This window comes from Ixodes scapularis, unplaced genomic scaffold, assembly GCF_016920785.2.
Source record: "Ixodes scapularis isolate PalLabHiFi unplaced genomic scaffold, ASM1692078v2 PGA_scaffold5__190_contigs__length_132052651, whole genome shotgun sequence".
Classification (NCBI taxonomy): Eukaryota; Metazoa; Arthropoda; class Arachnida; order Ixodida; family Ixodidae; genus Ixodes; species Ixodes scapularis.
Genome location: NW_024609880.1, coordinates 77,021,582 through 77,092,983, shown reverse-complemented (window position 1 = coordinate 77,092,983; position 71,402 = coordinate 77,021,582). Strand labels below are relative to the sequence as shown.

Sequence of the window (71,402 nt, the reverse complement as noted above, 5' to 3'; positions counted from 1 at the left end):
ACTGTGGGACGGCCCACACGCCAAATGTTTGACCAAGCACGTGTAAAGTCAATCATTGAGATCTATGGTGCTCACACTTTAACATTCCTAAAACGTACAGAGAATGAACGTCCAACCGGTTTAGATTTACATCGTGGAAATCTCTGCCAGGTTTAAACATATCCTTGACTTTTGTCGTTCGCTGGCCCTTTTCGTAGATGATTATGACTTGCTGTCCGCGAGTTCTGAATGTTATCAGGATATCAGTATCGTATTAACACGTAAAAAATCTCTACCTACACTCAAGATTATATTAAAGATAAAAAAGACACTGAAATTTTCGACACCTTAACTTTATACTTCCCAATTAGAATGAGACCTGACCACTGTATCTGAAGTATAGAAAATTTTGGGATGTATTTTAGATCCTACACACACATTTTACGAGGAAACTGTAAATTTCTGTTAATTTTCTAATATTTTGCTTTTCTGTGACGACATTCTATTCTTACGAGTATTTCACTCTGTCTTCATTAAAAAAGTGGCATATCGTTGCGTAAAGCTCGACATATTTCCGGCGTGCCATCTTATGCATCACATCTTTGTTTGTTATTCGTCCTTTCTACATAAATAAAAAAAAAAAAAAAAAAAAACCTGTGTGTTTTTTTATTTGTAACACTGGAACATTCGGAACAGTCTTTATTTGAAAAAAAGTTACGTGTATAATGCTCTTGATCTTCGTTACAGCAGCATGAACCATAATGTACGCATGATTAATTACAAGTCAATATGATCAGTCAAAAAAATTAACTGAAAACTTCAGCCTTAGGACATTCCTTTCCCCTGTTGTTCTTTCGTAAAGCAGTAAATGTTTAGTGCTGATCAAAGCTCGAAAGTCGAGAACTTCTGAAGCTCTTCACTCCAGCTAAAAAATAACATCTTCCGGGTTATGCCGGTCTTATTCTTGGATGAATCTGTCGGTGAATTTAGAAACATTTAGACTGCAGACGTTACTCACAAGGGAAAGAAAACAGGGGGGGGGGGGGGGGGGGGGTTGGTTTATGGCGTCAGAAGCTTAACCACCCCCAGCGTACTGAGAAGCGACGGCGTCGCCGACGCCTGCCAGCTTAATTAAATCTCCCGCGTCGACTCGAGCTACTTCGTCTGGACGAGCGTAACACAGAGGGAGCCACAATCCTCTGTCTCGACAGATCTGTGTGCCAGTTCAGCTGCTATTGTGGTGGCGTTGTTGCTGGGCGCCTTCTGATCACCGTGCTTCTGATTTAGGCTTTGTGTAGGGTTGTCAAGGTGAGGGGGCAGGGGGAGTTACAAATTTCTGGGAGGAGTTTAGGGACTTGTGCTCGTGTACTTTGTGTAGGAAATTTTGGGAGTTGTAGGACTCAACCTGTGGGTTTATTGGGTGTTGCGGGTATAGGTATGACTATGAACATGGTGCGATGATTTCCCATGCTAGCCGGTTATTTTAGAGGTGTATTTAATGCACGAATAGGAAAATACCAGATCGCCTGGTAGTCTCCTAGTGGAGGGAAGGCTTCATTCCAACAGGAACGGGAATGACGGGACAAAAGGGTAGGGAAGAAAAAGGATTTATGAGAATGATCAAGTTTCGATGTCTCCAGTTAACTCCTACATGGTACCAGCTACTAAACACGGCCTACGGGAGCGCTTTTTCTGAGAAAACTCAAGACTTGGGAGAATTGTGAATGCCGGCCGTACTTTGATCGGAGCCTAGAGCAGGAAGTCAGATAGCTTACTACTGTGACCATCCCAAGTACCGTGAGGAAAGGAGACGCACCGGATTTTTTAGAGTGCCCATGTTTAATCAACTTCTCTAATCCACACTTTAAGGTTTACCTGTGCGTTGCAGAAAAAGTATGAAAGCGAGATCTTAAAAAAACAAACAGAACTGACGGGATCATTTTGGAGCAACGGTAAACCTTCAGCAGGTTTACCGTCTGCCAACAATGAGCACTGAAGCAGCTTTGTTTCCATTGAACGATCAACGGTTCAGGTGCTTTTCTCTTCTCTGCTTCGTTTTCTTTGATTGGTCTACATATGCGTATAAAATTCCGTGGCTACAAAGATACAACTGGCCCGAGCCCCACCTGTAAAGATTTGATAGCGGATGAATAAATCATGCTGAATATGAGGAATAGAGAAAGGGATATACAAAAACGACAAGCAACAACTTCTAAATCGCAAAGAACATTTATTAACCCGAAGTTTGTATATATAGGGTAGGGAAAGAGAACAGGGGAGGAGGGGGCTCTTGCATGATCCTTGCATAAATAATGCAAGGATCATCACAAAAGCAAGGCGAAACGCATCCAATGACTTTCATGCAATTGTGCTCAACTTAAACGTCGCTGGAGGGTTTACTACGACTGGCGAGTCAGATGCTGTCGGCGTCGTGATCGAGGCCGTCCTGTAATAAAAACCAGTGAATATGTATCACACATAGGTAGGTGACCAATAACAAAGCATTTTTAACGGTTGTCGGCGGCGGAAAATACTTATAAGCTGTTTACCAGATTCCTTGGTAGTGTTTTCTAAGTTTTTTTTTTTTTTCAATAAAAAAAAAAAAAAAAACTTGGGCTTTTTTTTTTGCGGCTCCTGGAGAGTTTAAGCACGCATTTTGATATAGGAAAGAAAATCCAGGAATAACAAGGTACAAATTCCGTTTGTACCCAAAATTGAGACCAGCACTGGGATTCTTGAGTTCGCTGCCAACTTCAGACTGACAACCCCAGAGCAGATTGTAATTTGACGTCTTAATTTCGTAGTAAATGGCGATTACTTGCCTTCTATGCGCTGCGTAGAAGAGAGGGCGCTAAAGTTTGGCTAGTTAAATGGTCGCAAATGTAGTTAATTAAATAAACTTTGGAGAAGAGCAACGAAAACATCACAGTATCACTAATGCATGAATATGCAAGTTTAACTAGAAGTAGCTATTTTAGCAGTATTTTGACATACTGCCCTGTAAAACTAATCATTCGTTTTCTTTTTTCTTTTTTTTCTTTTTTTTTTACATAAGAAAAGGCATTCAGATGGAGGCCCTAAGAATTTGTGAAATGACGAAAATAAAAAATAAAAAAATAAAATAGCAACAAAAGCCACAACTATAGCTTTGAGTTAAAGTCTATAATGCAATGGTGATAGTGAGCGTGACATGAGCCCTTGGAACGGCAAGCACAGGGGCAGCCTTAGGTCTTCGAATAGTAATTTTTTTTTTCTTTCTTTTTTCAGCAACGCAATTCGGTAAGCTGCCTTCGCATATCACTGTTGCTCTATAGGTGCTTTGCAGGAATGTAGGCACAAGGAAACTTTTATGAAGGGTAGGGTCATATATTTGTGATATTTTCTATACCCCGCTGCTGGGAAAGCCGGTCAAGGCCGCGCGTTTGAATGGTGCAACTTTGGCAAGCGTCGTGCAACCGCTGTGACGTTCTATCCATTTGCTGCTCCGTTTTTTTTTTTTTTTAACGGTACAGGAAAAACAGGCCTATCTAACTTAGATTGCGTTTTTATGTAGAAGCAGAATTCGGATGCATGAAATTCGTCTGTCTTTTTTTAATTCCTCAAGCCCGTAGGTCGATCAGATTCAAGAGCCAAGAATTGGTGGTCGTTGTCTTTAGTTCTATATCAGTACTGTGGGTGTATAATCTTTGCAGTGCGAACACCCGGTCCTAGCCATATACGCTGCGAAAAACACCGAACAAACGTGTTAATAGGGAGTTTTCGTATATCGTTTCCGCTGTCCCGCAACGGCTCTCCGCAACCAGCTACGCAAGCCGGAACTCTACAGTCAAGGCCATCGGCGCGCCGGCGCAGTAGCGACTGCTTCGTAGCGGAGGGCTTAGCGGAGGGGGAAACGCGGTCTACGAAAACTCCCTAATACTTTTGACCGTCGTAGTCTAAATGATCGGGCGCTATTCTAACTTGCAAGGCGTTCCAGCTTCACGAGCGTTTGTAAAGCCCTGACGTATTTAAAGAAAACAAAACGCTGTGGCTAGCGTTACGTCCGGAAGGAGCACTGAAACGCCATATACCTAACCCTCCCCCCCCCCCCCCCCCCGCCCTCCTCTGCCTCCCCCGTGAACCTAGGAAAGGCGGAGATTTGGACGTAACTTGGGTTACGTCGGACGTAACGCTAGACACTTCGAAAACCCAAAAAGCCATATTGTTTATAACCCTTGGCGCAGTCTGATTACAGCGTGAAGAATTTGGTACGCAAGAAGTGGGGCCCACACAGTGGACAACGAGGTGCGTATCAAACAACGTTACAATTAAGGTTTCATTATTTATATTCACCGACAGCTTTAAAAACGCAAGTCGTGGCAAGTACCAAGCATCTTATCATCGTTCGCAGACTACAGGACTCTGCCATTAACCGATAAGGGCGCATCGTGTCACCAAGTACGGAGCAGGAACATCACAAGCCACGCCCCTGCATTTATTTAGCTCTCAATGGTCTTCTTTTTTTTTTTTTTTCCGTGCTCCTACCCGCGGTGCCCAGGGAGGCGGCCTTCCGGGAATGCGGGGCAGAAGCAGATGCCCTGGTGTAAGGCAAAGTTTTCTCCGTCTTCGATAGTCTGCGGTAGGGGCTGCCTCACGGAGTCCGGCAGCAAGAACACACACACCGCCGCCACGAACGACAGAGGCCCGATCACGAGGACCGGAAGAAACTTGTCGTATTCCACCTGTTACGAAAAGGGGGACAGAGGAGGTCTCTTCCTTGGCATCGTCATTATACCATAGCCAAATAAAAATCAGAAACGAGCAAGGAGAAGAAAACAAAAAACTGCCACATAATCATGCGTTGCGATGCCGATCACATGTGCTCTTGAAGATATGAGAGACATACTTTTTTATCTATAGAGGGATTGACGGCGAGCTGGTCTAATAGTGGATGCGTTTGCATATGGAGGAAGGGACACCATGTGGAAACAGTTGTGCTGTAATGATTTACATGGACTCGTAATCTGGTTATTCGTGCACTACATAAAACGAGTTATTTCATCTGAGTATAATTGACTAGAACAAGGCGCTATCGTTGTTTCATCGCCATTGTTTATCATCATTTATTATCTTCGAGGACCCGCAATGAGCATTACACAAGGGAGTGGGTAAGCATATAAATATAAAAAAATTAACGGAAGAATAACGCGACACTACAGCTCTGTAATCTAATTTGAGGGGTTAGAGGGGAAAAGGGCAGTAGCTGCTGGAAATATATTAGCGTTACTTATAGAAACCGTCTGGCAGGCAGTGTATTCCCGTCTTTTACTGCCAGTGGTAATGTAGACATTTGATAAAACACTGCGGACGAAGAAATTCCCCGTAATTTAAAAAGAAGACGGGAGAAAATACGCTGAGGAGGTGATAGAGTAGATTCTCTGAGATGGCTGTTGCGATAAAAGATTCAACGAAGAAGAGAAAGCCGGGATACACGGCGGCGGAGAGAAAATGTGTTTAAGTTTGCTGACTGGCGTAATTATAAGCAACATCAACACAAAACGAGTGACAAAAAAATTCTACATCTACCACCAGATAAGGGCACCAACGGTAACTGGATCTATATTGCCTGAAAGCCTTTTCATCGCGTTAGAGCAAAAATTGATTCAGGAAGAAACTGAACAAAAGGCGTCTAGGCGTTTCTTGGGGGTGCAAGACTTCACCGCGCAAGAACCAGTTATGTGGATTATTAGATGTTCACATCAGCGTCAATATAAATTTATGTGTTCAAGAAGGCAAGCGACATCGCCGATTAATGGCGCATATATGCCAGCGTCGCCAAGAAAGCGACTGCCGACAGGGACGAGACGCAAGTGCCGGACGCTGTCGTATGAAGGCTTAGCCTGGCGGTTCTGGAAAGTTGGCGCCGTGAGTGAGAATGGAGGGCTGTCTCCGTTATTCATCACAGAAATAGAAGGGCTACCTACTCCCGCACGAGCAGCAAAGGCCGAGTCCCACTAAAGCGACAAAAAGAAACAACCAACACCAACAAGCTTGTTTGTGGCTTCAGTGGGACTCGGGCATTGTAAATAATCCTAAAAATCGAGTGGCCCATGGTTTTTTTGTTGGGAATATAGGGGGTATTTACTGGATGCCACATTTGAGGGCGATGTTGAGAGCGCATGCTCAGAACGAGCTTACATTAGTAGGCTACTAAGACCGGCAATCTTGATGGTGCGGAATGCACGTCGCAAAAGAACTGTGGAAGCTCGTCATCAGCACGCGCTCAGCGGTCGCGCACACAGCTATGGCCGCCAGTGAATACTCCCTATTCGCGACTCCAGCAAAGCGAACAGAACTTAGCGGGAAAACACTGAACTGGCCGGAACGGGTCCCTTCGCGATTTCTGCTCGTCTCTTCTGGCTTCCGTGTTTACATGTTGTCGGTGGTTTGCGCGATAGTACAGTTCTACCGGTGACTGTGTCGTAACCGTAGTAACGCCTTGTGACCCAGGTTGCTCTGCACGCGACCTACGTAACCGCGTGAGCCAGACATTCTTCTTTCTCAACGTTCATCAGCACCGTGGAAGGACATTGGGCAGTCCTTTCCTCGTTTCCTCGAAGAAAGTCAAGCCTCTGGAAGTTCGCTTAGGTACCCCAACACATCGCCGCAGGTTCGAAACGTGGAAGATAAAACACGGGGTAACCAATTTTGAGCCCAATGCTTACTTGCTGGTGCCCCAGCGTTGTGCGTTGAGCTGGCACAAGGCACGGCCCGACCTGGATCCGACCGCCATATTTGCCCGATAGTGGCGCCCCCTATAGGTCGCTGGAGTCGGGAATATCGGTTCCCAAAATTTGTTTGATCATCTCTAGCAGCCCACGAAACCGCGGCATCCTTTAGTTGCTGGAGTGGAAACCGACAGAAGAGTTAACAAGCAAGAAAATACATGTTAAGCAAATACATGTCATTGCGGTAAAGAAGAATATAAAATCTACTAGGATCGGGAACTTCTATCGTTACTGACAACTTAAGAAACGTGCGTCGGGGCCAGTTTTGAGCATCTCGTTATCGTTCTGCAGCTAATGAGTTTGCGGCATTGGCCGATAACGACGTCGAAGAACGAATCACAGAAGCTTTTGTGTAACAAACCACGCCCTATGTTTTTGGTGTTGTCCGCGACCACAGGATGGCTCACCAGGGATGCCACGTGAGTGCCGGCCAAAGCGCCCAGATCGCATACGAGGGACAGGATCAGCACGACTCTTCCCCTGATCACAGTAGGGAAGATCTCGGATGCGAGCTGGTAAGTGATGTTCACACCTCCGGCGAACGACATGGAACACAGGGCAGACATGACCATAATGCCCCATAGCGAACCTAGGGGAAAATAAATACAAAGAAACCCGAATTGTTTTATGTATTACACTTTAGTTAGCATTGCAATGTTCTATACACTCCGATGCTCCACACTTCACGGGAGTTCCAAAAGAACCACCCGTAAGCCTTCAAGTTGCAGCCAGAGTTTCGACTAGAGCTTTGCGACACTTGGGCTACCAGTTTCAGGATTCCAGGAAGCATATGTTTTCTTCTTTAAAGCTTCAATGACCTCCGTGGAAATTTGTTTGAATTCCAGGAGAGTATAGAGCGCAAGGATATTCTACATTCCTGTCGTGCCGCACAAAATGCGGATTAGAAAGTTGGAAGCCGAAATACATCTATGGTTTCATTAGGTACTTTGATATTATTAGTCAGTGGACGCTCAGAATCTCGCCTTTAAAGTTAGGTTGCCCATACCCTTTAAATGCCATTTTGAACGGTTTATTTAGTTACAAAAAAAAAATATGCTGTTTTTGATAAAGTGAGAAAGGGCAGATAATGTTCATGAAGCGACCCAAATTCTTTGCGACAACAGTTAAAATCTGGATATCTCTTAGGTGGTGCAAAGTCCTTTATTTACAGTTTTGTTTCGTCGCCGATTAAATTCAGTGCGGTACGGTGTTCTACGATACGTCGAGCTTGTTGCGTCAGTTCTTTCCAGCACCAAGAGAATAAAATGCCCGCAAAAGCATAAAAAAGAAATGCCGAAGTCGCAGCTGTTGTTGCGCTGATTCTCGACGAAGTCTGTTAGCATTTAGACAGGGGTTTCGACCCAGCGAAGGATGGGAATTCCAACCTCGCAAAGAGTGGCTCTTCGAAGCTCTCCGAAGACAATAGTTTATGACCGCATACTGTTGTTATCTTTGAAGAGCTTCGAAAGAGCCAATCTTTCCTCCCGCGTGTCGGTGGTTTCGTGCAAACGGCGTCTTTGCTGTGCCCCGGTTTCACGTTGTCGCGTACGTTGTGAATACCGGGGTAGCCAAACCAAGTGCCTACGTCCCGGCGCCATCGTAAGAGGAAGACGCGTCAACAGCGACGCGCCATTGGAAGCGTTCGAGAGGACACTTTTCCTCTCACGTAAGAAGGAAAGTGGACGCAACGAGCCGACGAACGCAGCCGAAGAGCACGGCGGGAACTGCGCCGCGACCTCACGAAAACAGTCCAGTCCAAGCCACGACCGTCCAAACCAAAGATGGCTGCAAGCACCGGGGCAATAAATTCTAACACATTGAAAATGGAGTTTTCGTAGACCGTCTTTCCCCTTTACTCTCTCTCTCTCTGCAATGAAGATGCTGTGCTGCGCATGCGCGCCGCTAGCGTTGTCTGCAGGGTTCGAGACCTCGTAGCGGATTGTGATCACCACCATCTAGAAACTATACGGCCTGCGCGCTTCGTTTTATGACGTCAGTATACGTCACAGCACCTAGGCCACGGTGGGAAGCGCAGTAGTGCGCTAAAGTTACCATGCATTCGTGCAACTGGCACAAAGCTGGGGTGAGAAAACGCGGATGATGAGAGACGAAAAAATCGCACCGGTAGCCATGCTCCTGCTGCACGAGCGGTAACTTTAGCGCTGCACCGTGCTTCCCACGTGCTCCGGGTCTTTTTAATATCGACTGATTTAGTGGTTTCTGATGACGCAAAGCCAATTTTGAATTATAACCATATGTTTCTTTTCCATAATAAAACTTTAATTAACACAATTTAATTCATTGGACAACATATCGTTACGATAAGTCCCATATACTATGTCCCCCTTGCCGTATAGCTCATCTGCACAAATCGAATTAGTGGTGAGTAAAACGGTGCCTACACATAGCAATCTAAACTTTTCGTCAAAGGTGTATTTCACAGGTGGGTTTTATTTTGTAACATTACAAAAACGTAGCTCCTTTGCTGTAAAAAAACAAAAAAAAAAAAAAAAAAAAAAACAGGGCCAGAAACTTGCCGGGTTAAAGGTGGACGACGACGCAGACGACCGAGTCGAGTGGCGGAATGCTACCTCCTTTTTCCGGCTTGATTAAAAAAAAAAATATATCGAGACTGCCCTCCATTAAAATGAACATAACCCTTTTGAAACCTACCTTTGGTTTAGAAAATAATTGAGGACAATGATAGCAAAACTTGAAGTAACAAAAATAAAAGTAAACGCGGCTACGTAACGACGATGCTCTTGCTGCCGACGGATGTCGTCTGCATGTCGTCTGCTTTCTTTCGCTGGCCGTCCACACTTTCCGACGCCAGAGCCGTTTATACTGAGAGAGTTTGGCCTTCTTAAGGAGATTATGACAGTCTGACAACCACAGCAGCGTAGTCTGACAACCGGGGGATGACTACTTCCGTCCGCCATATTGTGGCTCTGACTCATAGGAACTCTACGCGATTTTTCAGGAATGAACAAGACAAAGAGGTAACGCCATATTGTGTTATCACGAAATCCGCTTGTTCTAGCGGCCAACAAGCTCCGCCCATCGGCCAAACTCTCTCAGTATAAACGGCTCTGTCCGACGCTGCTCCCAAACGCCATCTATCAATAGGTGCGCCAAACGCGCCCCACCACTCGACTCGGTCGTTTGCGTCGCCTTCCGCCGTTGACCATGGCAAGTTTTTTGGCCCTATATATACTTTTTACAGAAAGAGAGCTACGCCTCGTAATTTTACAAGGAAGAACCCACCTGCGAAATACATCTATAACGAAGAGTTTAAAGAGCTACGTGCAAGCGCCGATTTTTACGTCCATTTTAGATCCAAAGTGTTTTAAAACATTTTGTCGGTTTTAGCACGCGAGATACCTGCTCAGGCTATTGTGCCCTGTGCTCACTTTGTCTAAAAAATTAAGAAAAAAAAAAAAAAAACGATTATGGCGCTAGTCTTACTTTTATTTCTTGTTCCTAGTAGAGTTAAGAAGCAACGTATTTTAAGGTATTAGTTTTTTTAATGTAACGATTTCTACTTGTTGTCTTCTACGTTAAACAATTTTTGTTAAAATTTAATCGATACAATTTATATATCGCACAAATGTGCATGCCCTGGATATCCGATCACCAGTGGGCATCTGCAGACAGCACTGACAATCATTTGACAACACTTCTAGGGGCGCTTCATCGTCAAGAAAACCCGTTACTTGTTTCAAATAGAATATTTGTTATTGAAGACTTCGGTTTCGTAAAGGTCAACCAAACATTCGCGACGAGGATGTTCTCAGGAATATTGGTCACGATTGCTTTCACTCATTGTTCTTCAACCACAGAGCTGCGGAGTTTCCCTTCGGACTCATAAATGTAGAAACTGCAATTTTATTATCTAGACCTTATTACCCCGCGATTACCTGGGTAGGCAATCGCGGGGCACTTAATGTATCGTCAGGCGGAAGTCACGGGACTACAAATGAGGACGCGTTATGCACGTTAGTCTGGGGAGCGTGGGGGGATGGTGAAAAACGATCTACGAAACCTCCCCGGTGTAGTGAAGACATGAACAAAGTTTTGGAAACCTGAGTCTCATGAAGTATACTTCTGGAACAAGCAAAAAAAAAGTTCGTTTTCGGGTATGGAAGTTGTGTGGCTGCTTACCCGTGCGGAGAAGTCCCATGGCGAGAGCAACCACGGCTCCCATGAGCAAGAAGAGCGAGTTTGGCCACCGACGTCCGAAGGCGTCCAAGGCCGCGATGCAGATGAGATTTACGGGGAACTCAAAGGCAAGGGCCAGCGAGTACGAAGCGTAGATGTCCTCGTTAAGTCTGCCCAGCTCCAGCGCATTGGCGTTGTAACAGAGGCAGATGATGAACCTGGTCGGATAGAAACATCATTCGTGTAGAAGTGAGTACCGCTGCTTGCAGACGGAAAAAGTCTATTACCGATTGGGGTCTTCTTTGCGTTAAGACGGCGTACTATGATATTGTCCATTGTTATGCTCAATGTCAGCTCAGGAAAAGCACGATGTTATCAGCTTTACGCTTATTGGTTCGGGATTCGTACTTCGGCGTTCGTAATGGATAAATTCTGCGATCTTAATGGTCAATCCTATTGACCGCGCCCTGTGTGTTCTTAAATAATCCGTGAATGTAGAGTTTGAGTCGGCGTCGCCTTCAGGCACAAACGTAAGTGCGTGGAGTTTTACTGTCTCTGTACTCCAGGTCACAGGTTAGGGGCACCGTTATAAAAGCCTTATATTCAAAAACGTCGCTTTAGTTACGCGCTTTCGTAGAACTGTTATTAAATGTCGGCGAGTAGGGCTTTGGCGTCTAAGTCCTCATTTGCGCGGCCAACGAGTTGTTATTTAAAAAAAAAAATATTAAATAAAACGTGTCCTGAAAAAAAAAAAAGCTTTTAGGCTCATGGACGGCGTAAAAGGAGCTACACATTCGTTAGAAAGTAACAAAAGCTTTAAAGTCATCTGAATGAAATGTTAGAAATAAATTTCCGGAAATGCGCAATAAAAATAGGACACTTAGCGGAGGTGCATGAAGGCGAGTGGCATAATCTAGTTATTCGGACAGCCATTGTCGATTTCAAATTTCTAAAAAAATTGCATCAAGATCTTATATATGGCAACAAGCATAAATTTGTCTTTGTTGCATTTTCTGGCACTATTGACTTTGGCGGACTCTTATTTCCCATGTTCCGCAATTCGTAAACACACGCAAAAAAAGAAAAAAAAAAGAACGTGATTTGTGTATCTTTTTAAAATGCCCACTGAACACGGAGCTAAAACCAAACAAAGCACTTACATGCCAACGTATATGAGGAGCGTTCTTCTTCGAATGCGAGGAGATTTCAAGACGGCTAAGCTACTTTCCAAAAACGACGGGACGGCCTTGTCTGATGATGATTGTAAGTTGACGTCACTGAGAGGGAACTGCGATTGAGTAAAACGTTCATGAGCTCACATGCATGTAAAGTAAGAACGTATAAATTGTGCAGTCATTAAAAATTAAACCTGCGTAAGCTTCATATAATTTATTGCCGCTCGAAAATAAGTACTTAAACAGGTTGCAAACGTTCAGTTTTATAACAAGACGTTTGACTCTAACAGCTTAGATTACATTTGCATTTCGTTTTAAGCTACTGAAAAACGCTTTTGAGCACGGTGGAAGAATAGAAAGGTGTCTGAACGGCGCCGGCCCGAGCAAGTGTGCCGAAGGTTCGCTCGTATTTCTGACAAATGCCGTGAGATGGCGCAGCATGGAAGGGGCCGATGAGAGCCAATTGAGGAGTCGTCCTTGTTCGCACACATTTGCAAAGCCGCGCTTCGTGGAACCGCTCCTGCACGAAGGCCTCAAACAGACAGTGCTCCAGCCGGGAGATGCCTGAACCACAAGCAGACTTTTGCCGTTCTGGCTGGTCTTGTTCAGACATCGCTCTCTTCTTTCACTCTGCTTTTTGGGCGCAGTGAAAGCGGACGCCGTCATTTATATATATTGACGCTAACTAGGCTGTTCAAGATTAAGATTAAAAAACGAGCGTGTTGGTAAATACTTAAACACCGGAAAGAATAAACACAAATTCGGGACGCAAACAGACGATACAGCTCTTTCATTTTATAACTCTCAACGACATTTATTTCGTCTCCGTTCAAACGACGGCCATCGCTGGGGAGGGAGCAGAGAAGGAAAAAGGGGGGGGGGGGGGGGGGGTGGAAACGAAGGAGGGGAAAAAACGGGTTATTCGCGGCCTTCCCTCAAGGCCTCCGGTCCCCTCCGCCCAGTTCGGGACGGAGGAATTTTATCTCCCTGTCGGAAAGGGCCAGAGAGGCCGAGGCGACGTTAGTTACCGAGCTCTTGATGGCGTACGATTCGGCGACTTCCCTGCCAAATCTCTGCCGGTGTGCTTCCAATACGCGCGTACCTTCGTATCGGGCGAACAACCCTCGCACGTCATACGGTGTACAACTATTGGGTGCATGGAGTTGTCGGGGGGTTCGCTCACCTCCCGCGAGTGTTCCCTCACGCGGTCATTTAGGCACCTCCCGGTCTGCCCTATATACTCCCCGCCACACGAAAAAGGGATGGCATAAACCACCTCCTTCCTGCACTTAACAAACTGCTGTCCGTGCTTCTTGTTGCACTGGGTCGTGGAGGGCGGGGTATTCACCATTCTGCACATTTGTTGAAGTTTTTGCCTGCAGCTAAACACTACCCCTACCTCGAAGCGAGAGGCGAGTTCCTTGAGGCGATGTGCGGTGTTGTGCGAGTAGGGGATAACTGCAAAACGTTTTTTGCGAGGAACAGGAGCGGCTGGCGGTGCCCGGGAGGCGGGGATCAGCGTCTTTAGAATATTTGCCACTAAGTCTTCAGGGTACCCTGCCCTCTTTAGCCTCTCTGTCTGTAGAAGCACGCCGTGCGCGGAGAGATGGGGGCACGACCTGGTTCCAGAGGATTTTAGGAGCGATTTTACGAGGCCCCGTTTAACTGCTTTGGAGTGGGCACTCGTGAAGGGCAGTACCGGCTTTCGTGTGCGCTGTCTAAACTCCCAGCATATCCCATCAGAGCGCATCTTCAGGTTCAGGTCCAAGTATTGAAGACCGTCTTCAGACGGGTCCTCTCTCTTAAAGGAGAGTCCGGTGGGGCTCGGAGCGAAGGCCTCAATGACAGACTCGGGAGAGGTCTGCTTCGGATACACGATCAGATAATCATCTACATACCGGAACACCCGGCTCTCCGGCGAGGTCTCCTCTATTCCGCTTCTAATATCCCGGTCCACATACATCAGGAAAATCTCGCTCAGCACAGGGGCCAGACAGGAGCCTATGCAAACGCCTGTCCTCTGGGTGTCAACGCTTCCCTCGTACCCCACCAGTGTCGAGCGAAGGTACAACTCAAGGAGAGTAATGAAACCGCTAACAGGTATTCCCGATGAATTCTGAAATTTGCAGGCTCCATGTTCGTGAATGGCGTTGTTCACGGACTCGAATAGAAACTTGTTGTCTGGACTGTAGAACATGTCGTCTATGTCCAAAGAAAACATTGCTCGTGGTGTGGGAGAGTCATGCAGGGTCTCAAGTTGGGCTATCAACTCAGTGGAGTTACTAACACGGAAAGGCTGGGAGAGTGTCATGGACGACAAGTTTCCGAGGAGGAAAGTGGCCAAGTTCTTCTGCCAGCATCCGTTTTCGGAAATAATGCTGCGAAGCGGGACACCGGGTTTTTGTGTCTTGGCCGAGAAGAACGCAGTGAGATACTGTTTAGCTGGAGAGGCGATCGCGTTCCTCAGGGAGGGCAGGTTTAAACTCATGCAAAGATCTTTGGCTTCGGACCTGAGGGACCCCGAGGGTCTTCTTTTTAACTTTATAAAGTTCTTCCACAGGGCGGCTTCCACCTTCTCATCAAAACATCCCTCGTCCACGATGACGAACACTCCCGATTTGTCCGACTCCAGTAGTTTCAGCTTGGAGCTTCGGAGTTCCTCTACAGCCGCACGCACCAAAGACTTGCCTGGCGGAGGAGGTGGGTGGGCACACACGGCCCTAACTGCAGACCCAACGAAGTCCTGGCGGTCCTGTTCCGGGATGGAGGCGGCGACTTGGTAAACGGAGGCCAGCTGATCCACTCGTGATCCGGGCAGGTCAGGAGCAAACTTGGGTCCGTGCAAAAGGAGTCGCACGGTGTCCGGAGAAAGCTGCTTGTCTGAGAGGTTCACAGGAGGAACCAGCCTAACGGGTGAATTCCCCTGATGAAAGGAGCGGAGCTCAGCCAGGATCTTGATCCAAGCAGAGTCCAGGAGACGAACAGCGGACTGCTTGATGAACTGGTACGACGGGTGTGAGCCGTATCGCGGTCCGAAGAGCGCTGTCATGTGGCCGGGAAGGATCCTACTCATCAGCTGCAACTCCAGCGATATCTCCTTCCTCGAGATCTGCATAATCCTGTAGCTTGATGCCCAGTTGTCGGAGTGGAATCCCAGAAGCAAGTCGACCGATAGATGGGGCCTGCTCTTTCTCAAACACAGCCCAAGTGCTCGGAGACGTAAACACAGAAAGTTCATTTTGGAGATGAAACAGGCGGCTTGGAAGAATTTGTTAGGATCAAACACGGTTGGGCCGACGTTCGGACGAGGACAAGACATCTAGCTCACAAAACTTGATTAAGATTAAAAAACGAGCGTGTTGGTAAATACTTAAACACCGGAAAGAATAAACACAAATTCGGGACGCAAACAGACGATACAGCGCAGGAATCGGCCTGCTGTCAGGAATTAGCCATGCTGTCTAGAGTTGGTGACAGGTTAAGAAATCACTGACACATGACCCTCAAGAGGATTCACATTGCTTCACCTCCAATCGCTTTCAATTGCTATTCGTGATGATAACAAATCAAGAACGAAATTCTGTCAACATGGCAGTGTGCGTCCAGCAATTAGGCAGTCTGGGACGCCAACATTTTTGTAGCGTGTTTTCTACTTTTTACCCTAACCTTTACCTTTCTGGGTTCGCGTCACAAAGTCGTGACGGTCTCCACGTTTTTTCACAGGGGTTTTTAGCAACGACATAATATAATTCAGTGGTGGCATCATCATCGAAATGTTCAGTGCACGATGTAGCTTAAGCGGTAGCTGGAAGAGATGTAAGCAGGGTCTTCTTTGTTCTGCCTGTTTATTCTTTCTCCTTACCTTAATTTTGTTCGTCCAGTTTTATATTTCATCCAGCTATGTACTTACCTGAAGCTGCCTGGTGAGGTCTTCCTGAGAGACCGTGTGACCGTTGAAGCGAGCAATCTTTTCAAAGTGGACGAGTGCTTGGTCCTTGCGTCCCACAGACAAGAGCCAACTTGATGACTCCGGCACCCAACTGAGGAGGCAGGAGACCACGACATGTATGATCTGCTTAAACGGCTGTGGAACTGCCCCCTCCCCCCAAATTTACTTTTCTTCGTGTAACATTTTTAATACTTTATTAAATGGCAGAAAACACAGTCCGTTTGCACCTTCTGGCGCGACAGTAGACCCGTAGAAATTGTGTGCGTCTTTCAAAGGGGGCGTGGACATTTATACAATTAGTCTTTCGCCAATAATTAGGGGTGTGGTCGCATCTGGTTCGCAGAAAGTTCGAATCAAATTATGCCGCGTCATCTGAATCTATAAGAGTAAAAGGGCAACCTTTGTAGCCACCGAAAGCTCAATAAACGCAGGGCATGGTAAATATGGGCCCGCTTTTTGCCACGCGATTTGTTTTTCAGTGTTCTTATTGGATAAGGCTTCAATCTTATTAGCTGCGTAGCAATAATAAAGCTTTCAAGATGCGCCACGCTGTGCGCTTCTTGAGTTGTCATTGAACGTAAAATGCAATAATCTTGTGCTTTAGAACAAAAATACATGAAGAATCGGATGTTTACTGTCGCCCGACTTTCGGCGTGTCAGTTGTGTGCTATCAACTCGCGCAAAAAGCGGATGAATAAGCCACAAAAGCTCCGCCTTACCACATGACGACGACCATCAACGCGTCCACGGCGGTGTTGGTAAGCATGACTCCCCTCCAGCTTTGCAGTAGGTAGGCGTACCAGGGCAACGCAGAAGCCATCAGGGTCCAAGACAGGGCCCAGATGAAGGACACGAGCGTTCTCCTTTCGCAAACCGTGTACTCCATTACTGCGCAGTAGAATACGAGTTCGATCGCGCATTGTCAGCACCGCCTCGAATAATCAAAGCCTGCGAACATTGTCGTCTGCGCCCACGTGACAACACACTCGGATGATGGCGACCAGCAATTGGGCCAAGCCCGACGCTGATGGTCTTTCGACGCACTTACTGGACTCGAGGTCCAGCCCAACTCTGACGCAGCACTCGTGTTCAGTTTGTGCTCGCGCTATAGATATTAACGTAATGACGTGGAAATTATATAGGATATAGACCACGGTGGAAGAAGTGAAAGGTGTGTCCGAAAGGAGCCGCCTCGCCACGGAGCAAGTGTGTCCACGTTTCGTTCCCATTTCTGAAAAACGCCGTGAGATGACACAGCGTGACATGAGCTCAAGGAACCGTCCTTATTCGCTCACACGTTTCTAAGGCCGCGAAGCGCGAGACCGTGCCTGCTCGCCGAGCCCCAACCCGGCAGCGCCCCGCCGATTGGAGGCCCGAAGCCAGAGTGGAATTTCGACCCCCTTTCTGGAACTTGATTCGAAACCTCTCTTGTTCCACCGTGGCATGGGCGTTGAATATTCTAGGCGAAGTTAACTTGTAGAGACCCTCCGCGGCCGCTCCCTTGGGTCCCGTCTTCCCTGCTTCCCCCTCGCCTCCGCGACCGTTCTCCCAGGCCAACCTCCCGCGCTCTCCTGGATCCCCGGAGCCTTATCACCTGGTGTGTCACCCCCGTTCATGGATCGCGGGGGTGGCACGTGAACAGGTGAACTCCGGACTGATCAGCGGTGGACGGACGGCCGGACGGACGACAGCGACGGAGGACGGGGACTCTTCGACTTTGTGAGTCAGTAAACCGTTTTGACCGCGCACTGTGTTGGGTAACTTCTTGGGGAGCGAGCGAAGCACGACCCGATCGGGCGTCGATTAGGTGACGACCCACAAACGTTGCTCGGGAATGGTTGATGGGCCACCACGGAAGAAACCTGGCCAGTGATAAGGTTTTGTCCCATTAGCGTAACCCCCCATCGTCCCTGTGAAAAGCTTAATTTCAAGTGCAAAAGGAGCCCTGAGACGTGATTCGCTATCCTGTCTTTGAAGGTAACAGTGATTGTTTCACCGATGTGATTCTCGAGGTACTATAATTTGTCTCCCCTTATTGTCAGAGCACAGCCAAAGACTCAAAGACACAGAAACATGGACGCACGTGATTATGTACCCAATCCCAATCGTAATAACTCGATTCGATGCGCTACTATGAACCTGCGGCTATAGAAACACCGACAAACATGCTAAAAACTTGAGTTCGCCGCTCGTTCACTGCGCCTCATTGGGTTAGCTGATGATATCGCAAGCACATACTTGATTGACACCATTGGGCTCGTTAGACAATTCCAATAATTGCCTTCTGCGCACTGCCATTTTACTGCGATATTAATGCGCTAGCATTATTGAGCTACTCATCGCAGATTTCTGTCTATCTGGTATCTGGCCTCCTAATGCGCAGTAGGCATGAGCAGAAGACTCTTCCAGCTCACTGTGCTTACACCCCATGCGCCGCGCGTATGCGGAGCCTCCGGCAGTACGTACCCCTTCACATTCGAACCCTCTTCGAGGGACCTGACGACCTTGAAGTCGTCCTTGACGCCGTCCTCGACATTGTCCTAGAGGTCGTCTCAGACGTCGTCTCTTTCGACGTCCTCCTCGACGTCGTTCCTGAGGACGCGTCCTAGAGGTGGTCCTGAAATCGTCCTAAAAGTCGTTCTTGAGGTCGTCCTAGAGGTCGTCTTTGAGATTCCCCTCAAGGTCGTCCTGAAGGTTGTCTTTGACGTCGCCTGTGAGGTCTTCCTATTAGTCATCCTAGAGGTCGTCCTTGAGGTCGCCCTAGAAGTTGCCTTAGAGGTCGTTCTAGGTGTCGTCTGCGACGTCGTCCTCTTGGACGATGTCGAGGACGACGTCCTAGAGGACCACGTAAAAGACGAAATTGAGAACGACCCCAAGGACCAACCTCTAGGGCGATCTTAAGGACGACTCTAAATTTACCGGCGAGTTCCCCCGTTAAATTTAGCGGAAAAATTGACGTCGCGACCTATGCGCAAATGTAGTTTCCCCGTTTAATTTGGCTGTGTGCAACGATAAATGCTCTCGCATTCATACATAATCACCCGTGTGGTTTCTAAAAATTTGCCTCGAACATCAATTTGCTGCTCCGTAATTTTGTCCGTCCGGGACACCGGAGGTTTCGTCCGTCTAGTCCCCTGTGTTTAGTGGCAGTTAGTCGTGGTTCTCGCCTTTCTCTTCTTTTTGTCCACTGGGTTGTGGAGGTGTTCCGACCATACGCAGTAGCTCCTTTCAGCAGATTATCAGACGCTACGCATCCGTTCACAGCACGTGGTTCACAGCCCAGTGATTCGGCATTTTTCACCCGAGGGATAAGCGCTGCAAAGGTGCGCGGATGTATTGTTTCCCGGTTGTCTTCAAATAAAACCAACGACGATTGTGCACTTTTTAAAGACGTCGCTCACCGATGATGAACGCCGTGTCGGATACAGCCTCCGAACCCATGCCGGTGAAAAAACGTAGAGCTACGAAGCTCTGGAATCCAGTGAAGAAGACCCCCAAGACATTGCCGAGGGCACCGATCATCGTTAGCATCATGGATATCTTCTTTCTGCCGATTCTGCGAGGAGAAAGTCACGTGAATGTCACCACGAATTATAAGGTTGTTGAGTAAAGTTGAACTTAAGGCCTGTAATCACTAACAGCTTTAAAAAAAAATCAAGGCGCGGCGAGTTCCGCGCATCTTGTCATCTCTGAGCAACCAATCAGATTGTGGCATGAACCGAGAAAAGATTCGAAGAACCAATCACGAAGCAAGAAGAGAAAGGATGATAAGTCACATCCTGCGTTTCTTAGAGTCGCTATAGTCCCAGAGGTTACACGAAACAGGGTTTTTCTGATTCTGCATTGCTTCAAAACTTATGCAAGTGCCACTTGAAAATAAAAACGTTACGCGGAAATCGCGGCTGTCGCTACGCTGATTCTCGACGAAATGCGTTAGCATTTAGCGCAGGGGTCCCGACTCAGCGAAGGATGGGAATTCCAACCTGGCAACGTTCCGTATACTGAAGTCTTTGGAGAGCCAGTCCATCTGTTCTCCCGGGCGTCGGCGGTTTGGGATGCGGCCACGACAGCTTCCCACGACCGCCGCGTATCTTTCCTCCTGGGGGTCGGCGGTTTCGCGCAAACGTTGTCGTCGCTGCACCTCGGTTTGACCTTATCGCGTGCGCTGTGCCACCGTCACAGCCAATCCATCCCCTCGTGTCCCGCTCCCGCGGCGTGTAATTGGAAGCGTGCCAGAAGACTCTTTCTCTTTTGTAAGAGAGCCAGTGGAGGCAACGAGCGAACAAATGGCGCGAAAGAGCACAGCGAAACCGCTCCGCATCCTTACGAGCCCCGTACAGTCCAGTTCGAACCACGACCGTCAAAACAAAAGACGGCTGCATGCCCCAGGGCAATGAATGCCTAAAGCATCTAAATCTACAGAACATTCGCGCATCAATAATCTGTGGCGAAGCTGGTTTTGACGGGTTCAGCATTTGTATTTTTCGAGTGTGCTAGAGTCTTGTGTAGCGCTTCTGTGGTTTGTTCACAAAATCGTCTCACTTGTCAAGCAACAGAAATAACAAAAGAACGCTGCAGCGTTGGCCTCTGCGCAAAGATGGTCCTAGGCCTAAAATCGGTAATTATTAACAAACCTCTCCTCATGTCGTACTCGAAGCAAATGGATCACCGATACAATCTAAACAACCACTTATAGCATGTAAGCGTCAACTCCTCACACTTCGGCACGGTTTTAGGGGCGGTCAGTTAATTTAAGTGTGTAATCCTTTAAATTCCGGTGAAATATGACGTCCGGATACCGTAACGATTTCAAAAGTGAATTATCTGTGTGCTTTGACTAAAGAAAGTCATAAGTGTATCAAAACGTTTGACCCAGCGTCGCACGAACTAATCCCATTTATTTCATGATCAACTTGTAATACGAAAGAAAATGTTTTGCTCCGGTTAAAATAATGTTTTACTGAGAAACATACCACGATTTAATAAATGTCTACGCTTATATATGTAACTTCAGAGATTTCACAGGAACCCGCTCTAAGTACGTATTTGTTAATTTATTATTTAGCATAAGACATCGCGGGAGCTAGATATATCAAAATTTCTCTGTGGTTTATCTAAGTGTTTTCTTCGTAAGAGATCTAACTATTTATTAAAAACAAAGATAGATATTGTGTTTCCTCGATAAATGCGCCTGTTGTAATAAGTGTCGCAAAACGCATTAAAATAACAACATTACAACTACATTGGCTTTTTCTCCAGAGACGATATTTTGGAGTGCACTGTAGAGAATAGTCTTCATGGCACGTTCAGCTAAATAACGTTACCTCGTCACCTAATAGCAGGTTACATTTTTTTTCAGACACACCTTTGGAAAATGGAATTTCAAAGTCAAGACCTTATATTTGACAATTGCATCGAGGCTGTAATCTGGATAGCACAAGCTACCTGGTAATCCAATAATCCACTTGTTCATAACATTCTATTTCAAGAATTTCAACAATGCATGTTTAAGTAGATCTTCATCTAAAGTTCTATTTTTATTTTTATATTTCGCATACATTTTAAATGAAAGCAAGCTCGATCCTTAGATTTAACAGTGTTTGCATAATTTCCTAGAAAGCGTATATTGAAAAAAAATATGTAAAAAACCAGGAAAACAATAAAACAATAGCACGAAAAATGGTATATTGTTGGGACACAAATATTTGTTCAAGTAAAAAAAAAATGAGTACCTATCTGAAAAATATCCAGCGATAAGATTGCCTGTCATAGAACCAACCCAATAAGCTGTGTGAACGGCATACATCTTCCGGCTTTCACCGCAGACCCACTGGTTCTGCAAGAAATAACAGTAGGACAGCTGTAGCTTGACGCCATCACACAATCTGGAACGTATGAACGATATTTGCCGATTTCGTAAGCTGTATCTGAACGCAGTTCACGCAAGAAGTCAAGATGACACACAGAGTTGTAGGGGAAGAGTGATAATCACAGACACAAAGAAATTGACAAACAAGCAATCATTTGTAAGGACGTCGATATGAAGGTGAGAATGATAAGGAGTTACATAAAAATTCCAAGAGATGGCCAAAGGTGTAACATTCAAAATGATGCTGTCCTGTGAAATGTAGACGGCTTATCTGCTGATTCTTTGGGATTTCGAAAATAGCTTGTCAATACGTTACCATTGTTATGAATAACAAAATTTTAGACATTGTAACTCTGGAGCAAGGGGACAAGAGAGCTGTCAAAAATTGCAGTGAAGCTTCCGAGTTGGCCAAACCTACGTCCCAGTGAATTAATTGTTGTGATGTTCGGCAAGACACTGAAATTGTGTAACGAAAGAGACGTTTATAAACGTCTAGGTAAAGGAGTCGTTCATGGTTTCCCGGAATAAGGATTGTTACCCTATTAGAAAGCTTCTTAACACTTACATTTTTTTTTTGTGGCTTCTTTTTTGTTTCCTTTTGCTCTTCGAACTAGTGACCCCGGGTCGGTCAACGCAGAAGGGAGTAGGGGCAGGGTGGCATTCAAAGTAGTGTTTAATGTTTCCCTGTGTCCCTTCGACCGAGTGTCCTCACGTCGGTTGCGGGAGAGTGGGTGTAGTCGAAGTGCTCATCTTGTTCCTTTGTGATTTTTTTTTTTTGGTATTTAATTGCAATTTTATTTTGGGGTGGCAGAGACAAAAGGTGTTTTAAAACACCTGACCCTGGTCCCGTACTCCATACAAGTTTCGGAGCGGCGTAGCTCTTACAAAGAACACACAGTATGTATTCAAATGAAACGTAAAAACCAAACAAAAATAACGAGACAGGTGTACGTTTCTAACACAATGAAACAACTCAAAATTTCCACACAATATTGCCTACATGCTCGAAAATATAATCCGTTATTCTTTTTATAAATGCATCTGCAGATTTTGGTATTGTTGATATATCGGAACTTTGTGGATGCATGTTTAGAAGTCGTGTTAATTGCTGCTATGTTTGTCATAATTAGTACGTATTTGACCTCTATCATATTCCACACGTCTTAAGCTGTTGACGCCGTATTATTTTGAGAGAATTGAAGATTGCTTTTGCAAGGTTTAAAATTATTAACTGTTGGATAGTAAATCAATTATACTTCTTAAAATAAATGTATGTGGTGATCATTATAGCACAAACATGTAATGAACCGAACTGCGTTTTTTTAGTACTAAAAGTTATTCAAGTTTGCTTTTTGATATTGTTCCTCATACCAATAAACAGTAATGTAGATGAGAAAGCACAAGTGCACAGTATAGTTCGACTCTTAGGCCATGTTGGTGTTAAAAGTCTTAGTTTATGTAATATGCCGATTGATCGTAAGAGGGTTAAATTTAGTTTAGATACTTGAGTTGTCCAGTGCAAACTCTCGTGAAACCGTACACCCAAGAACTTCATGGATTTAACCTTCTCTAATTTGTTAGGATTAAATTTTATATCGATGTCATAATTAAGTGCCTTATTTTTTGCCTTGAAAATGATATATTTAGTTTTAGAAATATTTTATTCGAGCTGATTTGTCACTAGCCAGGTGTGTAGTGTGACCTCCAGGCAGCGTTGTTTCCTGATGGTTGTGGACCTATATAAGAATTTTTTTTTTAAACAAATCTTTCGTTGAGTTCGGAGCTTCTTTTCTGTCCGTCTCTTGTCTCCTTCTCAAGGGTTACCATGTCTATCCCGCTTTAACCTCGACAAAGTCTTGCGTTGCAAAAACATTAGTATTTAATCTTGGCACGTAATTTTGAGGAAAGCCCAGCGCTAAGTTTGGTCAGTATTTATTTATCAATTTGAGTTCGTTCCCTGGGGCTGTTTTTCATAGGCCGCACCGCTAAATTTGTTACACCTTTCCTAGACACCTGACTACCAAAATATTCTTGATGTGAGAGGCAAGAGCTTGAGATGGAACTGTCTAGGTGATCTGCATCGAACTAAAAACTTAATATATTTCTGGTCACGTACTTTGTGAAACACACACACACACACACAAACGGAAGGGCTGCAAGTCACACTCAAAGAAAAATGAATGAACTTGAGCAATTACTGAACTTTTTTTTTTTATTCACGTCACGGCTTAGAGATGTGAGAATATGCTTATGCATATGTTGCGTACCTCCATGGTAACCGTAGTCAGGAATTCCGTGTTGTCGTACCTCCATCCAGCTGGACAGGTCATAGCGTCGTCTCCTGACATTGTAGCGTTCATGTAACCACCGCCTTGCAAAGGAATCATCATCTGGCATTTTCCCCTGGGCAATGATGTCACGTCCACAATACTAGCATTGACGTCGTTTTGAAAACACCACTGACTTGGCGGAGTGACGTGCACGAGCAAGTTGCCCATGTAACAGAATACGGCGTGCCATGCGCTGATGACCAACAGGGCGTTTAGGATGGCCTTGTTGAACAAACCGTAGCCTCCGACGGACTTGAGGGCCTCTTCGAAATCCATGGTCGGATGCCTCTCCTGGAAAAGAAACGTAATGGGTCGTCAGTAAAAAGAACAAAAATATTATACAAGCATAATCATGCCGACAAAGGCCGTGGAGAACAAAATGTGCTGAGCGCAAACTACCACCTCGCAGAAGTTCATGTCACATGACTTGACGCCACATGGCGTGGTCACCTGACTTCATACTCCCCGCTAAATTTAGCGGGGCGATTAACGCCACGCGACGATAATTTCCCCGTAAATTAAGCTTGAAAATGGGCGCCACGTGAGAATATTTTCTCCGTAAATAAAGCAGGAAACTTGACGTGATGGTTTTCGTGACGGTTCTTGGTGACAGTTTTCTCGTGCATTCGGCTGGTAAAACACATTATTTATTAATTAAGACACAATAGTGCATAGCGAGACATCTGACACACTCAATGCAAGGTACGTCTTCTCTGCTTGTCTTATGTTCCGGGGGATTTAAGCCAGTGCATATAAAATATTGAAGATTGTAGGTTGCTTTGGCGTTCTGATATCTTTATCAGGAAAAGCTGTTTAAAGGTGATTGGAACGAGCCCAAAAGAGAGTCTTTGGTACATCCTGTCGTGGATGATAACGTGAGATGAAACAAACAAGCAATTAAACAAAAGTCTTCATATTTTGACAGTATCTACAACTTTTGGGAATAATATAAAAGATTAAAAAAAAGTGTTCACAAGTGTCTAATGACGTGAAACAGTAATTTAGACTCACAAAAACACATTTCCGCGACCTTTATTTCAAATCGCGCGACCGCAAGACGATTGTCACGGCTTCGACGTTGTAACTGTATCTTTTCTGTGCAATCCTTCAGCTCAAGCGCCGAAATACGATCACCACTGGGTTTTTGGCCTTGCAATGTGTTTGTCATCAAGATTTATATTAGGTTGAATAGAGTAAAAAAACCTTTCTCGCACTGAAATGAAACATTAACTAAATTTTGTGGGCCCAGTTTTTTCTTTACACTCTAGTCGCAACTGTACCGCCTCACACGAATGGCAGATAATTTCAGAAAACAATATTTGCTGCTGGAAACTGCGCTCCTCACACGGTCATTCAGGCAAACGACATGCGGGGTATGCCGTGGATGACTCCCTTACTGGTGTCTTCGGGTGCAGTTATGTAAGCCGCCGCCTCGTAGTCCTCTGTGCTCATCCGGATGTTGGTCATTTTGCTGTATTTGAGGGCGTTTTCCCTGTTGGGCGTGCTCATGGTGAGAATATTCTGACTGATGTTCACGCGCAGCGTATCGCTGGACGCTTCGTCGGAGCTGATCGCCGCTGCGCGCAGCAGGCCTTCATACGCGCGGCAACAGTCCGCAGCTGCAACGCGTCGAAGCCGCCACGCGGGCGAAGGATGACCTTGAGGTTCTCCGCCGGCAGCTGCGGTTGTCTCGGCGCTCCCGCCGGCCGGCGTAGGGGCGCTCCTTGGTTGTTGCTCCGTCGCAGCGATGGCTGCTCTCGTGGCTTTTCCGGAGGCGGCTGTCCTCGGGTTTTTTTTATCGTACGTAGTGAGCCATCTCGGCCCCTGCATGGTTTCTGACGAGATGTCTTCGGCCTCCACTTCGATCACTTCCATGCTTCGGGTTTGTCGGGGAGTGGGGGTTGCGTCCGTAGGGCACGTGTCACGAGGCACGTGGCTTGCGCAACGAGCACGTTCTCGGAGACGTTGCGCGTGGTCTCGGGGCTCGAGGTTTGGCGCTGCTGGGTAGGCTTATTCCGGCGGAGGTCGCTTTGTTCCTTTCGGGATGAGCGATTTCGTAAATATATACTCACGTACTTGCGGGTGGTCTCTCTCGACGCCGCTTCATGAATTGTGTCGACTGTTACGTGGAAATAAAATATTCGTTTGCTGGTGGTCCACCAGAAGGCGATGGGGGTGTGCGAACGGGTTTCCTGTGTTTCGAGACAGGGGGCTCGCTCCACTGATCTTGGAGGAGGCGAACGTCCCTTCTCGGGCCCCACGGAGGGCCTAGGGCCGATGAGGAGAGCGGGGAAGGAAGTGGGCCAACGCGTCACAGCTCGGAGCGTGAAGCGAAAGTTTGCGCTGGTAACATCCTGGGCTCGATCCCCACCGCCCCCGCCCGTTCCGATCTGGATGAGTTTCATGCCGGCATGCATTCGTGTAATCACTACAGCGTGATGCATGTTAAAAACCCCAGGTTAGCGGTTATGCTGCACTGGCCAATTTCTCATCCACAGCTAAGAAATCGATCACCCGTTGAGGCGTACCGAGATCAAGGCTGTATAAACATACAAAGCAAGAATTTTTTTTTTTTTTATGAGGAGAGCGATGGATTGAGAGCTCAACAGGGAACTCTGTGTGTTAGCCTTGCTGCCCGGCTACGAAAACTCTGGAGAGCCCTTGCTCCTCGGTTTTCAGCGGAGACGACCAGGTTGTGTTAGCCTTCGGGCGGGCCACGCGGTTTGTCGAGTTGCCGGGCCAGGACTGCGCCACCAGACTATAAAAAATGTAATTTAGTCATCTTGTGTCCTTTCCGCGATTACGCGAAGAAATAGTCGTGACAGTACGATGTAGATGACGTGGGGCTTCGAAGCGAAAATCCGCGGAAATTGCATGCTAAACAGGAGCCCATATAAATCACGTTCGATCCGGTGCAGCGTTGCCAGCCCCTCTTCTACCCTTCCAGAAGATTGCTTCTCAAGTTTTCCCTACCAGCTTCATCTATTTCCGTGCTTTGTTTGCAAATCGTACTTTGGTGCCTATACACGTCCAAGCTGTGCTCAAATACTGAAAACAAAACAAAAAAAACCTACGTGAGTGCAATAATGTCTTTGAACTTACCCAGTGCCCAAGACGATGACGGCTCCTCAAATAACCGAGGGAAGAGCTCGACCTCACCAATCCTCAGTGTATGACGTAAACTAAAACTAAAGAGCTGAAATACACATAGCTCGGTACATCAAGACAGCAACTGTATATCCGTGCCCAGAGTTTGAAGACAACGTTCCGTAGGTAGTGTGCATCCAGTAATAGCATGGCTTTGAAGTTGAGTTCTTGGTACCGCGTTGCCTTTCCCTTTTATATCTGCTAACAATGAAACGTACGAGTACCTCGTCGTTCGCCGCTCGTTTCATTCTGTTTTCTGATACATAGAGCGCTGCGCAGCAGCAGGAGGCTGGCCTGGCTGACGACTTCGGAGCGAGTCCTTTTCACTGACTACTGGATGATAGCCAATTACGAGACAAACCGGACGTGACGTATGCACGTCAACTTCCGGAAGAGAACGAACGGAACAGAAGTGGCAAGGTGTGAGGAAAGCGGCGGAGGAAAACAGGTGCCTATCATATGTTACGACAGGCAAGTGTGTATTTTTCTCGCTGGTACTTGCACATGCTAAGACAAACGAGTGAATAACACGAATTAATTTATCATCGGTCAAATCTTAGTTGCTTGGAATTTAAAGCACTGTTTAATCTATCATTTCCATCATTATTTCTGGGCCAGCTTACCCAATATATATTAATTTCTCGTTAATATGGGACCCGCTATGTAGACAAACTTTTCGGGAACGGACTGGGTAAATATATGCATTTAGTCTCGGCATTTTGGGCGACTGACACTATGAAAAATGTTTGGGAGGAACGGAGGTTTCCATAGTAACACTAACGAGACACGGCTCTTGTTGATAGTTGAAATAAGTGCGTTCACAGAGCTTAGAACTCACAGAGAAAAATAAAGAATTAGGATATACCAATAGCGCAATGGAAATATTGTACTGGACTGTCGAAAACTCCACGTGTTACCTTTTGTCCTTGAGCTTGACTAGGAGAAGCGTCGCGCGCGCTGTTGTAGAAAAACAAAGGTGGAAAGTTGGGCGAGTCGGTACGATAACGTAATGGAAAAGCAGCGCGAAAAGACGACGGTCAAATAACAAGAACTGGCAAGACGCAGCGCTCTGTAGGTACACTAACATAATAAAAAAAAGCAGGGCAAAAAAAAAGTGAACGGTACTTGTATATTTTACTTTGACCCAGGTTTAGATTACAGTGAAGATACGGACGCGAAGTCAAAGCCGTGGGATGTGTTGATCCATCGCACTTGGTCATTCACAGTAAACCGCTTGCGAAACCAGGAATAGCCAAGAGCTCAGGGTTTTATACCAGCACGTTTTGGAAACCAAAGCCTGCGGCGCGCTCCGTTTAATGATGTCGGCTACGTCACAGCACCTATACGGCATGCAAATTCGCCTGCTCCTTGCGCACCCCTTCCGTTTGTTTGCCCCTGAAATGCGCCGACATGCGTTTGTTTCCTGTGAACCTCGGCCAATGACGGGGTGAGCTTGGCTGTCTGGTCATCGCGTGTTTCCTACGCTTTCTCTACGTTGTCCTCTCATCGGCGTGCCCCACTTTGCGTGCCGACGCGTCAAAGACCCGTTTCAGAACGCTTGCTCGAAGTATACATGGTTCTCGGTTCCTTTCGGTCTCAGTCACGTGGCCTCCATATTTGGTACGCTGGACTTAGAAATAATAAGACATTTGAACCTGGAATTTGCGATAAAATATAAGTGAGGCATTTGTTACAATCACGCATCTTTCCTGAACACCTTCCAGCGGCGTGGAATGATCAAAACGTCTTTTTAAATGGAAACTTGAGCTGTTCTGTATTTAAGGAAAAACACCTAAAATCGTCTTCATTTGGCCTCCAAGATCACGAATATCGAGATTATCTTTTAATTTGGTGCACGGAGGCTGCAGAAATTAATCTTCAAAGTATCGCTGAAGCCCCTCCCTCCCAGAGTGTGGCGTCGAATTAGGGGTTTTCGGAATCTCCGCTCTGGCGCATGTTCAGCACCTGTCAAAGCTATGCACGCGCACTCTTCCTATTTGTGAAAAGGTAAAAAAAAGACGTCACGACTGTTGTCAGTGCGAGGGAATATACCTGGCAAGCTTGCAATTGCACGCCCTGCCCATACGAGCGGCACGCGCTTGGCGGCCCAAAGATCCTAGTATGACGTCACGACTGGTCGGAGGTTTATCGAGTTTCATTGCGTTTAGTCAGACCTTCCGGGGAAACAAACTTGATATTCAGATTCAAGGTATAAAAATACGTCAGAATTCACCTCCCTCTGGTTTTTTTCAAGAGAAGATTAAGCTTCCCTTTAACGCATACCAGAAGTGACGACATTCAAGATGGCTGCGCCCTTCCTCGCAAGTGGGTTTAATTATTCGTGTTCTGCACATGGGAAAGGAGGCGCGAAGGTGTGAGAAGGAACTGGTGATGATTCCGACTAAGATCCGCCCTCCCACATGTCGGGAGGGAGGCTGTGGGGTGCCGTGGGGTAAGCAAACATCGGCGTCTTAGTGGCGGCAGTGCCGTAGCGGCGACCGTGAGTCTTTTGTTTAATGTCGCCCTGTTAAAACTTGCCGAGTTCAAGAGATCGAGCAGCTGTGCTCCTTACGATTCCTCTGTCGTCATCTCTAGGCATTTCCAAGATTACAAGATAAAGACAAAGAAGAGCATCAAAAAGAAGGCGCTTGCGCAGCCTCGCGATTGAAACACTGGTTCCGCCGGTCGCTACCAGACCGCCGTCCGATTGTTTGTGCCGGTAGTTTCCTTTTATCTTGTGCTTCCTTTACAAACACAACTTCACGAACTGAAGTTTTCGAGCCCGAAGAGGGACCCAAGAAGCGAAGTTACCCTTCGGTGACTTTGCTTTTAGAGCGCGGCTCTTAGGCGCCCGTTCCCGGCTTTAGCGGCGTCGGCGTCGCCGTCGGCGTCGGCGTAACCGCGAGTAACCCTCGTAACCCTCGTGAGGGTTACGAGGGTTACGAGGGTTAGTCTCACGAGGGTTAACCTCACGAGGGTTACGAGGGTTATGAGAGTTAAACTCACGAGGGTTCTGAGAGTTACCCTCAGGAGGGTCACGAGAGTTACCCTCACGAGGGTTACGAGAGTTACCCTCACGAGGGTCACGAGGATTATGACAATTACCCTCATGAGGGTCACGAGAGTTACCCTCACGAGGGTCGCGAGAGTCGCCCTCACAAGGGGTACTAGGGTTACCCTCATGAGGGTCACGATGGTTACCCAGGTCACGTGACCCCCCGTTGACGTCATCGTCACTGATGACATCACCGGCATCCGTGTCGTCATCGTCATCATCACTGATGACATGATCAGTGACGTCACTGATGACCTCACCGGCATCCGCATCGTCATCGTCACTGATGACGTCATCAGTTACGTCACTGATGACGTCACCGGCATCCGCATCGTCATCATCACGGATTATGTCATCAGTGACGTCACTGATGACGTCACCGACATCCGCATCGTCATCGTCATCATCGCTGATGACGTCATCGGAGTCCGCATCGTCATCGTCACTGATGACGTCATCAGTGACGTCACTGATGACCTCACCGGCATCCGCATCGTCATCATCACTGATGACGTCATCAGTGACGTCACTGATGACGTCACCGGCATTCGCATCGTCATCGTCATCATCACGGATTACGTCATCAGTGACGTCACTGATGACGTCACCGGCATCCGCATCGTCATCGTCATCATCACGGATGACGTCATCAGTGACGTCACTGATGACATCATCGGCATCGTCACGTGACCCGCGCCCCCCAGGTCACTTCACCCCCCAGTACCCTTCCCTCCTCCTCCTCAAGAGCTGCGCTCTAATTCGGCGTTACAGGGAGTTGTAAACGGCTTTCACTTTTTTCATTGTGCTTATGTTACGATAAACGCGCATATAAAGGTTAGGCATCTCTTCATTACTAATGCATGGGTTTCCTTGGGGTTCAGGGTAATATTTGAAGTGAATGGCTAGGAATATCATTTTTTTTCGTCATTGAGAGTCGTAAATGTATTTGTAATCAAGGATTATCTCAGGGTGATGTGAAAGGGAAACTGAAGCAGAACTGTAATATACAAACCATTGAGTTGCGATTTTTTAAAAATATTTGGAAGGAAAGGGAGTTGGGCCTTTTGGATAAGTACAAGACAGATGACCAGTTTAGAAAGCTGTGCGGGATTTCGAATAGGCTGGCGTTCCTTCCACCACAACTTGTGCCCGAAAGACTAGCATTGCCCGAAGGACTAGTGAATTGGCGTCTCTCTCGCCAAGAGTAGCAACATATTCTACTCGAAACACGGAAATCTGGACGCTCCCTATTTGCAAAACTAACTACGGTGAAAAAATGTTAAAAAATGCACTTCCTGGACGGCTTATTTTTTTTTGTTACTCACAACGTTGATCTTCCCACAACATCTGTAAAAATTCTCCGAGCATTTCTTTCTTTTTCAAATGTGATTGCTTAGTTGTCATGTTTCATAACCTTAATTTTTGCTAAATTGAATAAGGCTGTGCTTGCATGTACTTTGTTTTTGTTTGCCTCTTATACAGTCGCACCTTTTTTTGTAATATTGTCCTGTTCTTATCTCTGAAATTGTTATGTTTTCTCTTGGTTTTCTTTTTGGATTACTTGTGCCACTGCTGCCATGTGTAAGGAGAAAGGGGGGGTTGGGGGACTCCCGTCAAGCTGCATGATGCAGCTTTTTTCCTCGGTCTCCTTCCGTCATTTGTGTTTTGACGGAAAATAAACATTATTATTATTATTATTATACATCAGGAAAAAGTCTACCGGTGACATCGGCAACCCGCTGGACTACTTTAATTGCACGTATGTCAACAGCCCCTTCCGTTATGCTTCTGCTCCTTCTTCGGCGGCACCAAGAGCGAATTCTTCCCTTTGGCTGACTGTGCGCCGACGACGACCGGAGTTTCCCCCGTAACGGTGGAATATGTACGACGCACCACTTTTTTGAGTTAAAGACCGGACGAATAACGCCTGAGAAGGATGGAATAGCGGGTTCCGGAAGTTTGTCTGCCACGCCTAACCAAGCGTCTGGAGGCTGATTGAATGCCCACAGGAAAATCATGCGCTCGTTGCTACAGCATTGACACAAGCCCGCAGAGGTGAACCCCCAGAGAAGCGGGTGTGGAAAACCACTCTGCGCCTGCAGAATCGTCTAAAAAATATTTTCGAGGGGTTCCAGGTACACTCAGATCTACCAAGACTGCTGGAGCTAGTAAGGGACTGCATTCGCTTCTAACCAATCGATAAATAAACTTGTTTCTACTCTAATCAACGAACAATGCGCCTGTCAGATCTAATTTATCATTGTATTTTAGTGTCGCACGCATGCACCTAAGTTGTCCGCACTCGTGTTAAGACCAACATGCAGACTTGGGAAGTAATTCGTTACCTGTAACGGATTACTTGTATTCCGTTACTTGTTCAAGTAATTTTGTAATTGCCATGTTTCTTTTATCGGAAATAACTAGTAATGTAATTCCTTTACAAAACATTGGTAAATATTGAATACTTTAATTACTCGTTACTTTTAGAAATATGAGCGTGATACAGTGACTGGAGCAATACGAGCAGAACATTCAGCAGCATAAAGAGAGCAAGTACAACAAGATAGAAAAAAAATCAAGAAGGGGAGAATGGCCGAAAAAAAAACAAAAAAACACGACCTTGTGTATGACCGTCCACTAGAACCACGAGAAAACGGAAAGGCATGTACAAATATATGAAAGACAAATATCAAGTAAGACAACGCAAAGTAAGCTCTCCGTCGCCTTCCCTCCACTTTTTCTTTTGCTCCGGGGCAGGAGAAAACGCTTCGTGTTTATTTGTTTTTGTCTTTTACACTGTTTCACCCTTTCCAACTTCTGCCATGTCTCCCGCCACCTGCACAGACTCCAAACGAGGGTCCGTACCCCCTCGATTCGCGGGTTCACAACTCGCGTAACAGACGATGTAACCTCGCGCGAGGTGGTTGAATTCTTTGGAACGTGAATACAGCGCACACAACGGCGGACCAGCATATACATAGGCAAGGCGCCTTGCTTGTGTGTATACTCTTCTACTGGTCCGTCGTTTGTTTGCGCTTTATTCACGTTCCGATGCATCACAAACTCGCCCAGATTTCTACGCTTCTACAGTTGAATTCTATTCTTGTCTTTGGTGTGCGCTACTTTATTTTAGCACGCTCTTGAGGCATACTTGAGGCACGGCTGAAAAGCGCCCGGCGCGAGGCTAAGAGCATAATCTTCGAGGGTATGGACGATACTTCTCTTGTTTACTTGTCTTGCTGTGGTGGTCGAGTTCACTCCTCACTTTACAGTCAGCTGTCAACATAAAAAGGGGAGGGGGGGGGGGGGGGGGGGGGCGTCAGGCCATCTAAGGAGTGCTGACAGAGAGAGAGAACGCGTAAAAGTGGTGTGATCCTCTCTTGTTTTGTGACACCGATGGCCACCGCTTCTCTCGCTCTCTATGCCCTCCTCTCCCCTGGCCTCCACGAATATTGGTATTAAAGGGAGAATCGATGAACAATGAATAACCCCCCGTAACCGCCACTTTTTCTCTGACTGATCGAGTTTTCGGTCATGGAGTGTCCTTCGTCTCCGTGGCCATCTCTTAAGGAGATGTCCAAAATTCAGGGCATTAAGGAGAACGGAAACCTAGAGTTTCAGTGCAAACTTTGCTTATTAAACAGCACACATTGTCATCAACAAGAACAACAACCCAAATTACGGAAACACATCAAGGTAAGCTGGGACACCTGCATTCTGCATTGGCTATGCATTGTAACGTTAGAACCAAGTTTTTCTCTTCTTTCGAATAACAGGCAAAACACCCGAGTCAAAAGGGAGCTTTCGTAGATCGCTTCATTGGCTCCGAATCTCGTAGCGGAGGTAGACGCTGCTACTGAGCATGCGCACGGGTAGCTTTTTCTGCACAATTCCAGGGACCATTTCCGGAGGCCGTAGGTAGCGGGATGGCGTTTGTGGTTGCAGCTTTCGGTGCCTTGACAGCTTACAGGTGGACTGACTGCACCAACACCTTTTCTCTTAAATGCAATATTTTATTTTTACAAGAACTACCATAATACGGGCATATGAGAAATGAAATGTAGCGTTGCAGTACATTTTCGAAAAAGATCAAAATTGTTTCTATTGTTTTCAGGATAAGTGTACTGAAAAAGTGACGTGAAAGTAATTTGTAAGGTAACGAGTAAAGTAATTCGTTACTTATTATCGAAAGTAATTTGTAACGATAATCTATTACATTTGAGGCTCGGTAATTTGTAATTGCAATCCATTACATTTTTCAAGTAACGAGCACACGTCTGCCAACATGAAATTTTCTCCTGGTGAGCTTTTGTCCGGGTCTGTGAAAAAATGGGTGAGCTTTTGTCCGGGATTCGAATTTCGGGTTTTAATCGGAGCTAGACACTGATCTCTGGGGCAAAAGTATTGAAAAATAGTTTATTATGCTTTTTACAGCGATCGCAATACAAATCTCAGCTCAGTTTGGCGTAAATGTCTCAGGATTTGGTACGGTCAAGTGTTTTTAGTGCTCAAAATTGTACAACATGGCGGCAGCCAGGCTGCGGTCACTTTTGCCTGGTGAACAGGATATCATTTTATGGCTCTAAGTCCCTCTACCTCGTTGATACCCCGTTTCCCATCAGGTCAGACTGCATGCAACGCTACAATCCGACAGAGCCGATCAAGCAACACCAAGAGTGTATCGTCGTGGTGTTCGACGTCTTTTGCGTTAGTAATCACCGGCTAAGCCAATCACGCGCACTAAATGTGGCGTGATTTTGCGTGTCTTTTTTTCTGCACGTGATTGGTTTAGCCGGAGGTAGCAAATGCACAAAGAGACGAGCGCCTTGGCGATGCGCTTTTGGTGATGCCTGATTAGCTCCATTGGATCGCAGCGACGGCGAACAAGTGCTCCAAAACGCGTCTTTGGCGAAAGCACGTGGGCACGTTCGGGGAGTAAACAAACGCACGAGGTGCGCAAGGGGCAGACCAACTTGCACGCCGCACAGCCTTTTAAGGCGAAAGCCTAAAGCCTGGTTCAGACAGTTGCGTTTGACTGCGTTTGACTGCGTTGCGGCAGCGAGCAACCAGGACATCCCTGCTGCTTATATTGCGTGCCAAGATGATTCCTTGAATTGGATTCCACGCTTCATACGAAGCGCAGATGTGCCGGTGACTCGCTTTCGGTTCTCGACGCAACGCTGCCAAAAGCACTCAAACGCAAGTGTCTGAACCGGCCTTTACTTGTTCCATCGCGCGAAAAAGCGGCGGCGTTGTGCCCGAAAGATGGTCACATCTAGTGCTACTAAATAAGCTACGCTTCAGAGTAACGACACTGGCCCATATTGTGGCATAAAAGTATGGTTTGCTTTATCCGAAGCTTTATCTGAAATCACAGGAAACATTTTTCTGCCCACCAGAAATGTTTAAACAGTTCGCAACAGAGCAAAGCAATATTACATGAGCTTCCTAACATCAAATCTGATGGTGAGGAAGTCACACTCTGGAATCATGACGATCGGCAGTTCCGTCTGCTCTGCACAAACACAAAAATGGCGGCGCCTACAAAAATGCAGATACTTTTAGCGCAGCTCATTTAGTGACTCTAGTCACATCGATACTTCTTCAAGCACGCGCCTCACAAATAAAACACGACGAAAAGCACGACAACGCAAATGCTCTGTTCCGGAAGCCGGCCGGGGCGCTCAAGGTCAAAGCGGACGCGCCTCAGAAATAAAACGCAAAGAAAAACGCAGCAACGCGGATGTTTCGTCAGAGAATCCGTCGTGAAGCCGACGGGGTTCACCGCGCATGCGCATTGGGGGAGCGTGATGTCAACGCCGGAGTGCCGTGTGAAAAAGAAAGACGTTGCGCACTGCTTGTAGGAATACGCTGCCGTGTAGGAATGCTTTCGCATTCCTACACGCAAGCAGTTTTAAGTGCCTCTGCCGAATTCTTTTCTTTTGTAGGACTGTGCGAGTAATCGTTTGAATCGAATAGTGCGACTTCACCCTTAGCTTCAGAACTGTTACAGGGGCACCAGACCCCTTTCTGCGATAGTCTATTTATGGGCATAACTTAATTTAAAGCACCCTAAAAAAATCATATTTATGCGACGTCGATTTTTCTATTAAAATCGTTGTCAAAATTAGTTACCTCGGAACTATCGCAGACACCAGAGGGCGCGGTCGGACAAGAAGAAGGGATTCTCCTTGTCCGACGGCGCATTGTGATGTCTGCGATAGTTCCAATGTAATCGATCTTTGATACCTATTCTAACGGAGAAATCGGCCACACACGAATGTAGTGTTTGGTTCGTTAGGATCCTAGAGCCCCATAGACCGAGTTATGACTATAAGCAGACTATCTCAGAAACTTGTTCAGTGCCTCTTTTAGTGAACCGGTTCATCGTGGCTTTCCCTTGTACAGAGAAGGCTATGCATGACGCAGCGCTATTCTATTCGAACCGGTATTTGCACGTTCATGCTTCTCAGCATATTATGTCAGTAGTGTTAAGGTGGAGCGTGTTGATGTCTAAATTGGGAAAACGAAAGAGGGACAGGGAAGACAAGACAGACAGCACAGGCTGTGTCGCCTTTTATTGTCGTTCTTATTTCCCGTTTGCTTTCGTTAATGTGGTTGCGCGATTTCTCTTCTTTTTTTTTTTCTATAAATGCAATCAAATCATCAACTGACTCATAAATAAGGCATCTTAATGTTTCTTTTGAAGATTGCTGAGAATCGTCGTGAGAATGTATGGTCCCGAGAAAGTAGCTTCAGAAAACGTTTTTCTTGCACGAGTGCTCGCGGAAACAAAGTATTTCGCGGGGCCTTGCCCTGGCGTTATTCCCTTTATGTCCCTGAAAAGAAATCGCAAGATGAAGTACGACATCGGTGATACTTTCACTGGGACCATCACGCGTACGTGATGATCGGGTGCATTTTTTTTTCCAGCCCTCTTGTGTGTCTCTGAATGGATTTAAACTTTTGAGACCTTTTGATGAATGTCCGTACAACAGAAAAGGCTTTCGAGATAGCACGATAATAACGGTCATGTTTCAAAAAAACTCTTTGGCAGAAAGAGGTGATATTACCTATTTTATCCTCTCGTGACAACGTGACGACGGAAGTTTTGTTATCCAGGTTGGAATTAGCCCAGTTGCCGAATTGCACAGATTGTTTGCGGAATTAATCGAAGGCAATACCGTCTGCAATATCTGTAGCTCCGGGATTTCGGGGAACGTTTCAACCACCGAACCTCCCCCCTCTCCCCCCCCCCCCCCCTTGCCTACGCCACTGGTTTATTGGGTGTTGCGGGTAGGTATGACTGTGAACATGGTGCGATGATGTCACGTGCCAGGCGGTTGCAGCGGTGTATTTAATGCACGAATAGGGAAATAGCAGACCGCCCGGGAGTCTCCTAAGCGAGGGAAGGCTTCATTTCGACAAGAACGAAAACGACGGGACAAAAAGGTAGGGAAGAAAAAGGGTTTATGAGACTGATCAAGCCGTTTCGATGTCTCCAGTTTGCCCATGGTACCAGCTACTAAACACGGCCTACGGGAGCACCTTTTATGAGGAAACTCAAGACTGAGGAGAATTGTGAATGCCGGCCGTACTTTGATCGGAGCCTAGAGGAGGAAGTCAGATTGCGTACCACTGTGACCATCCCAAGTACCTTAAGGAAAGGAGACGAACCATAATTTTTTTGAGTGCACATGTTTAATAAACTTCTCTAATCCACATTTTAAGGTTTAACTGTGCGTTGCAGGAGAATTATGAAAGCAAGATCTTTAAAAAAACAGAAATGACGGGATCATTTTGGAGCAACGCTAAACCTTCAGCAGGTTTACTGCCTGCCAGCAGTGAGAACTGAAGCAGCTTTGTTTCCGCTGAACGATCAACTGTTCCGGTGCCTTTCTCTTCGTTGCTTCGTTTTCTTTGATTCGACTACATATGCGTATATGAATCGGTGGCTACACGGAGACAGCTAGCCCGAACCCCACCCGTGAAGTTTTAATAGCTGATGAATAAATAATTTAAGGATTATCACAATAGCAAGGCGAAACGCATCCAATGACTTTCATGCAATTGTGCTCAACTTAAACGTCGCTGGAGGGTTTACTACGACTGGCGAGTTGGATGCTGTCGGCGTCGTGATCGAGGCCGTCCTGTAATAAGAATCAGTGAATATACATCACACATAGGCAGGTGACCAATAACAAAGCACTTTTAACGGTTGACGACGGAAGAAAATACTCATAAACTGTTCACCAGATTCTTGGTAGTTTTTTTTTTTTTTCAATTAAAAAGAATAAATTTTGCGCGTTTCCTTTTCTTTGCAGACCCCAGAGAGTCAAGCACGCATCTTGATTTAGGAGAGAAAATCCAGGAATAACGAGGTACAAGTTCCGTTTGGACCCAAAATTGAAACCAGCGCAGGGATTCTTGAGTTTTCTGTCAACGTCAGACTGACAACCCCTGCGCAGGCTCTAATTTGACGTTCTAATTTCGTAGTAATGGCAATTACTTGCCTTCTATGCGCTGCGTGGAAAAGAAGACGCTAAAGTTTGGCTAGTTAAATGGTCGCGAATGTAGGTAATTAAATAAACTCTGGAGCAGAGCAACGATAACATCATAGTGTCACTAATACATGAATACGCAAGTTTAACTAGAAGTACTATATGTTGCCAGTATTTTGACAAACTGTCCTGTAAAACTCGTCATTCAATTTTTTCTTTACGTAAGATAATACAGTCAGTTTAAAACACAAAAAATTGGCAAATTAAAAAAAAAAAAAGACGCTATACAAGAAGAAATTAACAAAAACAACAACTACCGTATTTACTCGAGTAATAGCCGCACTATATATGAGCAGGGACCTTGCGCCTACATTCCCGCAGAGCACATATACAGCCAATCATCGCGTTCCGCATAAATAATATAGCGAATAACGAGATCGAGAACACGATTCTCCATACAAATGCAGTCTTCACAAATGGTATCTTCGCGCCAAGACGTTATGTCTGTCCTGTAAACCGCTGCTCCGCGGAAAAGAGAACCCTCAGGTTTCTTTCATAAGCAGTGCGGCTATTACTCGAGAAAATACGGTATAGCGTCGAGTCCAATATAAAGTCTGCAATGCGATGGTGATACTGAACGAGACATGCGCCCATGGAACGTGCGCATGTCTCATTCGCTAAGCTGCCTCCTTGTATCGCTGTGGCTCTACGGGTGCTTTGCGGGAAAGTAGGCACAGGGAAATGTTTTTAAAGGGTAGTGTAATATAATATAGTAAGGGGGCAGGCGATCTGGGGAATGTTAACCATGTTGAATAAACCTGAGACTGGGGCAGAAATGAACATACAAGTCGAAGAAAGAAAAAAGGACAGGACGACGTCTCAAACTCAGCTACCAGTCAGTCAGAGTTTTGAGAGTAAGGAAATCAAGGGGAAGTGTTGCTGAGCCGGAGGCTCGGTATGTCACCTTTCCAGCTACCAGGTTTATTTAGTCCGCTTCCTTATAAAGCCCACAATCAGCCACCAACAACACAAAGGGGCAACCCCTAACCAGTTCAAACGCCAAACCCTCCAATCAGCCACAACCTACACAAAGGGACAACCTCCAAACAGTCCAAACATCAAGCCGTCCAATACACAAAATAGTACTATGGACGGCCTTCATGCCGATTCACAAAGATATCTCTACAATCTCCCCCAAAATTTAATAAAAATATCAGCACCTATTCTATTCTGACCAAGACACCCCCCCCCCCCCCCCCCGAAAAAACAAACAAACAAAACAAAAAAACAAAAAAGAAAACAAACTTTATGTGAGCAAAGAAGGGAGGACACCTGGAACGGGGCAAAAGTATACGGCACACACATCCCGATCACCAAAAAAAAAAAAAAAAATTATATTCTTAAAATTCTTTTGGAATTTTTACCGAACTGTAAAGAAGCCTGACTTATGCAATTGCCTAAAAAGTTTATCCGCACCGTCTCCCTTATTAGTCTTTTTGCATCATTCCTCTCCTTGTTAATGATTTCTGTCTCCGACCAAATCGCAGTGCAGTCGTTACATTCGTGAACATGTTTTGCAATTTCTGAGTTCGGTGCACTGTTCTTCACGTTTCTTTTGTGCTCACTTAATTTGTCGTTGATGCATCGTGATGTCTGCCCTACATGCTTAAACCCGCATTCCAGAGGTGTCTCATACACAACACCGTTCTCGCAATTTACCGATGTTTTTTTATTGTTCTATTTGCAGTTATTCGCACCTGTTTAAAATGGCGTCGATCTACTTAGTTCAAAATCTGAGCTAAAGACCGTGTCTACTCCAAACTTTTTCGCACATGCCTTTGGGTTGTGCGAAATTTCATGAAAATATGGGATCACAGCAAATCTGGTCCTTTCACCTTGTTCCGTTTCTGTCCTTCCTTGAATAACCATTTCTAACTGCCGTTTGATAAAACTGTCATCATACCCTACACTGATCAACATTTTGCGCTGTCTTTCCACCGAATCCGTGATAAAATGAACACACAATCTGTCTACCGCGTTTCTGAACAACGACTTTACAACCCCAGCTTTTACGGCTTTCGAATGACAGCTAATCCTGGGAAACATCGGTTTTGAATTTTCTTTTCCATATCCCCAACATATCCATTGATTCACATAAATACGTAAGTCTAGGAACTCTATAACCCTTCTTTCCGTTCTTTTTCGTGGTAAACTTCAATTTCGGAGCCGCTGATCTTATCTCACGTTCCAGACTGCCTGATAGATTATCCGTTACCAAGCACACTATGATGTCGTCCACATATCTTCTTACTAACGCCATAGCCGGGGACTTCTCCTGCAGTTTATCATCTAGTACACTATCCAAGGAGTTTAAGTAAACTTCCGCTAAAATCGGTGCGACCGACGAACCCATAAAAAACACCGTCTTTTTGAACGTACTTCCTTCGTTCGTACTCGATTACCGTCGACTTCAGATAAACCTCGAGGATCGTTAGGAAACTCTTTACCGATGTACCTGAACTTGCTTGGAACTTTACGAGATTCAAATCAATGCCCATCTCCCTCTGTGCATCAACCGAGTCTTTTCTAGGGAGTAATAAAGTTTGGAATAGACACGCTCTTTAGCGTTTTCATTTAGGATTTCAAACTCAGTAGATTGACGCCATTTCAAACAGGTGCGAATAACAGCAAAAAGAACCATCGACAAAAATCGGTAAATTGCGAGAATGATGTTGTGTATAAGATACCACAGGAATGCGGGTTTAAGTATGTAGGGCAGACATCACGATGCATCAACGAAAGAATAAGTGAACACAAAAGAAACGTGAAGAACAGTCCACCGAACTCGGAAATTGCAAAACATGTCCACGAATGTAACAACTGCACCGTGATTTGGTCAGAGACAGAAATAATTCACAAGGAGAGGAATGATGGCAAAAAACTAGTAAGGGAGACGGTGCGGATAAAATCTCTAGGCAATTGCATAAGTCAGCTAGGCTTATTTACAGTTCGGTAAAAATTGAAAAAAGCTTTAAAAGAAATATATATATACATAAATATATTTTTTTGTTGTTGTTGTGATCGGGATGTGTGCACCGTATACCTTTGCCGCGTTCCAGGTTCAGTCTGTCAGATCGGAATGTGTGTACCGTATACCCTTGCCCCGTTTCAGGTACAGTGTGTGTCCTCCCTTCTTCGCTAATATAAAGTTTTTTGTGTTTTTTTTCGGTGAAGACGGCATTGTTTTTCTTTTTTGCGTTGTGAATCTTTATTAAAATAGAATAGGTACTGGTCATTTTGTTAAATTTTGGTGAAGATTGTAGAGTTATCTTTGGGAATCGGTATGAAGGCCGTCCATAGTACTACTTTGTGTATTGGAGGGCTTGGCCTGTGGACTGTTTAGACGTTGCACCTTTGTGTTGGTGGCGGCTGATTGGAGAGTTGCGCGTTTGAACTGGTTAGAGGTTGCCCCTTTTTTGTTGGTGGTGACTGATTGTGGGCTATATAGGGAGGCGGACTAAATAAATCTGGTATCTGAGTTTGAGACGTCGTTCTGTCCTTTTCAGTTCCTTCGACTTATATGTTAATTTCTGCCCCAGTCTCAGGTTTATCCAGCATGGTTAGTAGTGTAATATATTTGTGACATTTTCTAGGTCCCGCTCCTGGGAACGCCGGTCAAGGCCGTGCGTTTATCTGGTGAAAGGTTGGCGAGCGTCGTGCAACCGCTGTAGTGTGCTATTCATTTGCTCCTTCGCCTCAGGGCTTGTGACGGTACAAAAAAGAATAGGCATATCTATCTTAGATTGTAGATTGCGTTTTTATGTAGAAGCAGGATTCGAATGTACACAATTTGTCTGTCTCTTTTTAATTCCTCAAGCCCGTAGGTCGATCAGCTTCAAGAGCGAAGAACTGGTGCTCGTTATCTTTAGTTCTACATCAGTACTGTGGGTGCACAATCCTTGCAGTGCGAACACATGGTCAGAGCCATATACGCTGCGAAAAACAACACCGAATAAACGTGTACACACTTTTGACCGTCGAACTCGAATCCCGGAGGAAAGCTCACCGGAGTAAAGCTCACCGGAGAAAAGCTCACCGGAGATAAGCTCACCGGAGAAAAGCTCACCGCAAAACCGGCGGATCTGGAGAAAAGCTCACCGGCCATTGAACGTATGCGGAGAAAAGCTCACCGATTTATTTTTCTTCTTTTTATATGGAGGCTGTTGGATCATGCGTAACACATATCAATTTATTATCATTAAAACTCGTCAGCTTTGTAAAAAAGAAAATGTCCGTTTTTGTATTATTTGTTAAGCTTACGGGGTATATTGCTCCCGAATTATTAATTACGGGCGAGTGTTTTATGTGGCTTTCGTTGCCCCTGTAGGGCAACGAAAGCCCAACTCAAAACTTTACGAACTTGAAGAACAGGAAAAAGTTCAAAAACTTAAAACTTAATAATGTCTGCCTAAAACCTAAAAATAAAAACTGAAAATTCGAAAGTGCATGCGCAACAACGCGGTGCCAGAAATTCTCTTAGAAGCTTTTGTTAACCTCTGAAAACAGGATAAAACAGTCAGTAGGATATCCAGGATTTTTTCTTTCACAGAAAACCACGTTTTCTAGCCGTTCGTGCTGGTGTTTCCACACGTTGCCTTTGTGTGATAGTGCCGTTCTACGGCGAGCCACCCATAACCTTCAGAGCTGCACACTGGCACCGTTGATACTAGCGACCTATATAAGAAGTAGTCTTCTGTAAGGTAGCGAATAGGGCGAGTTGGTAAACGTTATACATGATGAAAACCGCTCAAACGACGACGACGGAGTGAAGACAACAAACACGACAAGACGAATCTGTTTTCGCAACTAAAGTTTTCTTAGTGAAAGTAACAGAAAGAAAACAGCGTAGCCGACACTGATTACGTCAACAAACACATACTTATCTATTAGGCGCTACACAATATTTGGAAGTGAAACGGTTCACACACCGCTATTCATACTAGCTCGCAAAGAACAAACCCCTTTATTTGATAGAGCTACTGACGGCACACTGCCAGCTGTCAATAAATTGTTGTCTTTTTACCGGTGTACAATGTTCTGATTTTATACCCTTGCGGCTTCATTAATATACAGAATGGGTGATTACTTACTTCCGATGAATTAGTAAATATGTTCAATGAACTTCAAGAATATTACAAAAAGTGGAAATATTTTTAATGAAGTGACGAATGCGAATTATGTTAAATTGCAACATTTGACGCAGAATCCGCTAAGTTAAAAAAAAAAAAAAAAATCTATGAGTTTTTCTTCGCATCCGCTCAAAGTCCGGTGAGCGTTTTTCCGCATCTGCCGGTTTTGCGGTGAGCCTTTTCTCCGGTGAGCTTATCTCCGGTGGGCTTTTCTCCGGTAAGCTTTTCTCCGCCGCCCGTCGAACTCGATATGATCAGGTGCTATTCTAACTTGCAAGGCGTTCCAGCTTAACGAGCGTTTGTACAGCCCTGACGTATTTAAAGAAGACAAAAAGGCTTACAGTTTACAACCAACGGTGCAGACTGATTACACCATAAAAAATTTAGTAGGCAAGAGGTGGGGCCCACACAGTGGACAACGAGGTGCGTATCAAACAACGCTACAATTAAGGTTTCGTTATTTATATTCACCGATAGCTTAACAAACGGAAGTCGTGGCAGGTACAAAGCAATTTATCATCGTTCCGCAGCCTACAGGACTCTGCCGTTAACCGATAGGAGCTCATCGTAATACCAAGTACGGAGCGGGAACATCATAAGCCACACCCTTGGATTTCTTTAGCTCTCAGTGACTCGTTTTTTTCCGTGTTCCTACCCGCGGTGCCCAGGGAGGCGGCCTTCCGGGAATGCGGGGCAGAAGCAGATGCCTTGGTGCAAGGCGAAGTTTTCTCCGTCTTCGATAGTCTGCGGTAGGGGCTGCCTTATGGAGTCCGGCAGCAAGAACACACACACCGCCGCCACGAACGACAGAGGCCCGATCACGAGGACCGGAAGAAACTTGTCGTATTCCACCTGTTACGAAAAGGAGGACAGAGGAGGTCTCTTCCTTGGCATCGTCATTATACCATAGCCAAATAAAATTCCGAAACGAACGAAAAAAAAGAGACGCTACATAATCAGCATTGCGATGTAAATTACACATGTTCTTGAAGATATCATAGACATACTTTTTATCTCTAGAGGGTTCTAGGCGAACTGGTCTAATAGTGGATGCGTTTCAACTCCATATGAAGGATCCAGAAGGGACACCATTTGGAAACAGTCAAGTTATAATGATTTACATGAACTCGTAATCTGGCTAATCGTGCACTGCATAAAAAAAGTTATTCATGTGATTGTAATTGACTAGAACAAGGCGTTATCGTTGTTTCATCGTCATCATTTATTATCAATTATTATCTTTGAGGGCCCGCAATGGGCATTAAACAAGGGAGTGGGTATGCATACAAATATATAAATATAAAAAAAAAATGAACGGAATAAAAAGCAACACTATAGCACTGCAATCTAATTTGAGGGGTTAGAGGGGAAAAGGGTAGTAGCGCCGCTGCAAATATATTAGTGTTATTTATAAAAACAATGTAAAAGGCAGTGTATTCCAGTCTTTTACTGCCAGTGGTAATGTAGACATTTGATAAGGCACTCGGACGAAGAAATTCCCTGTAGTTTAAAAAAAAAAAGACGGGAAAAAATACGCTGGGGAGGTGATTCTCTAAGTAGATTCTCTGAGATGGCTGTTGCGATAAAAGATTCGACGTAGAAGAGAGAGGCGGGATACACGGCGGCACGGAGAGAAAGTATGTTTAAGTTTACTGACTGGCGTAATCCTAAGCAACATGAACGCAAAGAGTGACAAGAAAATTCTACATCTACCACCAGATAAGGGAACCAACGGTAACTGGATATATATTGCCTGAAAGCCTTTTCATCACGTTATAGCAAAACATGCATTCAGGAAGAAACTGAACAAAAGGCGTCTATAGTAGTTTTCTTTTTTCTTTTTTTTTTGGGTGAGGGGTGGAGGGGAGGGGGGGGGCGAGACTGCATCGAGCAAAGAACCAGTTGTGTGTATTATTGGATGTTCACATTAGAGTCAATATACTTTTATGTGTTCAAGAAGGCAAGCGACATAGCCAATTAATGGCGCCTATGCCTGCGTTGCTGAGAAGGCGACTGTCGACAGGAAGGAGACGCGACGGCTGACGCTGTCGCATAATGGCTTCACCTGACGGTTCGGTAAAGTTGGCGCCGGGAGTGAGAATGGAGGGCTGTATTCGTTATTCATCACAAAAATAGAAGGGCTACTTACTCCCGCACGAGCAGCAAAGGCCGAGTCCAACTAGAGCGACAAACAGAAACAACCGACACCAACAAGCCTCGTGCACGTGCAGCATGCACGCGAAGGTATTTTTGACGGGCTTGCAATCGCTCGCGCGTACTTCACGAGCAACGAGCGTCTGCAGGCCTGCCAAAGGTAACCTCGCGTGCGTGCTGAATGTGCTTGAGGCTTGTCGGTGTTGTAGGCTCTTTCTGTCTGTCGCTCCGGTGGGACTCGGGCATTGTGAATAATCCTAAAAACCGATCGGCACATGTTTTTGCCTTTGGAAATATAAGGGGTATTCACTGGATGCCATATTTGAGGGCGATGTTGAGAGCGCCTGCTCAGAACGAGCTCACATTACTAGGCTGTTGAGACCGGTAATCTTGTTGGTCCGGAATGCACTTTGCAAAATAGCTGTAGAAGATCGTCATCAGCTCACGCTCAGCAGTCGCGCACACAGCTATAGCCTCCAGTGAATACTCCACATATCGGTTCTCAAAATTTGTTTGATCATCTCTAGAAGCCCACGAAACCGCGGCATCCTCCAGTTGCTGGAGTGGAAACCGACATAAAAGGTAACAGGCAAGCAAATAGGTGTTAAGCAAATACATGTCATCGCGGCAAAGAAGAATATAAAATCTACTAGATTGGGAACTTCCATAGTTACTGACAACTTAAGAAACGTGGGTGAAGGCCAGTTTTGAGCATATATCGTTACCACTCTGCCGCTAACAATTTTTTGCGGCATTGACGGATAACGACTTCGAAGAACAAATCACAGAAGCGTTTGTGTAACAAACCACGCCCTATGTTTTCGGAGTCGTCCGCGACCACAGGATGGCTCACCAGGGATGCCACGTGAGTGCCGGCCAAAGCGCCCAGATCGCATACGAGGGACAGGATTAGCACGACTCTTCCCCTGATCACAGTAGGGAAGATCTCGGATGCGAGCTGGTAAGTGATGTTCACACCTCCGGCGAACGACATGTTGCACAGGGCAGACATGACCATGATGCCCCATAGCGAACCTAGGGGAAAATAAATTTAGAAAAAAACGCGAATCGGTTTATGTATTACACTTTAATTAGAATGGCAATGTTCTATACACCCCGATGCTCCACACCTCACGGGAGTGTCAAAGGAACCTCCCGTTAGCCTCCAAGTTGAAGCCAGAGTTTCGACAAGAGAGCTTAGCGACACTTCGGATACAACTCTCAGACTTCCAGGAAGTATATGTTCTCTTCTTTAAAGCTTCAATTTCCTCTGTGGTTTGCTTGAATTCCAGGAGAGTGTAAAGCGCAGGAATATTCCACACTCCTGTCGCGCCGCACAAAATGCAGATTAGAACTTGGGAAGCCGAAATAATCTATGGTTCCATTAGGTACTTTGATATCGTTAGTTAGTGAACGCTCAAAATCTCGCTCCTAAATTAGGTTGCCCATGCCCTTTAAATACTTTTGAAAGGGTTTATCCATTCACAAAAAATGCTGTATTTCGACAAAGTGAGAAAGTTCAGATAATTTTGATAATGCGACCCAAAGTCTGTACGTCAACGGCTAAAATTTCGATTGCTCTAAGGTGATGCAAAGTCCGTTAATAACAATTTTGTTTCGTCGCCGATTAAATTCAGTGCCGTGCGGGATTCTGGGATACGTTGAGTTTGTTGCTTCAGTTCTTTTCAGCACTACGAAAACAAAAAATCCCGCTAAAGCATAAAAAAAAAAAAGATGCCGAAGTCGCTGTTGTAGCTACGCTGATTCTCGACGAAATGTGATAGCATTTAGAGCGGGGGTTCCGGCTCAGCGAAGGATGAGAATTCCAACCTCGCAAAGATTGGCTCTTTGAAGCTCGCCGAAGACAACAGTATAAACCGCATACTGTTATCCTCCGAGAGTTTCGAAAGAGCCAATCTTTCCTCCCTGGTTTCGGTGACAGTAATGACATTACTGTAACGAAATTACAGTAATTTAATTACTTTTTGAAGTAATGCGTAATATAATGAATTACTTCTTTAGGCTAGTAGTTTAGTAATGTAATAAATTACTTTCAGAGAGCAATTTCGAGAAAATTACTCATTAATTTTGAAATTACTTTTGTCATAAATTAGAAAGGTCGTTTGCAAGTCTTAACGAGGAAGAGAAAATTATTTTTCATGGTGAAATATTGGGAAAGAGCATCGGAGGAAATAAATGACGGCCACCTGAGCGCAAAGCCTTGTACGAAGAGCAGGACAGACGCACAAAGGAGGGCTGGAAAGGCGAAGGAGAAAAGCTTGCGTGTACACATTGCTGGAATGCAACGGCTTACGAACTCCAGGCACGACAGATTCACAGCGTCGCGTCATGAGGACGATACTATACTTCGTTTACCGCCAAGCTGACAGTGTGGTGGGAGCTGCAAGCTAACCAAAACCAATCAAACACCTTCCCTTGATCACCTGTCCCGCCCCTTTTTCTGCGCGTGTGTATATGAACGAGGCGTGGCTCCGTGGCGAACGATAGACGTGTGACTGCTCCAACAAACACCTAGCTTCCACCGTTCATTCCTAAGCTGACAGTGCGTCAGCTCAGAGATGAACGTCTCATAGGCTACAAGACGACGGGCACATCACCACTGATTTTAACATAATTTGATATCTGAAAGGACAGGACAAACAGATCCCCAGCCTTGTATTTTCGCCAAGCAAGGCCAAACCGTAAGCTTCGACAATTCTGAACAACAAACGACCGGAATAAATAGGTAATTCTAAATGCCTCGTCAAAGCCCCAGAACGTTTCGTGCGTCCTCGAGGAAAGCAGGTGCCGCTCACAATATGCCTCGCTGCCTTCCCTTAAGAAGTTTATTCGGGAATAAGCCTAAAGGCAGATAGCGCGCCCCCGTTTGTTGGGAACGTATCCAATTTAGGAAGCTCGCGCCATTTCTGAACTGGTGACGCTTCTGCTTAGCAATTATCCGGGCCCTTTCGGTGACAATGCACAAAAAATTGGGCTCTTCGGGCGTTTGAGAAAAATTCTCCTAGAAAGAAATGACCAAGAATAGGCTCTTGGGAGAATGGAATTAGATTGTGCCGGAGGCGGAAGGGAAACTTTTCACGTGACGACTAAGAACCAGTTGCCATTGCCCGACCTAAAAGCTGACTCGGACTGCAACTTCTAAATCAGGAAGACGGAAACATATCACCCTTTTAGTAAGAACCTTCATCGTTAAATGAACAGCGAAACCGGTGTCGACTGTCTTTCTGAGTCACATCTAAAGACGCTCTTCATCATGTGAACAACTTAAGTCGTGTGCGCCAGTAAAACCACTGTTCAGTATGGTTCACTTGCAGGCGCATAAGGCTGTTGCGGTGTAAACAGGAAGATCTGAGTTTTGGTACTTATTGACCAACTCAGCTCTTTAACGTCACATCACTACGGTGGCGCTTCTGTCGGCACTGCGCATGCGCAGCACCTCGCTTCTCCCGGATTTCGTTCCTGCAGACGCGCTGTGGGGGCAAACGAGAAACATTCGCGACGAGGGTGTTCTCAGGAATATTGGTCACGATTGCTTTCACTCATTTTCAGTCAACAACGAAACTGCAGAGTTTTCCCTCGGACTCATAAATATAGAAACTGCAATTTTATAAACTAGACCATTGTCATGCACGTTCAAATAAGGATTGTACAGTGCCCCTCAAACTTAACGCCACCACTCAGTTACACAAATATTGATCTATTGCATGCTACCCAAAGATAAATTGGTCACCGCAGCTGCTAGAATACCTTCCCCAGGTTTGGTTTTCATCGGGGACGCAAATCTTCACCAACTAGGTTGACCGCTGCGTTCAGGAATAGCTCGAAAAGGGAAGAAACCGGACCCTTTCGTGACGGCGTTAAGTTTGGGGCGCACCGTACAAACACTATAGATTCAAAGCTACGGGCCACATATAGCCAGCGCGCCAGCACTGTCAAGCCCAGCCGGCTTTGTCGCTTTTAAGCGCGCTGGACTACATCGACGTCGCGGTACGGGCGCGCAGGCTTTGATTTATAAAAAAAGCGTTGGTTCTCAGTGGTATGCGGTGCCCGAAGCCCGTCCTCAACAGGAGTGTTCAGCGTCCTGCACCGTCTATGCACCAAGAGTGATCCCAAAGTGGCAACAAATTACGTCACAGGAGCTTGCGTAACCTGCACCCTCATGTCGCGATCCTGGCGGTTGGTTGTAGAAGTTCCGGCATAGAAGAAGGGGACGAGAGGGTCGCCGTCGTCGCAGCGCCCCGACTTTGAGATTCAGAAGCTTCTGTGGACAACCAAGTATTGCGAGTAATTTACAGTGGAGCCTCCCCCCCCCCCCCCCCCCCCCCCCCTCCCATGCGTCTGCATGCCGTATTCACGTCTGCTGCTGTGCATCCCCCTGCGTAGGCAATCGCGGGACACTTGTATTGTCAGGCGGAAATCACGGGACTACAAAGGAGGACGCGGTATGCACGTAAGTCTGGGGAGCGTTGCGGGATGCTGAAAAGCGCTCTACGAAAACTCCCCGGTGTAGTGCAGACGTGCGACACCTGCGACATCATGGAGTATACTTCTGGAACAAGAAAACAACAACTATAAAAAAGTTCGTTTTCTTGTACGGAGGTTGTGTGGCTGCTTACCCGTGCGGAGAAGTCCCATGACGAGAGCAACCACGGCTCCCATGAGCAAGAAGAGCGAGTTTGGCCACCGACGTCCGATGGTGTCCAAGGCCACGATGCATATGAGATTAACGGGGAACTCAAAGGCAAGGGCCAGCGAGTACGAAGCGTAGATGTTCTCGTTAAGTCTGCCCAGCTCCATGGCATTGGCGTTGTAACAGAGGCAGATGATGAACCTGGTCGGGTAGAATCATTGTCCCATGTAGAAGTGAGCACCGCTACGTGCACAGACTGCAGAGGTCTATCTCCGATTGGGGTCTTCTTTGCGCTAAGGCGGCCTACCTTGAAATGCTCCATTGTTATGCTCACTGTCAGCTAAGGAAAAACACGGTGTTATTATCTTATCTCTTATGCGGAGCGCAATTTCGTCTGCTTCTTTTGCAGGGTTGCTGGGACGTCAGAACGCCGAGCTCTGATTGGCTCTGATTAAAGGATAGTGGGTAGACCTCAAGGCAGCTTGCTTTTATGTCTACCCCCATCCGTCAATCAGAGCCAAGCACAGCTCGGCGTTCCGATGTCCCTGCAACCCTTGCAAAAGAAGCAGACGAAATTGCGCTCCGCATTGTTTCAGGATTCGTCCTTCGGCTTTCTTGATGGCTAATTCTGCAATCTTAATGGTCAATCTTATCGACCACAGCCTTCGTGTTCTTAAATTATCAGTGAATGTAGAGCTTGAGTCAGCGTCTCCTTCATGCATGGACGTATGTGCGTGGCATTTTACCGTCTCTGTATTCCAACTCATGAGTTAGTGGCTGCGTTACAAAAGCCTTTGGTTAAAAAGGGTCACTTTAATTAGGCGCTTTCGTAGAACTGTTACTAAATGTCGAAGAGTAGCGCTTGGGCGTCTAAGTCCTCAGTTGCGCGGCCAATGTGTTGTGATTTAACGATATTGGATAAAGAAATGTTTGGAGAAAAAAAAAGCTTTTAGGCTCATGGACGGCTTAAAAGGAGCTACACATTCGTTAGAAAGTAAGAAAAGCTTTAATGTCGTCTAAGTAAAACGTTAAAAAGGGATTTCCGGGAATGCGCAATAAAAATATGGCACTTAGCAGAGGTGCATGAAGACGAGTGGCATAATCTAGTTATTCGAACAGCCATTGTCGATTTAAAATAAAAAAAAAAAAAAAATTGAATTCATTTTTATGTATGGCAATAAGCATAAATTTGTCTTTTGTTGCATTTTCTGGCACTATTGACTTTGGTGGGCTGTTATTTCCCGTGTTCCGAAATTCTTCAACACGCGCACAAAATGAAAAAAAAAAAGAAGAAAAAAAAAAGAACGTGATATCTGTATATTTTGTATTTTAAAACGTTCACTGCTCATGGATTTTAAACCAAACAAAGCACCCACATGCCAACGTATACGAGGAGCGTTCTTCTTCGAATGCGAGGAGATTTCAAGACGGCTAAGCTACTTTCCAAAAACGACGGGACGGCCTTGTCTGATGATGATTGCAAGTTGACGTCACTGAGAGGGACCTGCGATTGAGTAAAATGTTCATGAGCTCACATGCATGTAAAGTAAGAACGTATAAATTGTGCAGTCATTAAAAATTAAACCTGCGTAAGCTTCATATAATTACTGCCGCTCGAAAAGAAGTACTAAAACTGGTTGTAAACGTTCAGTTTTATAACAAGACGTTTGACTCCAGTCTCAATTTAATGTTACTGGAGGATTTTTTTTTGTTCTAACAGCTTAGATTACATTTGCATTTCGTTTTAAGCTACTGAAAAACGCTTTTGAGCACGGTGGAAGAATAGAAAGGTGTCTGAATGGCGCCGGCCCGAGCAAGTGTGCCGAAGGTTCGCTCGCATTTCTGACAAATGCCGTGAGATGGCGCAGCATGGAAGGGGCTGATGGGAGCCAATTGAGGAGTCGTCTATGTTCGCACACACATTTACACAGCCGCGCTTCGTGGAACCGATCCTGCACGAAGGCCTCAAACAGGCAGTGCTCCGGCCGGGACATGCCTGAAGCACAAGCAGGCTTTGCTGTTCTGGATGGTCTTGTTCCAGACATCGCTTTCTTCTTTCACTCTGCTTTTGGGCGCAGTGAAAGCGGACGCCGTCATTTATATATATTGACGATAACTAGGCTGTTCAGCCGCAGGAATCGGCCTGCTGTCAGTCGGCCTGCTGTCAGGAATTAGCCAGGCTGTCTAGAGTTGGTGACAGGTTAAGAAATCACTGACACATGACCCTTAAGAGGATTCATATTGCTCCACCTCCAATCGCTTCCAATATTATTCGTGATTATCTTAAATCAAGAACGAAATTCTTTCAACATGGCAGTGTGCGTCAAGCAGTTAGGCTGTCTGGGACGCCAACATTTTTGCAGCGTGTTTTCTACTTTCTACCCTAAACTTTACCTTCCTGGGTTCGCGTCACAAAGTCGTGACGGTCTCCACGTTTGTTCACAGGGGTTTACGACATAATAATTCAGTGGTGGCATCATAATCGAAATGCTCAGTGCTCGATGTAGCTCAAGCGGTAGTTGGAAGTGATGTAAGCAGGGTCTTTCTTGTTCTGCCTGTTTATTGTTTCTCCTTAACTTAATTTCGATCGTCCAGTTTTATATTTCATCCAGCTATGCGCTTACCTGAAGCCGCCAGGTGAGGTCTTCCTGAGAGACCGTGTGACCGTTGAAGCGAGCAATCTTTTCAAAGTGGACGAGCGCTTTGTCCTTGCGTCCCACAGACAAGAGCCAACTTGATGACTCCGGAACCCAACTGAGAAGGAGGAAGGAGACCACGACATATATGATCTGCTTAAATGGCTGTGCCCCCCTCCCTTTCCCAAATTTGCTTTTTTGTGTGTAACATTTTTAATACTTTATTCAATGGCAGAAAACACAGTCTCTTTGCGCCTTCTAACGCGACAGTAGACCTGTAGAAATTCTGTGCGTCTTACAAAGGGGGCGTAGACATTTATACCATTAGTCTTTCGCCAATAATTGGTGGTGTGGTCGCATCTGGTTCGCAGAACGTTGGAGTCAATTTATACCGCTTCATTTGAATCTACGAGAGTAAAAGGGCAACCTTTCTAGCCACCGACAGCTCAATAAGCGCTGGGCATAATATAGACCAACACGCGGCCCTGACGTCACGCAGTTGCGGTGACGCTGTCGACGGCACTGCGCATGCGCAGACACTTCAGGGAAATTTGGTTTCTGCGCAGGCGCAGTGCCCACACCTTGTGTGGGCAAATCCGAGCTTGTTTGTAAGCAGCTTGTCGGTCTATAATATATGGGCCCGCTTCTTGCCACGTGGTTTGTTTTTCAGTGTTCTTAATGGATAATGCTTCAATCTTATTAGCAGCGTAGCAATATTAAAACTTTCGGGATGCGCTACGCTGTACATTTCTTACGTTTTCACTGAACATAAAATGCAATCATATTGTGTTTTAGAGCAAAAATACACGATGTACCGTATGTCTGCTATTGTCAGACTTCCTGCGTGTCCATTGTGTGCTATCAGCTGGCGCAAAAAGCGGGTGAAAACGCCACAAAAGCTCCGCCTTACCTCATGACGACGACCATCAACGCGTCCACGGCGGTATTGGTAAGCATGACTCCCCTCCAGCTTTGCAGTAGGTAGGCGTACCAGGGCAACACAGACACCATCAGGGTCCATGACACGGCCCGGATGAAGGACACGAGCGTTCTCCTTTCGCAAACCGTGTACTCCATTACTGCGCAGTAGAATACGAGTTCGATCGCGCATAGTCAACACCGCCTGGAATAATCAAAGCCTGCGAACATTGCCGTCTGTGTCCACGTAACAACACATTCGGATAATGCCGACTCAAAAATTGGGCCAAGCCCGACCCTGATGGTCTTTCGACGCACTTATTGGACTCGAGGTCCCGGCCGACACTGACTCAGCACTCGTGTTCAGTTTGTGCTCCCGCTAGATAATAATGTGATGACGGGAAAGTGCTATAGTGCAGAGACCATGGTGGAAGAAGAGAGAGGTGTGTCCGAAAGGCACCGCCTCGCCGCGGAGCAAGTGTGTCCAAGTTTCGATTTCATTTCTGAAAAACGCCATGAGATAACACAGCATGACATAAGCTCAAGGAACCGCCCTTATTCGCACACACGTTTCTAAGGCCGCGAAGTGCGCGACCGCGCCTGCTCGCCGAGCCCCAACCCGGCAGTGCCCCGCCGGGGGAGGCCCGAAGCCAGAGTGGAATTTCGACCCCCTTCCTGGAACTTGATTCGCAACCTCTCTTATTCCACAGTGACATGGGAGTTGATTATTCTAGGAGACGTTAACTTTGCTCGGAAATGGTTCATGAGCCACCATGAAGAAACCTAGCCAGTGACAAGGTTTTGTTCGATTAGCGTAACCCCCAGCGTCCCAATGAAAAGCTCAATTGCAAATGGACAAGGAACCCTGGGACGTGATTTGCTATGATGTCTTTGAAGGTAACAGTGACTGTTTCACCATAGCCTCCTCTATACTCACAAAGCCTGGCAGTTCGATGACGGAGTCATAGAGTGCCCGGTCGCAGATTTGGAGCGCGAGGATCTGGTAGCACAGAGCATATCTCGGGGAGTCTGGTATTCAGCGCACTGCTTTTGCAGCGGCTAGGACCCGAAACGTGGTTCTCAAACCCGACGAGAAAAGAAGCGGTAGCCCAAAGAACGCGAAACGCACGAGCGGACATATGATCGCTCGGGGCAAGTGTGTTTCGGCGTCTGGCCGCAGCGGGCGTCCGTTACAGGACTTTTGTCTGCCGCTCTACCTTGTCACTTTCGGCGGCCGCGTCAGTAACGATCTGCCAGGTCTTTTCAGTGGAGAGGAAGCTATGGTTTCACCCATGTGATTCTCGAGGTACTAAAATTTATTCATCCTTATTGTCAGAGCACAGAAACATGGACGCACTTGTTAATCTACCCAACCACAATCGTCATAACTCGATTCGATGCGCTCCTTTCGCACTCATGTATCCGCGGCTATAGGCATCCGGCAACGGCCAGGCGGCGCCAGCAGGGTCGGGGCGCACGGTTATACCCTGTCTCGCTGTAACTTGGCAAACGACGAACGGTAAGCCCCCCCATCGCGCGCCGAAGGCTTCGAAATGCGCGACGTATACGAGCGCAACGCACACACATTGGAGCATGACGCAGCGAAAAGCCTGATACTTCCTCGAAGTTGAGGCGCGTTCCGGTGATACGCAGTCACGTTCCGATTGGCCCGCCAGGGCCGTAGCTTCCGCTCTACTGGCATGTTACGCGATCACGGCTTCCTGGGATACCCAGTATTTCTTGCTTTAGACACTAGGCTCAGCGGCGCCACCAGAGTAATAGCTCACGTTTGAACAATGCAGCCGCCACTCCCAGGGGTACCCAATAGTTCTTGCTTCAATCGCTAAATGGCGCCAAACCAAACAACATTGCAGGTTGCCTATAGAGACACCGACGCAGGTGCTAAAAGCTTGAGTTCAATGCTCGTTCACTGCTCTTCACTGGTTTAGCTGTTGATATCACGAACACATACTTGATTGACGCCATTGGGCTCGAAGAGATTTCCAATAATTGCCTTCTGCGCACTGCCACCTTAATGCAATATTGTCACGAATTAAGGCGACGAGAAGGTGAACAGTGAACTGAAAATAAAGGTTTAATGGGCGAACTTGTGCCAACCAAAAATAAGTAAAGAAAAAGCGTCGAGGTAGCAGAAAAGCAGACGGCGATTCGGCGGCGAATCCGAGAGCGCGAACGAGACTGAGACTGAGACTGACTCGACAAGGTCGCGGGCAGCTGCTTATCTACCGTGCGTCACTATCTCGAACGTTCGGCAAAGAAGGTTTGAGCGTCCCGCGCTCGGGGCGAGGATGAACTGGCACTTTCGAGAATAACAAAGCAGAGGGAAAGCTACGTCTGCTGCGAGAATGACCGGGAATCTTCTAGAAGACCGTGACCAAGCGTTGCCTTTTCGGCTCTGCGGGCGGCATTATCCCCCTTTTAAAAGTGCATCGCCCCGATGCAAAACGAAAGGAAAACGGAAATGGCTAAAACAATTACGGCGAAACAAAACAAACATGCAGTGTCACAATCCTAACGCGCATAGAACGGCTTGAGTCGAACTACGTGGACGACTTCGGGTCGTGGCCGGTGGCGTCCTGATGGGCGAGTTCCATCGGTGAGCACCTCGTAGCTCAACTCCCCAAGGCGGCGGATGACCTTGTAGGGTCCGAAGTAGCGTTTTAACAGTTTCTCGCTGAGGCCGCGGTGGCGAATGGGCGTCCACACCCATACCCTGTCCCCGGGCTGGAACTCCACGTCGCGGCGGCGAAGGTTGTACCGGCCAGAGTCCACACGTTGCTGGTCCTTTATTCTAAGACGGGCTAGCTGGCGTACTTCTTCTGCTCGTTGGGTGACCAGATGGGCGTCGTCAGTGCCGTCGTCCGTCGGGTCGTGGGGCAGCATGGCGTCGAGCATCGTCGTCACCTTTCTGCCGTGCACCAGCTGAAAGGGTGTAATGCCGGTAGTCTCTTGAATCGCCGTGTTGTACGCAAACGTGACGTAGGGCAACACTTCATCCCACGTCTTGTGTTCCACGTCCACGTACATCAATATCATGTCGGCAATGGTCTTGTTTAGTCGCTCCGTCAGCCTGTTGGTCTGCGGGTGGTATGCCGTGGTCCGGCGGTGGTCGGTGTGGCTTAGGCGGAGTATCTCTTGTGTCATTTGCGCCATGAACGAGGATCCTCGGTCCGTAATCAGGACTTGGGGAGCGCCGTGTCGGAGGGCGATGGACTCCACGAAGAACTTGGCTACTTCCACGGCGGTTCCCGACGGGAGTGCTTTTGCCTCGGCGTACCTGGTAAGATAATTAGTTGACACGATTATCCACCGGTTTCCCTGCGTCGACGATGGGAAAGGTCCAAGAAGATCCATTCCAACCTGCTGGAATGGTGCAGTCGGGGGCGCGATCGGTTGCAGGAGACCTGCCGGCTTCGTCGGTGGTTTCTTGCGTCGTTGGCATTCGTGGCATGAACGGACGTAGAGATGGACAGTCTTCGGGAGCTTGAGCCAGTAGTATTTTTCTCGGATCCGTGCAAGGGTCCTACTGTAGCCAAGGTGACCAGATGTTGGGTCGTCGTGGCAGGCTTGAAAGATCTCTTCTCGAAGTCTAACAGGAATGACCAGGAGCCACGTCGAGTTGTCCCCGAAGTTCTCTTTATAGGAGAGACCTCTCCGGACGGCGAATCTTGGCAGGTCACGCAAGAAGGCTCGGGGAATCGTACCCCCTCGTCCCTCCAAGTGGTCGATCAGTGCACGCAACTCAGGATCGTCCCGCTGGAGCGCTGCCATGCCGTGAAGGCTCACCGCGCCAAGAAAGTGGTGGTGGTCGTCGTCGTCGTCTTTGGCACATCCGGTAGCTGACTCGACGGGGGCTCTAGACAGGCAGTTGGCGTCGCTGTGTTTTCGGCCTGACTTGTAGACCACGGTCACGTCGTACTCTTGCAGTCGTAGGCTCCACCGAGCGAGGCGTCCCGATGTGTCCTTCAGGCTCGCTAACCAACACAGCGAAAGGTGGTCGGTGACCACCCGAAAAGGAGTCCCGTACAACTATGGGCGGAATTTCATGATGGCCCAGACGACGGCCAGACCTTCCTTCTCAGTCGTCGAGTGATTGCGTTCCGTGTTCGACAATGTCCGGCTAGCGTATGCGATCACGCGCTCCCCACCGTCTTGTCGTTGGACCAGTACCGCTCCGAGTCCTGTATTACTGGCGTCCGTGTGGACCTTCGTTTCGGCTGATTGGTCGAAGCGGCCGAAAATCGGTATTGACTGGAGCCGTCGCTTTAGTTTGTCAAATGCCTGTTGTTGTTCTCCACCCCATTCGAAGTTCACGGCGTCTTTCGTAAGGTGCGTTAGCGGAGCAGAAAGCTTGGCGAAATCCTGAACGAATCGCCGGTAGTATGCGCAAAGTCCAAGGAATCTTCAGACGGCCGTTTTGTCGGTGGGCGGTGGAAAGGCCGCTACGGCGCGAGTCTTCTCAGGGTCAGGATTTACACCTTCGTTGCTCACAACGTTGTCCAGGAACTTCAGTTCGCCGTAGGCAAACCGGCACTTCGTCGGCTTGAGGGTCAGCCCTGCGGGCCTGATTGCCTCTAAAACGGCCCGAAGGCGTCGCAAATGCTCGTCGAAGTTGGCCGAGAATACCACGACGTCGTCGAGATAAACGAGACAGCTCTGCCACTTGAGGCCTGCCAGGAGGGTGTCCATGACACGTTGGAACGTTGCCGGCGCCGTGCACAGTCCGAAGGGCATCACCTTGAACTCAAACAGTCCGTCGGGCGTGACGAAGGCAGTCTTTTCTCGGTCCCGTTCGTCGACTTCGATCTGCCAGTAGCCACTCTTAAGGTCCATCGACGAAAAGTATCGGGAGTGGCGCAGCCGGTACAGCGTGTCGTCGATGCGGGGGAGCGGATACACGTCTTTCTTGGTGACCGCGTTGAGCCGCCGGTAGTCAACGCAGAATGGAAGCGTTCCGTCTTTCTCCTTTACAAGCACGACTGGAGAGGCCCACGGGCTGCTCGAAGGCTGAATGATGTCGTCGTTGAGCATCTCCTGTACTTGTTCATGAATGGCCTCTCGTTCCTTTGGGGAGACCCGGTACGGCGGCCGATGCACAGGGAGCGCGTCCTCGTTGGTAATGATGCGGTGTTTCGCAATTGTTGTCTGGCGCACCCTCGACGTCGTCGCAAAGCAGTCGTCGAACTCGGCGAGGGGGTCTCCGAGCTGTCGTCGTTCCGTGGCGCTGAGCTTGGGGTTAACGTCGAGCTGTGGCGGCACTGTACTGGACGGCTGACATGGCGAGGGCTCGTCGGAGATCGCGGCGATTTCAGCGTCGGGCCGGAGTTCCTCGACGTGTCCTATAGTGGCACCTTTCGTGAGATGCTGCGCCTCCGGTCGAAAGTTCGTCACGAGGACCACACAACGTCCATCCTGCAGCTCTGCTACGCCCCTTGCGACGCCTATTCCTCTTCCGAGAAGTAGTTGGACGTTGCCTTCCAGAAGGACTTCCCCGCTGGCAACTGCGTCGGTAACGACGGGCACAAGAACACTCGACCGTGGCGGCAGGTTCACGTGGTCCGCAATGACTCGGACGGCGGCTGGCGACGTTTTGGATCCCTCCGGAGGTAGCACGGGCTTTCGCAGCGTCAACCTGTTTTCTCCAAGGTCGATCACCGCACCGTACTCACAGAGGAAGTCCCTGCCAAGGATGACGTCTCTCGAACAGTCTTTGAGGACGACGAATTTCACGGGGCAGGTCTCTCCGTGGATGTCCATGCGCGCAGTACACCTTGCCACTGGTGTGATGAGATGTCCGCCACCGTTCGTATTTTCGGGCCATCCCACGGCGTCATCACTTTCCGAAGGCGGCGAGAGAGCTTCCCACTTAAAACGGAATAGTCTGCTCCGGTGTCGACGAGTGCCTTCGCGTCGTGGCCGTCGATGGTAACGTCGAGGTTATTCGACACCGTCACAGAAGTGTCGTTCTGATACGTCTTGTCGCTAGTGTCGGAGCCCTCCGACGTTTGTGGAGGATATTGGCGTCGTTCGTCCTCGGCAATACCACCTCCCGGTATGGCCGCGCTTATTTTTCCCGGCGAGGCAGGGGGGACAGGCTTTCTCGGCGAGACCTACGCTGAGGCGATGCAGGGCGTTGCGGTGACGGCGATCGGAAACCGCGGCGGGGAGACGGTCCTGGCGATGGCGAACGGCGGAGGTATTCGTCGATGTCCCTAGGTCGCTCTCCGTAGCGCGGTCGCGGGTCGTCGGGGTGGAAGCCGCGTAGCCCCAGCTGCCGGTATGGGCAACGGCGGTAGACATGGTCGGCTTCCCCGCAAGGGTTGCAGAGCGGGCGTCGGTCGGCGGTTCGCCACACGTCGGTCTTCCTCGGCGAGGGTCGCTCTGGGCGAACGTCTTGGGCTTGTTCTTGGCGTCGAAGGATTTGCGGCGTTGGATTGTCCCGTCGAGATGACACCGGTATTGATGGGCAACAGGCGGCGGTCGGCGGGCTACGGCGCCGTAGCTCAGTGTCGGCTCCTCTTGCGCCACCATGGTGCCGTGTACCTTTGGCCGGAGTCTCCGGTGAATTTCTTCACGGACAGGCTCAGCGATGGAGAGGGATGCCGGAGGACTGGCCGCAGGTAGCAACTTTTGGAACACGTCCCGGACGACGTCACCGATAACCTCACGGATGTTCCGGGAACGGGCGCCGATCTCGTCGTTAAGCAGCGTGGAGGCAACGACGCCGGGATGTCGTTGGTAGTAGGAGGCGCGTGCTTGGAGGGCGCGCTCTATGTTCGTTGCCTCCATGACAAACGCATCGACGGTGGTTGGAGGTTTGCGGACGAGGCCCCCAAAGATGTCGTCCCTTACCCCGCGCATGAGGACGCGCAGCTTCTTGTCGTCGGCGGCCTGTGGGTCGGCACGCGCGCCCAGACGCAGGACGTCTTGAACGAAGCTGGCGACGCTTTCGTTGGGACCTGCTCTCTCCCGTCGGTATAGGGTGGCGAACGTCCGCTGCAACTCGGCCACACAGATGTCCCACGACGTAAGCGAAGCCTCGTGATTTTCGAACCAATGCCTCGCAATACCCTCCAGCGAAAAGTAGAGGTTCTGGAGGCGTTGCTCGGCGTTCCATCCGTTGTGGCGGGCCACGCGCTCATAGTGAAGGATACAGTCCTCAACGTCTTCATAAATTTCGCCATGGAAAGGTGTCGGCGACCGGGGGGCGACGGGCAGGACAACCACGGGAGGAGCGGTCATCGTCGCGGTCTTCTTTGAATTCTGCGGAAGGGGTCCGAGTTCAGGAGCTTGCCCTTGAAGACGGCGGCTGTCACGATGCTCTGAGTCTTCAACGGAAGGTCGTCGGGAAATGGGGCTTGCTGACCGAGTTCTTTGTAGGGGCACGCTGAACGGGTTTTGTACCCCGCACCTCCACCAGAAATGTCACGAATTAAGGTGACGAGAAAGTGAACAGTGAACTGAAAATAGAGGTTTAATGGGCGAACTTGTGCCAACCAAAAATAAGTAAAGAAAAAGCGTCGAGGTAGCAGAAAAGCAGGCGGCGATTCGGCGGCGAATCTGAGAGCTCGAACGAGACTGAAACTGACTTGACAAGGTCGCGGGCAGCTGCTTATCTACCGTGCGTCACTATCTCGAAAGTTCAGCAAAGAAGGTTCGAGTGTCGCGCGCTCGGGGCGAGGATGAACTGGCACTTTCGAGAATAACAAAGCAGAGGGAAAGTTACGTCTGCTGCGAGAATGACCGGGAATCTTCTAGAAGACCGTGACCAAGCGTTGCCTTCTCGGCTCTGCGGGCGGCAGTATTAATGCGCTAGCATTATTGATCTACTCATCGCAGATATCTGTCTATCTGGTATCTGGCTTCCTAATGCGCATTAGGCATGCACAGAAAACACTTCCAGCTCACTGTGCTTGCACCCCATGGCGACACGCGTATGCGGAGCCTCCAGCAGTACGTGCTCCTTCACATTCGCACCCTCTTCGAGGGACCCGACGACCTTGACGTCGCTCTTGACGCCGTCCTAGACATGGTCCTACAGGTCGTCTTAGACGTCGTCTCCTAGGACGTCGTCCTCAACATCGTCATTGAGGACGCGTCCTAGAGGTGGTCTTAAAGGTCGTCCTAGAGGTCGTTCTTGAGTTCGTCCTAGAGGTCGTCTTTGAGATCACTTTCGAGCTCGTCCTAGAGGTTGTCTTTGACGTCGTCTGTGAGGTCTTCCTTGAAGTCGTCCTAGAAGTCGTCCTTGAGGTCGCCCTAGAAGTCGTCTTAGAGGTCGATCCCGGTGTCGTATGTGACGTCGTCCTATAGGAGGTCGTCCTAGACGTCGTCAAGGGCGATGTCGAGGACGACGTCCTAGAGGACCACATCCAAGACGAAATTGAGAACGACCCTAAGGACCAACCTCTAGGGCGATCTTAAGGACGACTCTAAATTTAGCTGCGAGTCTCCCCGTTAAATTTAGCGGAAAAATTGACGTCGCTACCTATGCACAAGTTTAGTTTCAACGCTTAAAGGGACCATGAAATGATTTTAAACCCGAATTTCATCTACCGCACGTCGTAAAAGGTATGAAAAGAAACACAAAGACACAACAATAGGGAGCCCCAAAAAATTATTTGCTATAGAACTTTTAAAAGAAAACTGGACTGTTTTGCGCCTTCTTTCCTTCGAAAGCTCGCTGCCTTTTCACTATGATACATCCGCAGAAACGGAGCACGTCAGCCGAATCCACGTCGCCTATTAGGAAAGAGCCTACCTCACCAGCACCGCGATCGTAAACAATAAATAGCCGGCAAATGTTTCCGAAAAGTTTTGTTAATTAATATTCAGATCCACATTTTGTAGCATAATTAGAGATGTGTGGCGAAAGTTGCCAAATTTGATAATGCTGAGAGCCAAGCGCCATCTATCGTGTGGTAAACGAAGCAACTACTGCGCGTACGCAGTAGTGCAGGGCCGACTTCAGTTACTTGGGTCGCTTGGGTCGCGACAACCGACGAACGGTTATTTCTAGAATACAATTAAATGCAAAGGTGCAAGCGAGCTTGAGATTTGTGTTTGTCCTTTGTACCTCTTGTTCCCCTTCTCCAGCGGTTATTTCCTTTGATTTCCTTCCTCTCAAAACTCTGACTGACTGAACGTTTATTTTTCTACGTGTTCTTCTCACGCCTGCCGACTTCAAGCAGCAAGAAAAAAAGTACTTAAAACAGACCACGACGAACAAGAACGCTGGATCCACAAACACACGAGAAAAGCGACTACGGCAAACTCCGACGAAGCGAGCTGCTCAGAATATAGGCCTAGCGGGCACTCCGACTCGGCGCAGCGTTGCCAGCGTTGCTTCGTCGCAAGACCGTCTGCCTTCGACCGGCTGGCGTGCTGAATGGAATATGCCCGCGCTACCCTTGTGGACTTTTCCCGTATTATAGTTTGTTCGCTGACCTCAATTTTAGATTAAGAGGTGAGGTCAATCTCTTCCCCTTGTTTTCCGAGGCAGTGTTCAAGTTCAAGTTCAAGTTCAAGTTTATTTTTTCTCTTCAATGAAGAGTGGGAGGATGGGACGAACACTCGTCGAAAAGGGACTCTCATCGGTTCTATCTTCTTTTTTTGTGTGATATAGAGCTGAAATAAATGCCGTATGGATTACCTTCGTAACACAGTATGTACACTTTGTTATTGGTATGCCATTTTTATTCTGACAGACTGCACGTCACTGTCGAGCTATAACAGTTCGTGGGAGGTATACGTACAACCCCGGTCCAACCTTTCTTTGCCGAGTGTCGCGTCAGTATCGAGTTGCAATCGTAAAAGAACGGTCCCGAAGCGCTTACCAACAGCGCGAATACAGCACTTCCATCAAACGTGCGCGTCAGCTCCGAGTGTGAACAGGTATTTACTTGGCTCTTGCTGACACTCGTAGTTCAGACGTATCTTTTTTTAACGTCGGCTCGCTCCTGCATCTCCGAGGCCGCGAAAAACGCCGCGGCAATTTGTTTCCACCTACGTCGCTTTGCAAACGACTGACACGGGCCGCCTTTTACCAACAATGACAGTTGGGTTGACTTCTGGAGTCTTTACCGGAAGATTCGCTGCACTTCCCAACAGGCATACCGGCATATCCCATGCTGTCGCTGTAGCGCATGCATATGTCATTGAATTTCGCTCAGCTGCGATGCGGCGATGAGAGGCGCCGATTCAGAAAATACGTGGGTGACATCAGCGCAGTAAAACCTACCGGCGCGCCCCAACTCGTCGCCGCTAACGCTCCCATTCTCCTACTGCCGAGAAAACTTCCGGTTCCGGAAACAGCGTACGCCACGGCTTGTTTTGCGGTCAGTTTGAGAGAAAGAAAAAGTTGATATTTCATTAATTTTTTGTGTAGAAGTTAATAAACCGAGACGAAAACGGATGCCTCGGCATTCAGTGAACATTGACGGTTCAATGTAAAAGTTATCTGGAAAAAGTAAAAAGGTCATTTCATGGTCCCTTTAATTTGGCTGTGTGCAACGACAAATGCTCTCGCATTCATGCATAATCATCCGTGTGGTTTCTACGAATTTGCCTCGATCATCAGTTTGCTGCCCCGTAATTTTGTCCGTCCTTGACACCAGAGGTTTTGTCCGTCTAGTCCCCTGTGTTTAGTGGCAGTTAGTCGTGGTTCTCGCCTTTCTCTTCTTTTTGTCCACTGGGTTGTGGAGGTGTTCTGACCATGCGCAATAGCTCTTTTCTGCGGATTATCAAACGCTGCGCATCCATTCATAGCCCAGTGATTCGGCATTTTTCGCCCGAGGTATAAGTGCTGCAAAAGTGCACGGACGTATTATTGTACGTTTATCTTCAAATAAAACCATCGACGATTGTGCAGTTCTCAAGGACGACGCTCACCGATGATAAACGCCGTGCCTGAAACGGCCTCCGAACCCATGCCAGTGAAGAAACGTAGAGCTACGAAGCTTCGGAATCCAGTGAAGAAGACCCCCAAGACATTTCCGAGGGCACCGATCATCGTCAGCATCATGAATATCTTCTTTCTGCCGATTCTGCCAAGAGAGAGTCACGTGACGTTACAACAAAGCATAATGCCGCTGAGTAAGGCTGAACGTAAGACCTGTGGTCACTGACAGCTTAACAAAGAACTCAGGGCTCGGCGAGTTCAGCGCATCTTGTCATCTCTGCGCAGCTAATCAGATTGCGACATAAGCCGAGAAAAGTGTCAAAGAAGCAATCACAAAGCACAAGGAGAAGAGGTTATAAACCACACCCTGCGTTTCTTAAAGTCACTATATAGTCTCAGAGGTTTTTCTGATTTTGCATTGCTTCAAAACTTATGCGAGTGTCACTTGGAAATAAAAAAAAAAAAGAAAAAAAAGAATCGTTGCTGTCGTTACGCTGATTCTCGACCAAATGCGTTAGCATTTAGAGCAGGGTTCCCGACTCGGCGAAGGATGGGAATTCCAACCTCGCAACGTTCCGTATACTGCAGTCTTCGGAAAGCCAGTCCATCCGTTCCCCCCGGGCGTCGGCGGTTTGGGATACGGCTACGACAGCTTCCCTCGATCGCCGCGTACACGGCCCGTGGCCCGTTTTCGAAGCGTCAATCTCTCTCCCCCCCCCCCCCCCCCCCCCCCCCCGGGTGTCGGCGGGTTTCGCGCAAACGCCGTCGTCGCTGCGTCTTGATTTTACGCTTTCGCGACGTTGTGGTACCTCCACGGCCGCTCGATCCCCTCCTGTTCCGCTGCCGCGGCGTGTTATTGTTGGAAGCGTGCAAGAAGACTCTTTCTCTCTTGTAAGAGAGAAAGATGAACGTAACAAGTGAACGAATGGAGCGAAAGAGCACTGCGAAACCGCCCCGCGGCCTGACGAAACCAGTATAGTCCAATCCAGTTCAAACCACGACCGTCCAAACAAAAGGCGGCTGCAAGCACCTGCAGGGCAATAAATGCTAAAGCATTTAAAACTACAGAACATTCGCGCATCAATCATTTGTGGTGAAGCTGGTCCTGCATTGGCATTTTGCGAATGTGCTAGAGTTTTGTGTAGCGCTTTCGTGGTTTGTTCACAAAATTGTCTCATTTGTCAAGCAACGGAAATAACGAAAGAACGCTGCAGCGTTGTGCCTTTGCATAAAGATGGTTCTAAACCTAAGATCGATAATGATTAACAAATCTCTTCTTGTTTCGTACTCAAAGTAGTTGGGCCACCGATACTATCTGAACAACATTCTTATAGCATGCAAGCGTCAACTCCTCACTCACCCTTCGGCACGGTTTTAGGGGCCAGTTAAATCACGTGTGTAATTCGATTAATTCTGGTGAAATATGACGTCAGGATACCGTAATGTTTTCAAAAATGGATTGTCTGTGTTCTTTGACTAAAGGAAGTCAAACGTGTAGCAAAACGTTTGACCCAGCGTCGCACGAACCAATCCCATTTATTTCATGATGAACCTGTATATGAAGAAAAAAATGTTTTGCTAGGGTTGAAATAATGTTTTACTGACAAAAATACCGCTACTTAATAAATGTATACGTTATAGATGTAAATTCGGGGATTAGACAGTAATTCATTCTAAGTACGTATTTGTTAATTTATTATTTAGCATAAAACGTCACAGAAGATGGAGATTTTAATATTTCTTTGTGGGTCATCTAAATGTTTTGTTTGTAACATATATTACTATTTATCTAAACAAAAGGTTAGATATTGTGTTTCGTCGCTAAAGACGCCTGTTGTAATAAGTGTCGTCAAACGCCTAAAAAATAAGCAACAACAACAACAACAACAACAACAACAACAACAACAACAACAACAACAACAACAACAACAACAGTAGAAATACATTGGCTCTTTCTTCAGAGACATTTTAGAGTGCACTGCAGATAATAGCCTTCATGGCACGTTCAGCTTAATAACGTTACCTCGCCACCTAATGGCAGGTTACATTTTTTTGAACACGCCTTTGGAAAATGGAATTTCAAATTTAAGACATTATATTTGACAGTTGCATCAAGGCTGTATTATAAACGGTACCAATATATATCCATTTGTTCATGAAATGCTAATTAAAAAAAAATCAACGACGCATGTTTAGGTAGACCTTTATCTAACGTTTTTTTTTATTATTATTGTTATACTTTGCATAAATTTTAAATCAAAGCGTGCTCGATCCTTTATGTAACGATGTTTGCATAATTTCGTAGAGAGAGCATGTTTTTAAGATATGAAACAAAAAGAAAGCAACAAAAATAATAACAGGATAGCACGAAATTCTTTTATATTGTTGGGACACAAATATTTGTTCAAGTAAAAAAAAAAAAAGCGTACCTGTCTGAAAAATATCCAGCGATAAGATTGCCTGTCATAGAACCAACCCAATAAGCTGTGTGAACGGCATACATCTTCCGGCTTTCACCGCAGACCCACTGGTTCTGCAAGAAATAACAGTAGGACAGCTGTAGCTTGACGCCATCCCACAATCTGGAACGGCCGTACAATACCGTACTTACTCGAGTAATAGCCGCACCATTTATGAACAAGGCTCTTGTGTCTACTTTCCCGCAGAGCACATATATTGCCAATAATCGCGTTGCGCGTAAATAACATCGCGAATAACTAGATCAAGAACACGAGTCTCCATACAAATGCAGTCTTCACAAATGGTATCTTCGCGCCAAGACGTTATGTCTGTCCTGTAAACCGCTGGAATCATGCTGTCGATCGCGGTGATTGGCAATGCGCGTGCTCCGCGGAAAAGCGCACCCTCAGGTTATTTTCATAAACCCTGCGGCTATTATTCGTGTAAATACGTATTTGCCGATTTCGTAAGCTTCGCCACTGAACGCAGTTCACGCAAGAAATCGAGATGAGATACAGAGTTGTAGAGGAAGTGCGATAATCATAGACACAGAGAAATTGACAAAGAAGGAATGGTTTGTAAGAGCCTTGCTTGGGCGTGGTTATGAAGTTGAGATTTAGAAAGATATGATATTCCATAAAAATTACACGAGATGGCCAAAGGTGTAACATTCAAAATGACGCTGCCCTGTAAGATGCAGACCGCTTATCTGCTCATATTTTGGGTTTACTAAAATTGATTATCATGACGTTACTATTGTGATGAATGACAAAACATTGGCATGGTAACCTTGGAGCAGGGACAAGAGAGCTGTCAAGAATTGCAATGAGGCTTCCGATTTTACCAAACAAATGTCCCAGTGAATCAATTGTTGTGTTTTTCGGCAAAGACACTGAGATTGCGTAAAGAAAGAGACGTATTTAAACGTTTAATTAAAGAATTCGTTGATGGTTTCCAGGAATTAGGATAGTTTTAGCAATATGCATATTGCTCTTACTGTACCCTATTAGAAATCTCCTTAACACTTACATTTTTTTTGTGTGGGTACTTTTTGTCCCGCTTTGTTCTTCAAACGAGTGACCCCAGATCAGTCGACGTTGGAGGGAGGAGGGAGGGGGGATATTCAAAATAGATTTTGTTCTCCCCTGTGTCCCTTCGATCGAGTGTCCTAACGTCGGTCGCTAGGGGGTGAGTGTAGTCGAAGTGCTCATCTTTTTCCTTTGTGTTGGTTGCTTGACCTCGGTAGTGTGACCTTGAGGCAGTGCTGTCTCCTGTTGGTGGGGGACCTATTTAAGGATGTGTTTTTTAAAACAAATCTTTCGCTGAATTCGGAGGTTCTTGGCACATAATTTTGAGGGAAGCACAGCACTAAGTTTGATCAGTTTTTATTTATCAATTTGAGTTCGTTCCCTGGTGCTGTCTTTCCTAGGCCGCAGCACTAAATGTATTACTCCTTTCCTAGACGCCTCACTAACAACATATTATTGACGTGAGAAGCAACAGCTTGATATGGGACTGTCTAAGGGATTGGCATAGAACTGAATACTTGCTATATTCCCGGTCACGCACTTTATATAAAAAGAAAAAAACGGAAAAAACCCTGGAAGGGTTGCAAGTCAGATTTAAAGAAAAATGAACGAACTTCAGCAATAACTTAACTTTTTTTTTATTCACGTCACGAATTAGAGATCGGAAAATGTGCTACACAAACTGTTGCATACCTCCATGGTAACCGTAGTCAGGAATTCTGTGTTGTCGTACCTCCATCCAGTTGGGCAGGTCATAGCGTCGCCTCCTGACATTGTAGCGTTCATGTAACTACCGTCTTCCGAAGGAAACATCATCTGGCACTTTCCCCTGGGCAATGATGTCACGTCCACAATACTAGCATTGACGTCGTTTTGAAAACACCACTGACTTGGTGGAGTCACGTGCGCGAGCAAATTGCCCATGTAACAGAATGCGGCGTGCCATGTGCTGATGACCAACAGGGCGTTTAGGATGACCTTGTTGAACACACCGTAGCCTCCGACGGACTTGAGGGCCTCTTCAAAATCCATGGTCGGATGCCTATCCTGTAAAAGGAACGTTATGGGTCGTCAGTTAAAAGTAGAACAAAAAGTGAAAGCCGTTTACAACTGCCTGTAACGCCGAATTGAAGCGCAGCTCTTGAGGAGAAGGAGGGAAGGGTACTAAGAGGAGGGTATAACCCTCTTCCTCCTCCTTCTCCTCCTCTTCCCCTCATTCTTCAATTTCCTTCGGGGGGTCACCTGACCTCAGGGGGGGAGGGGTCACTTCACCTCGGGGAAAGAGGGTCACGTGATCTCGGGGGGGGGGGGGGGAGGGGTCACCTGACCCTGGCAGGGAGGGGTCATGTGACCGTGGGGGCAGGGGTCACGTGACCTCGGGGAGGGGGTACCCGAGGTCCTCCCGAGGTCCTCCCGAAGGAACCCGAGGCCCTCCCAAGGTCCTCCCGAAGGAACCCGAGGTCCTCCCGAGGTCCTCCCGAAGGAATCCGAGGTCCTCCCGAGGTCCTCCCGTAGGAACTTGAGGTTCTCCCGATGTCCTCCCGAAGAAACCCGAGGTTATCCCGAGGTCCTCTCGAAGGAACCCGAGGTCCTTCGGGAGGACCTCGGGTTCCTTCGGGAAAATTTACCCATAATGCACCGCGCGGTACCCGAGGTCCTCCCGAGGTCCTCCCGAAGGAACCCGAGGTCCTCCCGAAGGAACCCGAGGTCCTCGCGAAGGAACCCGAGGCCCTCCCAAGGTCCTCCCGAGGTCCTCCCGAAGGAATCCGAGGTCCTCCCGAGGTCCTCCCGTAGGAATCCGAAGTTCTCCCGAGGTCCTCCCGAGGTCCTCCCGAAGAAACCCGAGGTTCTCCCGTGGTCCTCTCGAAGGAACCCGAGGTTCTCCCGAGGTCCTCTCGAAGGAACCCGAGGTCCTTCAAGAGGACCTCGGGTTCCTTCGGGAAAATTTACCCATAATGCACCGCGCGGTTACGCCGACGGCGACGGCGACGCCGCTCAAGCCGGAAACGGGTGCCTAAGAGCTGCGTTCTAAAACATTGCACAAACTTGATCATGCCAAAAAGACCATGGAGAACAGAATGTGCTGAGCGCAAACTACCACCGCGTAGAAGTTGATGTCACGTGATTTGAGGCCACATGACGTGGTCACCTGTCTTCGGATGCCCCCTAAATTTAGCGGGAATAATTTACCCGTAAATTAAGCGGGAAAATTGACATCACGTGACAATATTTTCTCCGTAAAATAAGCGGGAAATTGACCTGACGGTCTTTCGTAACGGTTCTTTGTGACAGTTTTCTCGTGGATTCAGGTGATAAAACACAGTATTAATTAAGACACAATAATGCATAGCGAGACGTCTGGCACACTCAATGTAAGGTAAGTCTTGTTTCTCATTGTTTTTGGGGATGTAAGCCAGTGCACATAGAAGATTGTGGAATATTGCTTCGGCGTTGTGATTACCTTATCAGGAAAAGCGGTTTGAAGATGATTGGAACGAGGTCAAAGAGAGACCTTGGT

General features: G+C 47.1%; 2 protein-coding genes across 2 annotated transcripts; both read right to left on the bottom strand.

Moving 5' to 3' along the window:
* Positions 1-2,193: 2,193 nt before the first annotated feature.
* LOC115333096 (organic cation transporter 1) lies at positions 2,194-27,374 on the bottom strand. Its single transcript, XM_042294354.1, has 11 exons — positions 27,330-27,374; positions 24,165-24,518; positions 21,761-21,864; positions 19,430-19,584; positions 16,748-16,916; positions 15,990-16,119; positions 12,065-12,192; positions 10,908-11,122; positions 7,154-7,335; positions 4,504-4,700; positions 2,194-2,425 (listed from the first exon to the last, which is right to left on the bottom strand). The coding sequence occupies exons 2-11, from the start codon at positions 24,501-24,503 to the stop codon at positions 2,338-2,340; spliced, it is 1,707 nt and encodes a 568-aa protein (XP_042150288.1). The 5' UTR covers positions 24,504-24,518; positions 27,330-27,374; the 3' UTR covers positions 2,194-2,337.
* Positions 27,375-38,438: 11,064 nt separating this feature from the next.
* Positions 38,439-69,916, bottom strand: LOC115333099 (organic cation transporter 1-like). The gene is made up of 10 exons (XM_029995648.4): positions 69,578-69,916; positions 67,826-67,929; positions 65,387-65,541; positions 54,471-54,639; positions 53,549-53,678; positions 52,301-52,428; positions 50,911-51,125; positions 47,127-47,308; positions 44,775-44,971; positions 38,439-38,579 (listed from the first exon to the last, which is right to left on the bottom strand). Exons 1-10 carry the CDS (start codon positions 69,914-69,916, stop codon positions 38,492-38,494), a joined length of 1,707 nt encoding a protein of 568 aa, XP_029851508.2. The 3' UTR covers positions 38,439-38,491.
* Positions 69,917-71,402: the final 1,486 nt, after the last annotated feature.

Excerpts from the sequence above, each read along its gene's own strand:
- LOC115333096 (XM_042294354.1), bottom strand. The coding sequence starts at position 24,503 with ATGGATTTCGAAGAGGCCCTCAAGTCCGTCGGAGGCTACGGTTTGTTC. Across the intron at positions 16,120-16,747 it reads TTGATGGTCGTCGTCATGTG|TTGGGTGCCGGAGTCATCAA; the intron begins GTAAGGCGGAGC and ends CTGCCTCCTCAG. Across the intron at positions 12,193-15,989 it reads ACCTCACCAGGCAGCTTCAG|TTCCCTCTCAGTGACGTCAA; the intron begins GTAAGTACATAG and ends ACTCAATCGCAG.
- LOC115333099 (XM_029995648.4), bottom strand. The coding sequence starts at position 69,916 with ATGGATTTTGAAGAGGCCCTCAAGTCCGTCGGAGGCTACGGTGTGTTC. Across the intron at positions 67,930-69,577 it reads TGACTACGGTTACCATGGAG|AACCAGTGGGTCTGCGGTGA; the intron begins GTATGCAACAGT and ends TATTTCTTGCAG. Across the intron at positions 52,429-53,548 it reads ACCTCACCTGGCGGCTTCAG|GTCCCTCTCAGTGACGTCAA; the intron begins GTAAGCGCATAG and ends ACTCAATCGCAG.